This window comes from Squalius cephalus (assembly GCF_949319135.1).
Source record: "Squalius cephalus genome assembly, chromosome: 22".
Lineage (NCBI taxonomy): Eukaryota > Metazoa > Chordata > Actinopteri > Cypriniformes > Leuciscidae > Squalius > Squalius cephalus.
The window spans coordinates 18588349-18649296 of NC_137143.1; the positions used below are offsets into that span (position 1 = coordinate 18588349).

Here is a 60948-nt window from a genome sequence, read left to right on the forward strand (position 1 = left end):
TCAGACCAAGATACCGCTGCGATATATGAGAGACATACTGAGGGTAAATCATAAGACCATTCAAAAATGTGTAACTGTTTACTAGAGCTCTGTACATCATAAAGTCTACATAATGTATTACATAAATATCCATTAATGGGAATTTTTCTGTTCCCTTGAATGAAGTGCCATTAATTACCATATGTTACAAACTCTAGAGGATCATGGTCTTCAGGAAGCTCTATCCAGTGGTCTTGAAGATCAGCAGGTTCAAACCCCTCCAGCCACCAGTCCAGATCACAACAACAGAGTAGACGTGACATCTGAGGGTGAGTTCACGGCCATAACCTCAAACATTAAACTCTCAGCTGTCCATGCAACTAAAATTAATCATCTTTTTACAGACAACATTTTGAGCCGGTATGAAATCGGCAGACTGCTTGGTGAGGGAGCATTTGGCTCTGTTTATGAAGGGAAACGCTTGGAGGATGGCCTTGAGGTATCGTCATTTTCTTACAATATTTTAGCCAACAAATTGTTTTGTCTCACTATATCCATTTCAAGTCTTTTAGTGTATATTTCTTCACTATTTACTGCATTTGACATTTTAGAAATGTAACAAAAAATTTTTTTTTTTGGTTGATCAGGTGGCAGTGAAAATTGCCAGAAAGCCGCATAACATGAAATACATCTACATTGTAAGTAGGCTACACTCGCTATGCTGTTTTTCCACTGTTTTCAAATTAAAATATGCCAACATAATGACAACACCTTCATATAACAATGATCTTTCTTCCAGGCTGGTCATCCCGCACCCTTCCCATTAGAGGTCGGCCTATTAATCCTTGCTAATAGGGGCCCTAAGGTTTCAGAGATCATTGAGCTGCTGGACTGGCAGGACCTGCCTGACCAATATATCATGGTCTTGGAGCGTCCCTCACCTTGTAAAGATCTGTGGGATTTTTGGGATTGTCACGAAGGCATCCTAAATGAGGACACAGCACGGTTTATTATGGTGCAGGCAACAATGGCTGCTCAAATGTGCTGTCGCCGTGGAGTGTTTCACCGTGATATTAAGCTGGAGAACCTGCTGATCAACACAGAAACGCTTGAGGTCAAACTGATTGACTTCGGGTGCGGGGATCTCCTGCAGGAATCTGGCTATGAAAGATTCTGTGGTATGAATTATGAATCAAACCTGTAGTTTGGGACTTAAGTTCTAGTGACTAGTTAAATTGGTATCATATAAACCATATATCACTTTTTAAAATTAAAAACGCCAGATGTTTTTACCGAGAAAACATGCTATGGTACTTAACCATCAGACAAATCTTTTTCCTGCAGGCACTCCAGGCTACTGCCCACCTGAGTACTACACAGAGGGCAAGTACCACGGTAAACCAGCTACTGTGTGGTCTCTGGGAGTGCTCTTATTCCTGTTGGTGTGTGGACGCTTTCCAGAACCAAGAGACACGCAGATGATTGATGATGACATCTGGTCTGAGCCTGGCTTGTCAAACGGTAAGATGGCATTCATCACAACAAAGAAGACTAACTGTAATTTAAATCAAACAAAACAAAGAAACTAGGAAAAAGTAACAACTGAGCCAAGTGGCTTTGATTTTCTAACCATACAGTAGGCTATAGAATAGTCGAATCTTACAGCTTAATACAAAGACAGCAGGGGTAAAGTTTAAGGTAATAATCTGACTCACTTCTATCGTTCTACACAGAATGCTGCCTCCTGATTCGATCCCTCCTGAAGGATAGCCCAAGACAACGGATTTATTTGAGGAAAATCCTTCAACATGAATGGTTTAAGGTAATGAGCCTAAGATCAGCTACAAATGATTTTGAAGATATATTCACTTTTCATTTTAAAGATTTGAAAAATATTTTCTTCTAATTGTAATCTATGACTATAACCTTATTTTGTTTGTTTGTTTCAGGTCACAGACATTAAGAGGAACTAGTGCAAAGTGCCCGTGCAAAATCAGTTTTTGTGTGTGTTTTTAGTTATTGTTGGTTCGGTATGTTTGAGTGCTCATTGTTACAATTAAACAGCAAAAGTTCAGAGACATTTTTATTTGTGCATGGTAGAAAGCAAATACTGATCCTGACATAATGAAATACAATAAATATGGAAAACTGAACTACACGATTGAGGGAGCAGGCTACACTGTGAACTCCGAGAAAACACGCTGGTGCAAACAGTTTGTGAATAGGCCACTACAAATGATGGCCGTGAAAGAGACTGTGAACGCATTGAATAGGATATGTTTAGTTGGTGAATAGCTTAGGCTACTATTACACAGTAGTGATAACGTTAAGCGCACCAGAATAAAATATAATATTCAGAAATAAACAGTGTAGCTGACTTACAGATTCAGTTAACATCCACAAATGAATAAGAGCGACGATTCAGGGAGCAGGCTACACAGTGAACTCAGAGAAAACGCTACTTAAGCTCCGATGCTTTCTTCGACCCTCTCTGTCTCTCAGTGTGAGAGGGGGAGTGGCCAGCAGCTAGAACGGCAAAAGTGCTGCTTTTACCGATATATTTACCGATTTCTTTTGCATTTCTAATCCAAACAACGCCAAACTTGGCACTGCACTTACTCATGCCCGTAGCAAGACACCTGTGAAGTTTGAAATCCATCGGACTAACGGTTCGAGAGATGTACGTGAATAACAGACACACACACACACAGACAGAAAGACGTTCCTGTAATTTATAGATAGATCCACAAATGAATAAGCGCGACGATTCAGGGAGCAGGCTACACAGTGAACACCGAAAAAACGCTACACTTGAGCAAACAGTTTGTGAATAGGGTACTACAAATGATGGCCGTGAATAAAATATAATATTCAGAGTGTTTATGTCAGATGTTTATTTTTAAACCACAACCTTCTAAGTGCTTCTTTTACTGATATATTTAACTATATCTTTTGCATTTCTAATCCAAACAACGTCAAACTTGGCACTGCACTTACTCGTGCCCGTAGCAAGACACCTGTCAAGTTTGAAATCCATCGGACTAACGGTTCGAGAGATATGTGAATAACAGACACACAGACAGAAAGACGTTTCTGTAATTTATAGATAGATGTCAGAGCTGCGTGTCATGTCAGAATTCCTCTCTTGGCCACCCCAGAAGTTCCTGTGAAAGCTGCTTCTGCCACGGCGCTCTCCAAAGGATCCTGCACTGGATTTCACAGAATTTCCAGTCTTTGACTGCTTCCTCCTTCTGTTTTGCATTGAAGGGTGTGGATTGGATCCACTGCTGCTTCAATGTATATGTAATGAGTGATTATAATCAAGGTATTAATCAATATTTTTCCTTCTGAATATCAAATGAGTTGAATGACTTCTCTGGAGATTTTACTTTGTTATAGAAGTTACCAGTGTGATCACTGAAATGTTCTTTTCATGTATTCTTTAATGTCTGTATTTGCTATCTGAATGCAGTAACAGTGCTTGCTTATTTAGCCCGTCTTCCAGAAATGAAATAGGGACATGTTTTGTGTTTGAGAAAGGTCTTCAACGTGTTAAAACATATAGGAGTCATTGAAGCCAATAGTTTAAGGGACCATTTCTTTGTTAAAGCCTTACTTTCCAGTTAGACTAAAGTGTAGCTCTCCTTGAGAGAAAGAACGCATTATCTTGATGTTTTGAGAGGACTCTCCTGTTTATAGTTAGAGCCTGGCCAAATCCAACCTTGTGGAAGCTGTGTGTCGGTGTGTGTGTTAGTCTTCTTGGTTACAGGTTAAGGAACCACTGGCATTATTGGAGATTGACTGAGTTGTTGTTCAGGACATGCTGGCGCCCAGCAACCCAAATCTGAGACCTGGAAGGCCACGACGTGCATTACTTCAGGGTCAGAGTGTCAGCAGCCTAATCGATGGAGATATGCTTCAGTCTATCTGTATATGTGTGGAAAATTACTATGTTTATTTATTTCTTAGCCAATGAGAATCATTCAACCTGTAAGCAATGACGTAGCTTAGACCTTGGAAATGGTATAACTGCTGTGATCTTTGTAACTGTAAGCGAGGCGGCCTACGAACTCCTGTGTGAGTCTTGAAGCTGACTTCTGCTGATGAAACTGCAAACTATCTTCAGTAAAACTTTTCCTCAATTTATTATAATTCTGACTCTGTGTCTTCTTTCAAACATCTGGTCCTTGGGTCCTAAACTGTTAACCCCTAACAGCATCTAGCAGGCTGATATGAGTGGTCCCACAATGCTTTAGCTACTTTGTAGCCCTGGTAGCGTCTGGCTCCTTGTTTTGAGGAAGTAATATTTTCATCTTGCAGCATTTGGTGACCATACATGAAAATGCAATGTAGATAGTGTAAATGATATTACAAATCTGTTATTTGTTCCCGATCAAATAGTTTTGACTGAGGGCAAAGTTAAGTTTTATAACTTTATATTTTTATTTAACCTTTGTACCTTGACTCAAATGTTGGCTTGTCTGTTTGCTATTCTACAAACTTTGTATTCTTGTATAATGGCTTATTGTTCATTTACTATTATTGTTCAATAAATAAAAAAAATTATTAATATTTTTCCTGATCTTGAGAAATGGTCTGTGTGTTATTGGTAGGGATTTATCAGCAGCTTCGTTGCAGGTTACATTGACTTAATTTATGAGGCATGGTTGAGCTTCCATTTACCATAACTTATGTGTGTGATGACTGTTTATATGTGAATAAAAGCCTAAATTCTGTCTGTTTGTCATATAAAGCGATCACATCTCTTCAGAAAATTTAGACTAAACCGCTCAATTCACATGAATTAGTTTTCAATCTCTTCACAAACTTTTTGAAGCATCAAAGTAGTTCTCTAGACCACCAATGGAGGGACCAAAATCTCTCAGATTTCATTAAAATTATCTTCATTTGTGTTCTGAAGATGAACGAAAGTCTTACGGGTTTGGAACGACATGAGGGTGAGTAAATGACAGAATTAAAATATTTGGGTGAACTAACCCTTTAAGTTTTACTTTAGTTCTCAAGTAAATTTAAACTGCAAGTTGCTTTAAATGTCATACATAAATTAACCATATATACTGAAATAATTGTCCTATAAAAATAATTGTGAGATTTAGCCAGTCAGTTTAGGATTATGAAATTATAGTGAGAGGCCATATAGTTGAAGGAATAGGAGCAGTCTATTTCAGTGGCTTGCATGAGGTAGCAAAATGATTAAATCACTAACATAACTAAAATACACCTAATCTTTTCATTTTTATGGAAAATCCTGACAGTCTTGAACCAACTACATTCTAAAAATTTGCAAAGAATTTAAATATGTCCTGCTTGACATACTCAATTTAGAACCATTTAAATAGCAAGTTATTTTTATCCATACAATCTAACCTACATACAAGTTAACCATGTATAAAATGTTCTAATCTAAACTATTTAAACTACTCAATCTTAAAAGAAAACAAAAATATGTTTTACAATCACAGAATTTATTGAACAAATGAAATGAACATTTGGAGTGCCTTCAGGCCAATCAATAACAATAGCCTTCAGACATATTCATGAAACGGTGGTTAAGCTTTTACCATAAAGACCTTTTCCTTTAAACAATTTTAAAGCTATATGGCTTATGACTTCTCTATTTAGAAAAAAAGTAGTTAAAAACATACCTGTATATACACAAACATACATATTTACATGTCTTGTTTTGTTTTTTTTATCTGTGAAGATCTGTGAAGTTTTCATTAAAATAGCAGTACAGGGAGAGTGTATGTTGTGCTGACAAAATTATCACCACATAAGTACACCTGAAGATGTTATCAACAACAAGGACTTGTAAGTAAAAAGCATAAAATATTCAGCAAGGAAAGTACAAAAGGGACTTTCAAACGCAACGTTCAAACCCATGCAAATTTAGAAAGAAACAAAAAGTGTGTCAGTCAGCAGTCAAGATGAATGACATTCATGATGGGTTTTCAGATTCTGTAGACTTTGCCCTTGAGTTGTCAGATCTTTCTTTTCTTTCCTCTTTCTTTTCTCTGCTCCTGCTTCTGTCCCGTCTGTCTCTGTCTTTCTCCTTGCCTCTGTCTTTGTCCCGTTCTCTGTCCCGATCTCTTCTCTCACGGTCTTTTCCACGTTCTCGATCCCGACTCCTTGAGCGTTCTCTTCTCCTGTCTCTATCTCTGTCACGGTCTCTATCTCTGTCTCTGTTCTTTGCTCGGTCTCGGTCATGGTCTTTTCGGTCTTGATCTCTCTCCCTTTCTCGGTCATGGTCTTTTCGGTCTTGATCTCTCTCCCTGTCTCGGTCATGGTCTTTTCGGTCTTGATCTCTCTCCCTGTCTCGGTCATGGTCTTTTCGGTCTTGATCTCTCTCCCTGTCTCGATCATGGTCTTTCCGGTCTTGATCTCTCTCCCTGTCTCGATCATGGTCTTTTCGGTCTTGATCTCTCTCCCTGCCACGGTCTCGGTCTCGATCCCGGTCTCTCCTCTTGTCTCCATCTCCGTATCGGTCAGACTCTCTCCGATCCCTCTCCCTACTGTGTTCTCTTTCCCTTTCCCTGCTGCGACCCCGCTCCCTTTCTCTTTCCCTGCTCCGGTCTCTTTCACGATCCCTTTCTCTGCCCCGTTCATGCTCATGTTCCCTGTTCCAGCCCCATGATCTTCCACCATGTCCACCTTCTCTGTCTCTGTCTCTCCTCCTATCCTCAGACAAGTCACGCTGCCTCTCTTCAGACATTCTTGAGGGGGCATCTCTGTCACGCGAACCACCATCAAATCTACTTGGACGGTTATGTGGCTCTGCACTGTCTCTGCTGGAACTGCTTCGCCTCCTCATTTCAGGTGAGTGACGTCTCCAGTGGTCATCGCGGTGGGTGTCTGGGCTGTGTCCACCTATACGACCCTGTATTGGGATGGGACCTTCAGGTGGTGTTGGAAGCAGAGGTCCACGAACAGGTCTAACATCTCTAACATCACTTGGGCTATCATCATTGTAGTTAAATCGTGCTGGTGGGCCAACAGCTTCCTTATCATAATGTCCTACTGGTGGACCTCTCGGACCACCAAACTGCTGAACTGATGGTCCCCGGTGCCTTTCAAAGTCTTGAGATGAAGTTCCCCGTGACTCCTCAAATGATCCCCTGTGTTGAGGTGAACCACGGAATTGGTTTTGAGGTGGAAATCGCTGTCCTGACATTTCACCTGTAGGACCAGGAGGTCCTCTTCGCCCATCAAAGTGGTTCGGAGGTGGTCCCCTAAAAGGAGGCCCGTGTGAGGGTATCTGGGGCTTCTCTATTCCCTGATGATAAGAGTTCCCACCATCTTCAAAATGATCACCAGGTCCTCTTGACATGTTAGATGGAGGGCCATGATCCCCAATATTATGAAGCAGAGGTGGGCCTCTTGGCCCTGGGAAGTGGGATGGTGTTGGAGCTCTATTACCAAAAGGATTTGGAGGGGGACTGGGGAATGGTGGAGGTGGGACCCTAGGTGCAGAGAAGCTAAAGGGGGGTGGAGGCCCATTAAACCTTTGTCCATCAAAGCTGGGAGGGGGTGGCCCGGGTAGTGGAGGCCCTGGATGTGGCCCTCTTGGTCCAATATGCTGAGGGGGCATTGAATTCATAGAATTATCAAAGATCTGAGGAGGAGGACCTCTCTGACCAATTGGTTGGAATGGAGGTGGTCCTCTTGGGGTAAAATTTGGAGGTGGTGGACCTCTTGGAGCAGCATCAAACTGAGAACTGCTACCCCACTGATTCTGGAAAGGTGGATATGAAGCAGGTACTGGATACTGAGAATGATCATTATCCCCACGGGGAGGAGGTGGACCTTGCATTGAGGGGATCTGCATTGGCGGAGGGAGATGCATGGGTGGTGGAACAGTCATTGGTGGTGGGCCTTGCATTGGAGGTGGACCAAGAATAGGTGGAGGCCCAATTGGAGGAGGAAAAGACATAGGAGGTGGAATGTTAGCAGGGTTTGTTGTTGATATATGCTGTATATGGGAACTGTGAGAATCCATATAAGATGAGTTGTCATGGATGACATCTTGTGGCACTCCTGAGTGTACAGATGTAGATAAAGTACTGATTGTTGAAATGTTATAATATGTGGTTGCAGTGGTCTCAATAGGCTGCCCAATGGATGAAACTTTGTCAGCTTTTAAAATAGACTGTCCAATGGATGAATCAGGTTTCAAAATACTGGCAGAATTAGGCCAAACCTCCTCAAAACTTTTAATCTCAGATTCAATAGGATCATCCTTCGTTTTGTGTTCCTCTTCAGGTTCGTTTTCCATGTAGCTTTCCACTAACTCTGGGTCAATCTTTTCTCCTAGTAACGGAATAGAAACTTCTGTGCTCTCTATATCAAGAAAAGGCACCACTTCACTCTTGCTTGCTTCCTCCTCACTTTCTTCCTCAGACTTAGATGCTTCTGGGTGCAGGATGGCAGGCTGCACCGAATCCAAGGTGGCAGTAACTTGCAATAGGGGAATATCTGCGGTTGCATCCTCTACTGATGTATCTTCAGTAGAGTCCAGCTGTGCAGTTTGTGTGTCTGCGGCTGTGCAAGTTTGTGTTAGTGATGTCTCTATCACTGTAGCTTCTTGTGGAAATGTTTTATCTGTAGTAACAGGAGATTCCTCCTCTGTCTCTGTGGAATCAGAAGTCTGTCTTCTATTTGCAGCTGCCTGTCTAGGGTCTCTACTCTGCCTTGGGTCTCTTCTCTGGTTAATAACTGGAGCAGCTGAACTCTTTGCCACCAACTCTTCAACCTTTTTACCAAGCTGCAGCAATTGACTGTTAGCTAACAGAGATGTAACAGGCTGAGAAATCAAAGTCTCTGGTATTTGCTGATGAGCTGCTTCCTCATGCTTCTGTTCCTCAATTTGTTTGTCTTCAAGCACTTTTTGATGCTCAGTTAATTTTTTAGCACTTGGATCAACCCCAGCATCATTAAAAAGAGAGTCATCCTCAGGGTCATAAGCGACATCATCTATCATAGAGGTGACCTCTGTTTTATTAATGACAGCAGATACTTTTGTTGTATTATGGCTATTTTCTGCACCATAGCCAACAGCTGGGTCATATTCTTCTTCGGGATCATATGGTCTATCATCCTGCACTTCTACTTCTCTACCCTTGGCGACTGCAAACTGTTGTACAATTGGATCCAGCATGGGCACAGGGACATCTACAGTACTTTGATCTGAAGGTGATAACGAGACATCAGAATCTTGCTTCTTCTTACCAAAAAGTGTTTTCAGGATAGTCTGAAGTGGAGTGGCTGTAGATGGTGCTGAGACATTGGAGGATGGAGAATTACTGCCTGTGCTAGTGCTGACACCAGGTGCTTTCACAGAGGAGAGTATGGAAAACACAGAAGAGATAGAACTTAAAGACTCAGAGGCACTGAAGGGTGGAGGGGTGCCTGGGGGAGTTGTGCTTATGGCATCCAGACTAGATCGAAGAACTTTGTCCTGTTTTATTTCAGATTTAGCAATAATGGATGGTTTTGGAAGGCCTGTCTCATCATCTCTTAGAGTTTTAGAACGTTTCTCCTCATTCTCCAGAGGGGCCCCAGGACGCTTCTTGTCCTTCTGGCAAATCAACAACCCCAGGAGGAGATTGGGACGAGCTGGTTCCAGACCTGCAAAAAAATGATAAAAAAACATTATTTCACAAATAAGTTTTCTATAGATCTAGGATATAACACCTATATACATGTTAAGAGGTAAGAAATACACATTAAGAGAGCCTGTTCCACATAATACAAACTGGTAACATGAACTGTTAAAACTTACCTATACCAAACTTATTCTTATGTTAGTTTTTTATTGTACCATCCAAATTATCCTTGTGATGCATTAAATTAGTAATTACCACGCAAACTTTGTTAATTTAGCATAAATATTCCCTTACACACCATAAAAGCTCTTAATTATATAAAATATATAGATAGAACAGCCTTTCATTATTAACAACACTGCTCATGTTTCTTCCTCTGGCAAACTTGTGCCAATAATGACAATTCTAATCAACAAAACTGTATGCAATTTGTCTCAGGATAATAATCACTCCTTGGGCAGGTCAGGTTAGACGATTTACTTGTTTTCCTTATAAGACAGGATGATGTCCAGAATATAACTTACCATGGTTGCCATGATATTACAGCTAGTCCAACAGCAGACAGCATAAATGGCAGCACTTTCATTTTGAAGTGCAATTTTTCAGTGAGATGGCATTAGTTATACGCCTTAAGTTATATATTACATTTATAGGTAGTCACTTTGAGCAACTCCATTATTAAACACTTATTCTTAAAATGAAATATGAACCTGAAAAAATAAGGCTAAGACACAAATATCTAGGACATCAAACTTGGATTCATGATATATTTTATTAGAAAGTCATAAAATACATGACAACTTGCAGACAGAATTAAGAACACACCAAAAAAAGCACACAAACAACTTTGTCTGGAAGAAACTCATTGTATGAGTTACATTTTGTAGCACTTTTGATTTGGCCAAGAATTGTTTTCCATTTTGTAAATTGTGGAACAAGCTTTCCATTTACAGAATAAAGAGTTAAAATACAGACAGACTTTAATCATGCTTACCTTATGTTAACAAAAACAGTTTTTATTAAAAGTCTGTGGAAGACACTAAGATGATTCTTTAAAAAAAAGAGATTTTATAGTATCCTTGTACATGCTTACCTGGTCCATCAAATGGCAGAAGCTTTGCAGGAAGTGGGTCTTTTGAGCTCAGAGGGATGAGGTAAAGGTCTTTAATGCGTTTGTTGCTGTTTGCCACTACTCCAAACCGCTTACGGCTACTGAAATAAGAAAACAGAGAAACATACGCCACCTCCTCCTCTTCAGTCGCTGGATGGAAACGAATGAGACTCAGTTCCTGAAAAAATAAAACTCAGAATCAAAAAACAGAAATCACAATGATGCACATGAATAAAGCTAAGTACCATATAAATTGGGTTGACTTTCTAAGTTCTGAATTTGATTCTAGTGCAACTGAAATTAGTTTTCTTTTCATACTTTTGACAGCGAAGTCTTCAACTTTCCCACATAATCCCAAACAGTGTGTGGTGATATTCTACCGCCAATATGAATGGTGTCAGGCAAGTCCTGCAAATAAAATAAAAACAGTTGTTAAAATGAATCGATAACTCAACTTGAACCCAACAACCTACTACGAAGACCTTTAAGAAAATCTTTAGAAAACAAACCTCCTTAATATGCTCAAATGATCCTGAAACCATATAGGCTTTTGTGACAAACTTGGCAACAGAGTGCATGTTTATGAATCCTTTCCACATCATCTCTTGTCCAGACAAGAACAAAGCGGTTTCACCCTCAGGAGTGGGCTCTGACACACTGATGCAAACACAACAGATTTACAAATATTACTACTTACTAAAATGATAATGTAGAAAGAAAAGCATTTTACACTAAATGTCATAAATTCTGCACCTGGTAGTACTTGAGCCATAATTGCGCAGATCTTGTGAAGAGGCTGGTTTTGGCATCACAGTTCTGGCTAGAGATGCTGGGGCAGGAGGGGGCATAGGCAAAGGACCCTTTGCTTCTACAACCGCAGGTTCAACAGAGATAGGAATATTTGCTGGCATAGCAGGAATATCAGGGACTATGTGAGGCACAGAAGACCGATGACCAGCAGTACGAGGATCCCTTCGAGTTATTGTAACGGAAGAGACTGTTGGTAAAGCAGCAGTGACTGGGGGCTGAACCACAGGAAATACACCGCTTGAATCCTCCATCACAGATGTAGAATCAGGCAAAGGCATTTCAACACCAGAAAGAGAGGAAACTTGAGGGAGATCAGCAGGGGATTTGGATGGTCGTGGCTCTGGTTTAGACTTAAAAGACGGCTCTGGCTTTTTAGGCGCAGACATCTTGTTTTTTTTAGATGGTGGTTCATCATCTGCAGACTTTTGGCCTGAAAAATTAGCAAAAATTGTAATTTAATTATTAGCTGTTAGACAGATCATAGGTGTATATAATACAACCAGTAGTAGGCACTTTCCAAGAAATCTTAAGGGTATGTGACTTTTTATATTTGGTGATATAGTCCCACCTGTACAGATCTTGCAGTTCAGGTCAAAGAGATGAGCCCTATGCTCTGCTGTAGTGTCTTTCAGCATAATACTGAAGATATCTGGCATTGAGCTGCCTTTACCAGCATTGACTGGTGCTTGCTGTGCAGAAGTAGGCCGTGTGTCCTCTTGGGAGTCCTGCACAAAACAAGGACAAACATAGAATGAGAGGGTCAATGAACAATTTTAAACTTTAGGAAACTATTCTCATCCATGTGAAAGAAAAGACAAAATAAGATCAAGTTGGTAGGTGTGAGAACAAATTATGTATTCAGGGAGTCGTTTTAGGAAAATTAAATGAGAGCGGGATTCAGAGAGGTGTGTGGAAGAAAAGACAGAACAGGAAAGCAAGAAAGCCAGCACTTACAGCAGCAGAAGCCAAGTAGGGAGATTGGGAAGTGGCAGGCATACATACATCTCCATCAGACATAGGAGGAGGAGCTTCCTCCATGTCTACATCTGGGGGAGCACCCTCCTGTCTAGATCCACTTTTGGGCTGGGATCTCCCACTTAACTCCAGACTCTTTTGGAAAAAGAACATAAGTTTAAGCAAAGAGCATGAAAATAGCATCATTTAATCTGAGTTCACCCAAACAAATTCTGTCTTGTTTTACCTCAGAGATCTCAGATTTTCTCCAGTCTGACATCTCCTTGGAAAGAAGTTCTTCTGGACTCAGTCTCACCAGCCTAAAAGGACTGATCTCGCCACCAATCACACGATAGAACAGGCCCTGCCACACAGCCAAGTAAAAAAAAAAAATACAACTCTCAGCATTGTTACATCTCACAAAGCTACTAAAAATGCATATGTACATTACAATTGATCATAATTGTCTCTAATAAATATACAAAAAAGTAACTCACCTTGTTTTTGGGGTCCTTTAGGTTAAACATAAGGGACCTGTACTTGTTCTTGTACTTGTTATCAGTGTTCAAATAAAGGTTAAACATCTCCTTCTCAATGCTGACGGCCAACTTTCCCACTTCGCTCTCAGACATGGAGAGATCATCACTGTCACTGACTCTGTGGCACAATAATGAATTTAAAAATGCAAATTATTGGAATGACATTACAAATCATTTTATATAAAATATTTAATCACTATTCAGGAGAACATTTAAAAGGCAAAAATTTAAACCTATTAAAAAATGTAATGTAAATGTTAATGTTCTTGTTGTTGAAAATGAACAATTTATATAATTAGCGAATACATCATGAATACATTTTCCAAACTGTTTTTGTCTTATCCTGAATCACTATGGTATGCCTAAAATAAGTGTTTATATTCATATTAGTTTAGACAGAACAGGACAACCACACCAGAGTAACCCAGTACTGGCGTGAACTGTCATGCACATAAACAGAGAGCATGCGTTTTGTTAAATTAACCACTAGGGCACTTAAAGTTACATAGTGTACCTTTAATATTATTCAATTATAAGTTCATCTAAATTATTTTCCATTTTAATGTGTATTTATTTCTTATTTATGTTTACCATCAGGTTAGATGCTACAATAGTTCATGAGATAAAAATGATCAGCACAAAGTAAACGTTCTACCCCTGAATCATCGCTCACCTTTTATACAGGATATCAGTCAGTGATCGTCTGATGTTGGATCTCATCTGGTTGTTGGGCGGTGGCTGTGGAGGAGCAGAAATGGCAGCGGGCTGGGTTGGTTTAGGCAATGGGTGTTGGGTGGATGACACTGGGGAAGGTGGGGTTCTAGAGGTAGGAGAGGGACCAGGCTCTGCAGACTCCTTTGGCCCTGCCTGTGGCTGTTTTTTTGGGATAGTAAAGGTGCTTTTGCCAACACGAAGAGCTCCAGAGGCATGGTGGCGAGATCCGGGGGGGCCTGAAGGAGATAAAACCGGAATTGGTGGTGGGGGAGGTCCCGGCTTCTTCAATTTGCCCTGCGGTATGGGCTGTTTTCTTAACTCTCTGCCACTGCTCAAAGGTGCTGCATTTGTTTTGCCTTTGGGAAGAGGAGAGGTGGCAGCAGCAGCCTTTGTCCCCTTGGAGCCAGGAGACTTCTTCCCACCTTTGGGAGCAACATTTGTAGCAGGGGGTTTCTTGTCAGCGGGTGCAGTCTCCTTCTCTGGTTTGACCTCTTCATTGCCCTCCTTTTCTTTGTCTTTTTGGGGAGCTGCAGGACAACAAAAGGAATAAAAGGATTCATGAATGCAGAAATGGCAAAATTACTCCAAATAGCTCTTCATTTGGTAAAAAAAAAAAAAAAAAAATTGTAGTGTGAAATGCACAATTGTAGTGCCTTGCCTTGAAACTGTAATAATTTTCTCTCAAGTTACTGAATATGAAGACCACCATTACCAGTTCAAGAATTGGATTAAAGACACAAACAACAAAATGTTGAACATGTAAACTTTATTTTAGAAAAAAATTACAATCATCTTTAAGCAAGTTTAAGGACTACCTGACTCAGACCAGTCAGATGTATTTGTATATATTTAATTATATTCTTTAAACAATTTATTAATCATAATATTCAGAAAGTGACTAGGTAGCATAAATAATGTACCAACAAACTGGAGCACATAGCAGCTATTATTTGGTATGTAAATTTACATTTTTTTAATTTTTTATATATGGCTAATTTGAAGAAAAATACGAAGGGTTCATACCACATGAGCCAAATTAAGATTCACTGCTGCCTTGTTTTTAATAATTTTCCATTATATATCACTAACCAAAAGAAATATTTTTTTTGGGGGGGGGGGGGGGGGGGGGGGGATCAATTATATTAATTAAAATGTTGAAAGTACTGCTAATGTGCAACAATACCGCACATTGAATATATAAAGAATAAAAATGGAAATCGTGATGTAATAATTCAAGGAAACATTACATAAGGACTTTATGGCCTGGTTTCACAGACAGGGTTTAGATTAAGCCAGGATTAGGCCTTAGTTAGGACATTTAAGTAGCTTTATAAACATGCCATGGGAAAAAAAAAACTGGTGTGCATTTTGAGAAAACAATAGCACTGACATTTTAAGAAATGTCAGTGCAAGACGCTTTCAGTTCAAACATGCATTTTAGTCTGAGACAAGGCTTAAGCCTTGTCTGTGAAATCAGAGGTATAAAGGATTAATATTTTACCAGCTACATAACACAAATTTCAAAGTCAATTTGATTAGAGATCTGAACATATAACCAGTGTACGATAAACCACAGTGGACCTAAGCTCCCTTGTATTGCAGTAATGCATCCTTAAAAAGCACTTTCAAGTGAAGGTACACAATGTACTACAGAACATCAGAGTAATCCCATTCATGTGTTATTCTTATCAGACAAATTTCTCCATATCTTGATCAACACTAAAAGCAGAAGACACAAACCATCCAAGGAAACCTTATGTAAACTAATGTCACATTCATAATGTCATTCATCCATTTTAAAAAAGTTGCTGGGACAAAGACACAAAAATGATTGGCATTATTTTTGATTTTCTAATTCATAATTTCAGGTATCAAACAAATCCCACATTAGCTTAAGGTGTCCTCCTATGTTTTTGCATATGGCAAACTGAAAACTTGCCCTTTCCAGTAATCAATCATTCCTACTAGTGCAGAAAACAAAATTCAATCTCTGCATCAAATCAACTGCATTCAGCTTTCAACAAGTACACTAACCTCTCAATATGTAATTTGTTCATATTTAAATATGCAATAAGACAAGAGTATCAGCATTGTTCTACATTCTGTGTATATGTATAAACAAAGCTAGACATATCCCTGTGTGCTGCAATAATGAGGCATGTGAATTCTGTCGTTGTCTGCTGTGGGGTGATAATGACGTCCTCAGCTGTTCTTCATTACGGTTCCTCATTACATCAGCTTACTCTCTGGGCTCTTGGACTTTTCTGAAACGCCACAGTTCTTCTCTCAGGCCGGCTCCAAGGACTGTAGGCTTCTTATTGCAAAACACACTGTGACATTTAGCGGAAGGCTGACAAAGGCCAAAAGCAGGCAGAGGCCATGACATCCCATGTTGTCATCCAATAAACAGACTTCTCTCACAATTGAAGCACAGGGGCAGCAGAGTATTATCCGCAATTTCACTTTATTTTGAATGCCACTTTGTCCACTCAAGATTTATAAATGCAGTGCATGCAAGTCAAAGGAAATATCAAACTAAAAGCTGTTAGTTAAAAAGTTACATGTCTTCATTATTATGTAACAGGACTGTAGTCAAATGTCCATGTGATCAGAGACGTTCTATTCTTAGTCGGGGAGGAGGGCAGGAGAAAAAGACACCAAAACCTACCTGATCAGGTGTGCGGTCAGTACAGCGTTTCGGATGAAGTTATTGCCCCGATGACGGCAGAGATTGGAGATAAATGGCAATGGTATTCCACACATTGAGAAACTCAAATTCACATGCACATACATTGTAGATGTTTATCAGAAAGCTTTACAAAAGCATATCATGGCAAGGCACTACAGTTTGGGCTCAGATCCCTAGGATCTAAATTTTTAGATCACTTTTTTTAGTGCCGGAGAAAGTTAGATAAAATAGATTAAGTACTTATAAATAGACTGTAAAATACAGTCTTTATGCGTTTTAGATCATAAATACTTACCATATTTATCTTATTTTAAACTTACCTGTTCTGGATCTCTGAATGACCTGATACAGGTATTTTTCAAATATTAGCATCTTGTAGTGTTACTTAAACACTGACAAAATATTTAAGATGTAGCGCAGAGTGTCCAGCTTAAAACCATAATTATAGCTGTGCTAAAATTCTGGCGCTAAAATCCTTTAAAGGCACGTAATTTCAATTTCAGTCCAATTTACACCAGAAAAAGAGCAGCTATTTTTAGATCTTTGAATCCCCTTAGGCTGCAACAATTTCAATCAGTTGTTCTTGACAGTTCAACACCCCCATCATTGGTAGAGACAGGTCAAAAAAATGTGGAAAACCCTCAGAGAGATACATACACGCTTTGTTTAACACAGATGCTGATATGGGTGTAGTCTTTTCTGGCGTTACTGCAATGTAATTATGGTCACTGGACCAGGATGACATGGCCGGAGGGGGCGGATGCTCCTCTGCATGCTTGTCTTCATCATCATCCTCTTCCTCAGTCCCAGATTCTGACTCCTCCTCCTCCTCACCTTGGTTAGAGGACCTCCTTTCTGGTCCAGAACTCCTCTATAGACAAGAACAGAAAGCACTGTCAGCATTAAAAAAACTATTTAAAAAAAATTAAATAAATAAAAATTATATATTATATATATATATATATATATATATACACACAGCACATTGAATATATAAACCACAAAAAAATAATAGTCATATTTATAAATATATATTTTTTCATTAAATTGCTTTTTTTAAGACATCGAGGAAAAACATCAGCTATTTCACACCATTAAAAATGCAACAATTTTTTACATTTAGAGCAAAATCTATTGAAAATAGAGAATTAAAGATTTAAATTACCTATAGCTTTATAGAAAAAGAGCAAATACAATACCTGTTTTCCTGATTTATCGTGCACCTGAATTAGCAACTACTGGATTAAAAACTTTTCAATTTACACCTAAACACTAATGTAAGTGTATCCTCATATAACAGTCATTCAGCCATAATCCATGTGTAAAATAATTTCCCACCATTAAAGCCTTAATAAAATGGATATTGCATGATTATTATTAGGTGGCTATTAATAATACCTTCTGTGGTGATTTATTTGTGGTCTTTTTCTGCATTTTGGGTTTGCCCCTCTCTTTCTGTTTGGAGTCTTTTCCATCCGTGGTGATGATCTTCATGGCGGCAGCAGCATGTCTGAGTATGCAGTCGTTCCCACAGTAGACAGAGTCAGGGAGGGCATCTCTCTCACAGCCAGGGCCAATGCATTTTGGGAGGGAAGATCCCTCAACTGCAGTCACCTGCTAAAAACTCAGGGATGTCAAACCTCCGTGGCCACTACATTACGGCAGTAGATCTACACCGTTTGTAGCGTACTTTTTTTTTTTTTAAAGCAAGCTAAACAGTAGTATTTTTAGTTTTAACTATCAGTTTTAAAAATGGAACTTAATGTGGTCATGTGACAATACATTGCTATGTAGTTAAAAATGCTTACTTATAATTTTAAACTCAATTTTGAGTAAAAATGTCTTAACATTCTGTGTCCTGATCAAATGAGTCAAAGATGATTTTGGCTAATATTAACTCCAAGGTCATCCATGGCATTAGAAATAAAGTCAAGTCATTGCATTGCAGAATACAGTATCCAAAAGCAACAAGCTCAGTTGTATACTGCACATTTTGGCGACTCAAGTGGCTCATCTGGGTATTCAACAGATATTATATACCGCAGCAATAGTAATAGTAGCATGCTAACATGCTAACCCAAACAAAGTCACAAGACTTGTGAATATTTTGAATAATGATTTTTTTTGTTTTTGTTATACTTTTCAGCATTAAAAAAAAAAAAAATTCAAACAAAAAACATAGAATTTTGCAATTATTGTTAAAAGATATAGGAAATACATAAGATAGCAAAAAAGATGAGCAAATATTGACATCAAATAATTTAGAATCAATTATTAGACTTTAATAGTATTTAGTCTTTGCATATTGTTGATTTCAAAATGTTTTTAAGTGTGGCTCATTTAAAGACACCTTTTAGTTTAATTGTTAATGAGGCAATCTCTTTATTATTACATTCATAAAAAAAGAAAACTTACCATATCTTAATATCATAATTAGATGCCTTTAGGAGGTGAAATTCAAGTGATTTGGTTGTTACAAACCCCCATTTATATTAGCAGGAAAGGTATTCAGTTGAGAAAACAACATGAAACCCAATAAAAACATTTTTCATGCTTTGCACTGGTGCTAAAAAGTGTGGTTCTCAAATGTTGTCGCTGCCATCTGATTTCCTTTTGATGTTTTCCCAACATTAGCTAAAAAATGTTGTGGTCAAACCTGGTACTCATGCTTATATTATACAATGAAACATTGAAAAATCACATAGATGATAGCTTTAAAATTTGCTAAATGCCAAATATTGGCATAAAAAAGCAGTTGTATGAATAATCTGAATCAGATATTGATGTTGCAATTTTACATTAAATTAAAGTTAAACTTTATCATTTAAAAAATGTCACTGATAATAAACTGTCGAAATTCAAGCATGGAAGCACCAAGCATTGATAACTGTATCCAGAACCTGTATTCTTCAACACCATGAAATCAAATGTGTAAAAAAAAAAGTGCAGTATTCAAACTCGTGTTTCATACGTAGACATACCGGCTGGAAAATCTTTATTTTCTTTTTCCCACTTGGATTGGTAGCCTTCTCGATCCTGCCCTTGATACCCAGGTCATCAGAAGCTTTCTCCTCTGTGGTGGCTGCAGAAGTGCTAGATGCTGTAGTGAGACCGGTCTCAGTTTTACGAAGGCCAGCTACTGGCCGTTTGCCATTCTCTGCAGCTGCTGTGGAGGAGCCGGACTTGGAAATCTGCCCCTTCTGTGTGTAGCAGTTTGGACAGACATAGTCCTCTCCATTTCTCTCCATCAGTCGGCCACGTGCCTCAGAGATCCCAACGCAGTCGCCATGAAACCACTCCTCGCAGCGATCGCAGCAGATCATGAACCTATGCAAACAATGACCAAACACCCTCAATAATCATTAAATCCACAAGAGACATAAAACCTCTGCTGACAAAAACAGAAAGCAAGCAAAGGACAATCTCTGCTTCAAACAAACACATGACACTTTTTTTGCATCTTGCCTGATAAGGACAGTGTGTAACATTATTCAAGTGTTAAATGAACTACTAACAAAGAAATCGGATGGACCAATACAGAATTATGGAACCTGTCTCAATCATTCTTGTCAGGATACTCATAATTTTGACCCTTTCAACTTGGGCTTAAAACACTTTCTGCAATCTGACAACCTCCTTACTGCTGATGATTTATGAAAAACAATAATTATAGAAATCAGTAAAAACAACGCAACTTAAAAAGTATAGGTCATATATCATTGGAAATTAGGGTCGTGCTACATATGTTGCTTTTCCTTGCTAAAACTCAGTTATAACAATGCACTGGGTGGCGCTGTGGAGCTGGTTAACAAGTTGATTGCATTGATCACAGAAAGTCGTTGTCTTCGATCAAAATAATTTTACTAAATGACCTTACAAAATGGAATTACTTTTGATCAAATGGATCAACACGTCGTGTAGAAACATTGTCGTGTGGAAACATTGTGGGGTGAAACAGATTTATCATATCACCACCATGAAATCACATGAAATCCAAACACCAATCGAAAGAGGAAAGACATTCACAACTGCAGGTAAGCACAGTTGTACCCAACGAGCCGTGAAGATAACTTATCTGATAGCAAAATGATCGAGACACATGCTTCCTTAAAGTTTCGTCGAGGGAGACAGGTTTAAGAACAGAAAACATAAAGTGCTGTAAGAAACTTTGCTTAACACACTGTTATCTGTGTCCCTGCAGAGTCTTTCGGCGGAGCGCATTTTCTCCTCATCCAGCCTTATTGTTATCAGACTGAGGAGCCAACTTTCACCTGAGCATGTGGATATTCGTTTTCCTCAACATGAACATGTGAAATAATATAAACACAATAACCATATGCTGACTGGATAACTGGCACAGTCTGCTTCGGCTTAAACGCTTTCGATCTGTATTTTTTTTTGTTTACACACATCGTTTAATATTTTCAACTAAAAGAATACCTCAAGATGTAATGAAAGCTTGTTGTGTATATTTGCTAACCATGAGCTTGTTCAGAAAAAAATCTGTACAGGAATGCAACACACATACAGTGTGTGCCCCACATAGATCAAACTATGTCTGCTGTGTGAAAACACCCTCAGATGCACAAGTCAATCAAATACAGATATCATTTGTGTCAAACTCATACTTATTATGGGCAATGCCAATACAGTTTAGTTTTAAGATGTACGTGACACCAATAACTTGCACAAGACCTAATAGTTTTAGCACACAAAACACTTACTAGCACTCATATTGATTCCTCCATGGCCTGATAAAGACTGCTTAGGCTTTCTGTGAAACTCATGATTTAGTTTTAAATACGCTGAGCGATACATGTGCACAAACTTACAAGGTATAAAAACACTTGAGTTTTGTTCCTTTGTACTCTCAATCTTCTGCTGATCACACTCACATAAGAGCTCTTTTTACATTTAGTACTTACTTCACACTGTAAACTTCTGTAAAATCTCTTTCATTTTATGCAAGTGATAAATACATTAACACAAAAGTGCATAATATTAAACAAACTACATATACTGTATATAATTAATATGTATACCAATATTATTAAAATAATTAAAACTGATTATTTCATTAATATTCTTAGTCATTTTATAATAACTTGGATATATAAAAATATGTATTATATACATATACCCATTTTATATACAAACATTATTACAATTATTTACATCTCAAAAACATTGTTTCTTAGTCTTTTTTCTCCGCTAAATCTACATCTAATTCACCCAGAATCCAGCATATCAGCTAAAAAGTATCTCATGCACCTTTAACAAAGACACGTACCTTTTGTTGTGTTTCTGCCTGCAGATGCAGTAAAGTGCATTAGGGTCATAACCATCACTGTCGCAATCACTGGACGACGACTCATCATCATCATCGTCATCGTCATCCTCCTCCTCCTCATTCTCTTTCTTCTCTTTGCGGAGCTTCACTCCTATTTTGGGTTTAGGGTCTCTTTTAGAATCTTTACTGACTGCTCTGGTAGGACGTCTATTTATGGACTCATTTGAGGACTTCTCTTTGCTCTTATTACCCTCCTCCACATCTTCCTCTTCTTTCATCTCAACATCCATCGCTTGTTCCTTTTTTGCTTCCACATCCTTTCCATCTTCAGCACTGGCCTCAGTCTCAACGTGTTCTTGAGTCTCTTTCGTTACTTCACTCTCAGCCTCATCTTCGTTTTCAGAGCTGCCATCATCACTCACCGAGTCTCCGCCTGCTTTAGGCGTCACTGCCCTCCTCGCCCTTCCCCGGCCCCTTTTCTCTGGTGAGGCCACTTTCTGTTCCTCTGATTTGGCTTCGGCATTTCCGTCAAAGCTGGCCTCGGAAGCAGTTTCAGCATCGGTTGGTGTCTGGGATGGAGGATCCCCTCCCTCAAGTCGTGAAGGACAACTTCTCCTGCCCGTTCCTCTTCCTCGCTTCACAGTGACCAGAAACTCTTCCAGTTTGTCCGTGCGCTTTGCCTGCCTGCCGCTACGACGCACTGGGGCGCCCTTGCCCTCTGGAGTCTCCGCTGCCATTTCTCCAGGGATTTCCCTCTTAGCAATGGTAGTCCGACGAAAGCCCCAAGTCTTCTTAAACTCGCGTAAGGGCTTTGTGGATTTGTCAGGGTCCTCTACTTTGTCTTCACTAACATCACCTTGGTCTTTTTGATCTTTGACTTGGTCTGAGACTGATGTTGGTTCTGTGTGTGAAATGTAGCAAAATTAGTTCACAATAAATGTTTAAATGCTAGAGATATGCAATTTGATTAACAAAACTCTGATATGTACATCCAAGCTGATAAATCAATCAAAATGCAGGTGCAATATCAGTAAAAACATGTTAATTGATATGGTGTGACGTCACACCACACATTGAAAAAAAGATTTTAAGCCATTTTTAGCCATTTAATGTTTTCCAGTGCATGCACAGAATAGACAGGAACTCTTAAATCTCAATGATTACATCCTGTTTCAATAATTTCCCAATTTGAAATCCTGATTGGAGTCAATGGTGGAGTGGGCCGTGGGTACCTTGTGAACTGGTATCCACAGGATCCTGGCTGGGCTCAGGCTCATGGGCTTGAACCAGCTCAGGGCTCACACTCTCCTCCATAGCAGAGAGACACTATTTTTCAAACAGAATATCTATAATTAAGAAAGAACAAAGATTTAATGGAGAGTACAACTCCCAAAGAGTATTACAAATACCTAAGCGAATAGTCTTCTCAGCTGAAGCCTTGTGGAATCCTAGTAGAAGGTGCCAATGAATCTTTCCTTTGGATGTGCCATGCATGCATTTAGTAAATTGTATTGAGGCCTATAAAAAGGATTTAACATGCTTGAGATGTCTAAAAGTGCTCCATCCTTGATCTATTGCATTCAGAGTGTAGTCAAATTAAAATACACTACATAGAAATTTAAGGATGTGTAAAATATTCTCTAAACCATTTAGACAACAATAACAAAACCATGACACTGATGGAAACTATTTCTCTTCTTGTTCCTACAGTGCACACTGGGCTTCTCTCAACTAAATCACATTAAACAAATATTTCTAAAGATCTTAATATAATTAATATCTAGAACATGTTCAAACTGTATAATTCAGAGAATGATGTCCCCTGAATGAATACACAACTTTGCATATACAAATACTAATATTAACCATTTCCCACAAGTAAATTCCAAATTTTACTCACAGCATTGTCAATTATACAGTAAAACTAAATAGTTTATGAATTGTGTAAATGTTGCATAAAATAGGTACACTGAACTGAACATATATAAACACACACTAAAGTTCAAAAGTTTTTTTTTTTTTTTAAGATTTTTAATAAAAGAAAATACTTTTATTCAGCAAGGAAACATTGAATTTATTAAAAAAAAGAAGTTGCCATGGCAAGAATAAAAAATTACATTTTAAATTACACTAAAATAGAAACAATTATTTTAAATGTAATATTTCATAATATTACACTTTTAGCTATATTTTATTTTAACTACAAATGCAGCCTTGGGTGAACAAGACTTCTTTCAAGTCTACACACACACACCACAAGAATTAGAATCAAATAGAATATCACATCAGTGGAACAGTAGTCGAAAATATTCCATAAAATGATTTTATTCTTAAAAAATAAGCAGGATCAGTTGAAAACATATCTACTTAATTTATAGACAAAGGTTTCATCATAAAAAGTTTGTGCATTTTGAGTTTGAATATATTTTTCCTGAAACTTCTGAAAAGGACTAAAGACTAATCAATACACTCTTTCAAGCAGACATAAATAGACATGCATATATCAAGTTTGTATTACTACTGAAAACCTCCACCATTGAATTGTGTATTTTAAGTTTCATACAACAGTGTAATACATTTATTACATTGGGTATTATTCTAGTAGTCTAATTATAATGCACTTTTGAATTACACAGTCAATGCATTGAATTTTCATCATTCAGTTTAATTCATTTGACATGTTTACACACTAGGAATTAATTTCATATTATGCAAAAACTACTTTTGATTATTTTGAGTTTCATACAATTGCAATAGATGGACTTTTTTGTATGATGTGATAGTTATATCAAATATATCTGGTTTAAGGCTAACAGAACTCAGCATGATGCAGCATATCACAATGAAGATCATTTTATTGGCAAGAGCTGCATTAATAACGATTAGGCTAATAAAGGCTGTATACATCTTTAACACTGCAATCTAGCGAAAACCAGACCTGCTTTAAGAAGACACCTGCATTCTCTAACATGCATTTGGCAATGGAGGTAAAGTCATATTTATGAGTTTCCAAGACACAATTACTGTCAACCACTCTCACTACGATAAACAGTAACAGTAGGACTTCAGTTGTCAAAAAACATGCAGTCTCTCATACTAACAGTAGTGAAATGCTGTACCTGTTTGCTATGATGACTGGAACTCTTCTATTTAAGATACTGATCTATAAACAATGAAAAGAATAGTTAAAATTTAGCAATGAAAACTTGACCTCTCATGTTAAGGTGGTCAACTCAATGTGCTAGGTTGTCCTTTCAGCACAACATAACTCTTTTTCTGTATGTAATCTATGTTCCTAGTCAGCCAGTTTAGTCCAAGTTATACAAGAAAAATAAAAAATCAGCTCTCCAATTATGTACCAAAACTGTTACACAAGATCAACTAAACAAAAATATGCAAGTTTATGTCACATAATGTTGCACACTGTTGGTAAAAAACATTGGATAGATGTCTAAGAGTGACATAAATTGCTAATTATTATGTCTACAATTCTATAAAATAAAAAAAAACTACAGTTAATACATTTGCAAAAATAACCAGTTTACCTGAATAGAATAAGCAAATGGACATTCTATACAGAATTAAATTTGCCATATATTTGAATCCTTGCTAGCTCAAACACCAAAAATATTCATCAACTAGGCTACTGCAATAGACCCAACCGACTTAAGTTACTAAAAACACGTAATGCATTAACCAAAAATATTGAGATAATACAAAACACAACAAATAAGAATAAAAAGAAAATTTACGTTTCAAATGTGCTTAAGGCCTAGTTATTAAAAGTGTCCTGAGATCCATAAAATTACCCTTGTCTAGACAAATGTAGGCCTAATTTAAGGAAAGATGCATTTGCATTTTCAGAAAGAGTGGTATATTTATGAATACAGCATTCCTGCACACTACATTGGTGGTAATAAATAAGAAATGCAACTGTGTGCTCTGCAATGGCCGCCCATAGTAACAAGTAGCTACACGCCAACAAAACTGACACGAGCAACTCAGCAAAACTATAAGCCCTAACGTTACTTGCTGTAAAATACACATAAGCGTAGTAAAGGCGACAAAATGAGATAAAACAAAAAGCTTCCAGGATTAAATATTGAGATGTGTTACTTGCCCGTTAGCTTTAGCTAATAGCTAGCGCACGACCTCCATTTCTCTGACTCTTTCAGAAGAAATCATTTTACTCCTGCTATTTTGTTCCTTAGACTTATACATACGAGTCTGTGTGTATATAGCGTTGAATATTACTGAATATAGTTGAGCTAAATGGAGCTAAATCGAACATGTCTGCGAATCGGTTCTTTCGAATAGCGCTTACTGCCGTTTTTCGTCATCGAGCAATGACGCCATCACGTGGTTCCTACGTCCCGGCGTTCCAATAAAACATTATTTACGTATATGTTGCTGATTATGATGTTATTGATAAGTATGCTTTTTGTATTTCTATATTATTTAGTGTGCCACAGTGTCGCGAGGGAATCATACAGACTACTTTCGTGAACCGACTCGCCTGCATGTAGTAAGAGCACTGGTAGGTTTCGGTCACGGAGAGCTGCCACGTGAGGAGCGGTTATAGTCTACACGTAATTTTTTATCATTTAAATGACAAAATAATTGAGAGAGATTTCATAACCATGCATTAAGTTACATGCTAAAGATTTTAAATATTTAAACAAGTTTTCAAAAATATGTCACACATATCCGTATCTGCAAGGGCTAGCTTTCCATTCCTTCCATTCATGCAGAAAAATACAAAAACAAACTTAACATTACAATAAATTAGACTTAAATAAAAGCACAAAAACATTGTGCACCACATTAAACGTTAGTGCAGAGAACCGCACACACCCACTTTGTCGACACAGTACAAATCAAAACTTCACTGCATAAAAATTCAATCACAGTTTTAAAAGACGTAAGTAATGCAATCGGGTAACGTTACATAGCGATATGTAAGTTAAATGCTTAAGAAAATAACGTACAGTCAAATTGTAATAAAATAAGATTAACATAAATAAAACAGGCATGCGTTTAAACTCACATAGCAACAGCTATTAATCAAAATACAGCTGTTTATTCTTCTGTCCCAGGTTGGTTTTCTCCATCTGGAATAATCTTTTCTTATCGTATCAAAATAAATACGGAGGCTCGTGGCGCCATTACTGGAGCGCGAGTTTCACTTATGTAAATATGACAAACTGTGTCTGCATCTCTGCCTTTTATTAAGCACAAATGAACAGCGAAATAGCATGCACTAGTGCTCATTACAACTGGAAATGCATACTTACTTGTTATCATTAATGTCGTTTGGCGTACGGTCAATGCAACGGTATGACCTCCATTTTCTTTTCTTGTTGATGATGGCGGCGGATTTTTGCCCGTAGTGCTCCAGTCCAGATAGCGTGAGACGAAGCACATTCGAAGTTGAAGTTACAATGTTGGACAGCGACGCTGTGTCGTGGGGGTGAAATTGCATCATCCTCAGATATCTGACATGCAGAAGTGCGCCCTCTAGTTTTCAGAATCAGAATAGGCCTATATTGTCAATATGCTTACACTCATAAGAGATTTGTCTCGGTGACAGAAGCGCACATTTTGAATGACAACAATTAAGACAAGGGTAATAAGAATAAAATAAATGTATAAAAGAAAAATAAATATATAAAAATAGACAAAAAAGGCAATTGACAATGTAGGCCCTACCGATAAATAGGCTACAATTTTATAAGGGAATGTGATTAAAACGAGGTATGATATCCTAAACTGATAAAAGTATAAATAGAGTTGGGTATTGGAAACTGGGAGCATTTAACGGTTCATGAGGTAGGTGGCCTGAGGAAAGAAACTTTTCTTTTGTCTGGCTGTTCAGGTGCTCAGTGCTCTGTAGCGCCGACCAGACGGCAACAGTTCAGAGAGGAAGTGGCCGGGATGTGAGGGGTCCAGAGGGTTTTTTCCAGCCCTTTTCCTCACTTTGGATGAGTACAGTTTTTGGAGTGTAAGAAAGGGTGTACCGATGATTCGCTCTGCAGTAGTCTTCTGAGGTCTGAATTGGTAGCTGAGCCAAACCAAAGTCCCTTTCAGGCAAGTCATTTCACTCGGCGGCCATCTTTGAAACTCCTCTCTGGCAGCTGTTTCAGACAAGCAAGTACAGATCCTATCTCTTTGAATGGGGAAACATCAAATTAATTTTCGTATTTGAAATCACCATTGAAATCTGACAACAGCTGTATCATAAATTCTTATGCTTAAATAGCATTAGAAAAAGCTTATTTTTAGGCTGGAGCAGCCGATGCGCAGGAGCTAAAGCAGAAGGCTCTTTCATTTTGAAGGTGGGACTTATTCCACCATATTGTGCATTGCACTCTCTCCCATTCATAGTAATACCAGTGCACAATCTTTCTTCTTTCTATATATAAAGTCTTTGGACAAACCAGACAAGAAGTTCAGAGGACAGACCCTATGACTGGCAGGTTGAACTTTGTCGTCTCAAGTCACCATGAAATCAAAATGGACCATTCTAATATTTTATGGAGTATTGGCAATTTTATTATAAATGATTTTTCCGTGCACATCCTTATTATTTTAAAATTATAATCTTTAATCAAAATAACATTATGTTACATACTTAACTACGGTTCTCTGAACAGAAGTGAGGTATTGCACTATGGGAGATCTCAGATGGTCTCAGGCGTGACCAATCCTGGAATTACCAATTACACCACATCTGACCAATCACGACAGTGATGCAGGATTCCCGCCTCCCTAATATATATTGCTGCTAGCGGTCTCCACTTCATTCTCAGCATATCTCTGTGCAGCTGCAAGGAGGAATTCTTGAATAAAACAAAAACTAAAAAACACCTCATGAATGAGTGATTTTTAAACACGTAGGATGGAATGAGCCAGTTATGGTTCTGTGACATCCAGTCTATAAAATTGGACAAAAGTGTGAGGTGAAGCCCAGCTTGTTGCTGCACATATGTCCTGAGATGAAATGCCCTTAAATAGTGCCCATGAGGTAGCCATACTTCTGGTAGACTGAGCCCTCGGCCATGAAACAAATAACTTAATTTGTTTCAATGTGTGCACCATCGCTCAAACACATTCCATTTCCGATCATATGCAGAGCACGTTGAAGCCGCTCTCGCATTCTGAATAGTCTTAATCACCCTTGAAGGCAAACCCGTAACACTCAAGTTTAACCTCTCACAAGCCAGACCCAAAGAGTCACCTTGTCCAGGGCTGGATGAAAAAAAATCCCAGTGTAAGAGAGAGGAGGTCCCTGTGCAGCAGGAGAGGCCAGGGCTGGTCACATAGGAGCTGGATTATCTCCGTCAGCCACAATTTCCCGGGCCAGTTTGGGGTGATCAGTATGACTTAGTGACAGCATTCCCTTTCTTATTTTAGTGTTGGTACAATCAGACTGTTGGTACGTGGAGGAAACACGTAAAGCAATGCGTTTGCCTGTAGTTGCGCTAAACCCTCCACATCCATAGGAGCACCGTCTCTCGCCAGAGAAAAAGAGAAAAATAGAGGGCAAGGAGTGTTTTTGTGAGAGCTGAAGGGATCTAAAGCAGCTTGGCAAAATCTTTTCCACAACTGGCTCACTACCTGAGGATGGAGAGTCCAGCGCCACCGTCCAGTGCTGAAACTCTCTCACTCGCAACAGTCCCAGTGGAATAAATGAGAAGGTTCAGGCCGTCAGTCTCAGAAGACGTAAACAGTCTGAATGGGACCTTCTTCCCCTTCTGAAAAAGGGATAAACAGCCGTGAATTGAGCTGATGCACTCAAACAGAAATGCTTGATCTAAGGTCTGACCTTATAGGTGTGAGTTTAATCTGAGACCTAGGTAGATTATATCTTGTATGGGCACCAAGCAGCTTTTAGTCTTGTTAATTTTGAAACCTAAGTTCTCTAAATGAGACATGAGTACTTTTATATCTATCTCTGCCTGCTGCTGTGACGGAGCACAGAGGAGCAGATCGTCTAAATAACCTGACACTCTGAGACCCACTATTCTCAGCGGTGTCAGAGTTGCTTAAAAAAAATTCTGAACACTCTAGGGACTAATGAGAGACCGAAAGGAAAATTCATAGGCTGTGCCTAGATAGGAAATTTTCTGTGTGCCGGGTAGATGCTTCTGTGAAACTAAGCAAAATAAAGTGAGATAACACCCTTAATGACAGCGTTTTGAACTTGTACTTGTACTGGCAACACTTCAACAAGAGAACCTCCTTCCTTTGAACATTTTGCTTGAATCACACTCCAACGCTTCTTTACTATAGGGTGGGGTTAAGACTCCCAAGCTGTGACGAGTATGGTGAGTATGGTGGTCTTAGCACTTCCAAGTCCAGTGGTCCTGGAGATTCTTCCACTGTCTGCCGCACTTCCTGTGATGGCAACCGCCATCTTGTGTGTTTTGGCCGCACACACTTCCTCAGCTCCTCCAGAGGTGACGGCGTCCACTCTTGAACCCTCTTTCTGCCTAGTCACGGCCAAGGAGACTGTCTCTGAACCCTCTGCCTGTCCCGCCACGGCTAAGGAGGCCACCTCTGAACCCTCTGTGCTTCCAGTTATAGCCACGTAGGCCACCATTGCTCCCTGTCGTCTCTAGACTCTCTGTGCTTTCTGTCACTGTTACGGAGGCCGTTTCTGAACTCTCTGTACCCACTGTCAGCTCTGTTGCTACCTCAGAGGCCACCATTGAACTCTTCCTGTCATGGCCACGGAGGCCGATTCTAAACTGTCTATGCTCCCTGCTATTGCGTCAATAAAATTTCGGTGCTCTTTGTTGCAGTTTCATCATGGTCTCCAGCTCCGCCTGCACCGCTGTGGTTCCATACCCCGCCGTGGTCTCCAGCTCTGCCTTGGTGGTCTTCAGCTCCATCTGCTCTGCCTCAGTCTCCAGGCCCTTTACCAATCCACGGGCCTGGTCCTCCATCCTTCCCTTGTTCTTCCTCCGCTCCACCACCCTCCTAGACTCTTGTTTATATTTTTGGAGAGTCTAGAATCTGCTTGGTTATGATTCCGGTCTTGTTTCCCCTGCTTTTAGTGTATTCCTTGTTCCCATAGTTCCAGTGTTTCACTTCCTGTGTTTAGTATTTGTTTGCTTTTGTTTCCATAGTTACCCTCATTAGTTTCTTAGAGATTCATTGTTTACACCTGTCCCTTGTCATGTTGTGTATATAAACCCCTTTGTTTCCTGTGTTTTTTTGTCAAGTTTATCTGTTGGAGTGCTCAGTCTTGTTCCGTTTATCTGTTCCTTGAGTCTGTTACTTTTTTTATTTTGGATCCTTTTACATTTGTTTTCTTTAATAAACCTTATTTGCATTTGGATCCAACCCTCCTTCTATTCTGAGTTCACCCCACATTACATTATTTCACAAACATTGGATTCAGACTTGCCTTATTAACTTCCTTTAGATCCAGCAAGTCTTCAGATTGATACAAGATTTGACAACAATAATAACAGAGATGTTCACAAAATATTATGCAACAAGTCACCACAAACATACTGCGGCAAAAATGAAACACTTATTTTAGTAATCACTTACATGTAACCTAGACATATATGCATCATACAACTTTTCACAGATTTTTTGTAATACTGTCATATTAATACACATTTGATGGTCCAAATAAGGTGTATTAGGTGTGAAGTCCACTTATTTCTATTGCTAATGTCAATCACTCATCAAAGTATGACTCAAATGTGAAACATTTACATAGGTGTTCTCTTTAATTCACTTGCACCATACAAAAACTATTAATTACAATTTAGACCACCAGATCTTTATTTATATACAATATGTAAACATTTATCTGTTCTTCTTGACCGCTCTCCTTTTCTGTACATGTTTTGGAATAACATATTTATGCACTATTAATAGCATAACAGAGGAATGTTTGTGGTTCATAGACACAGTATCTTATGGGTTCATAAGAATTTGTTCTTTTTGAACATTGAGAATACAGCATCAAAATGAATGCTATATGCAAAATTATAACTAACAAAAAAAAAGTATTAATCAAGTACTTTCTTAATCAACTGTGTTGGTGTGAAGTTACAGTCCAGTTACCAAGGATATTAAAAGTTAATTTAAACAAAACCAATAATAAAGGTTCTCCAATGTTTAAATACAAAGTAATCAGGTGTTTTTGAAAGATCAAGAAGGAAGCATAAATTACTTGTCTAAAAGTATCTTCAAGGCAAATCCATTTTAAAGGCAAGTAATTCTTTGACACCAACAATATAGGCATGACAAAATCTGTCAATCATCACTGGCCTAACACTATCTTGCAACTGTGTAACGTAAACGTACGTTTCAACTGTTAAAGGTTAACGTAAATAAAAAGAGAGCCAATGAGATCCTACAGAAACAAAATAACATCAACAGGATCAGGTGAATGGACTAAACAAAAAACTGAAGGCATTTAAGATATATTACAGGAAACCAAATGAACAGAACCTCACATGTATAATGCTCACTCGTATCTATTGATAATACAGTTTTACAACATGTTTCAACCTTCTCCTTTTCATGGACACACAAAATCGAACAAAGATAAAGTAGTAATAATTTGTGAAACAGTGTTTAAACTCGTCTTAGCGATGTATGGACAATATATAATGTAGTCTCTTAGGTTTTATATAACCAAATGTTCTTTTGATAAATTAGCATAAATAAGATATTCCAATAAATACAGCACAGACTTTTCTTAAAAATACAAAAAATAAAAAATAACCACATTTTGTACTATTTTTTGGACTTGGAAATAAAATAAAAAAACATGTCGCTGTAACCATTTTTAAAGTGAATGATGTTACTCATTCTTTTAAGATTATACCTGCAAATCAGGTGTTCTGAAATATTATAAATATAATTTTGGCAACATTAAAAATATGAACTCAAGTTATCAGACCCCACATACCCACAAGATTTGAAAGAAAAAGAAATAAACTGGTCATTCTGTTACAATCAAACTCAACAGAGCAATCGGACAACCCTCTCAATCCTACAGCAGGAAATGCTTGGATGGTCTTTGTGTCTTAGTTTTGGAACATTCAGACATAGTCATAACAGAAAAAAAAAACCCACATAAGCACAATCAGGCAAGACAAACGTTAGTTGAAAGAGTTTTTGTAGTGAAGAATTTGACAACATCTATGTACAGCTGTACAAACATAAGTGCTGTTGTAGTGTATGTTTTTTTTTTTTTTTTTACATGTGAGCTAGGACATAGTGATAGTGACATTGTCCTTAGCTTTATCTGCTTCACTGTCTTTGTCTGCAGGTGTAGCGGATACAGTCTCTCTAGGTGAGTTGGGTCCATTGTTCGGCTGCCCAGGAGCTTTGGGAGTAACATCTGTGCTGCCTTCTGACTCTTGTTCTTGCTGTGATGATGTTGCTGGAATTCACATATTGACAAGTCATTGCATATACTTATTAATAAGTCAAGTCATGTACACACACACATACGCATACATACATATGTATATACACACATACACACACATGTGTTTTGAATGCTTTAAATTGATCAAAAGTAACAGTAAAGACATTGTCACAATACATTTCTATTTCAAATAAATGCTACTATTTCAAAAAAATAATGAGCAGCACATCTGTTTTCAACATTGAAATTAAGAAATATTTCTTGAGCACATTAGACTGATTTCTGAAGGATCATGTGACACTGATCATGTTCCCATGCGACACTTGTTATATATTCCAAGTGTTCTGGGGGTATATGATAAGGTTTAGTAAAAACAAAACGAAATTTAATGTATTTTTAATCAAAATTCTTGAACTTGGCAGTTGGTCTTCAGTTCACAGCTAGCCGACATTTGCAAGTTGTGCAGCTGTGTGTTGAATAATACATTAAAATTGTTACACTAAACCCTATCGTATACCCCAGAACACAAATATATGGCACATCTCGCATGGGACCATTCTGTGATACTTTTGCGTCTTTTTTTAAAAAGCTTGATGCTGGTTGCTATTCACTGCCATTATATGGACAAGAGTGAGAGGGACTTTTAAAAAGAAATTCTCCTTTTGTGGTCCATAAAAGAAAGAAGAGCATACGGCATTAAAACAACACCAGGGTCAGTAAATGATGACTTAATTTTCATTTAAAGGTGAACTATCCCTTTAATGAGAGTTTATTAGGCTGCTGTCACTTTAAGAACTGACTCACATGAAGCGGATCTATCATGCTTCCGATATTCTCACAACTATTAACGGTCATTTAAGACTTTTTAACTCATTGCTTACAATGTTGCCCGCCAGTAACGGCCATTACGACATAATTTTGTGTTTCTGTCCGTTCAAGTGTGAAAGAGAACTCCATGCGGTACTAGTGCTGTCTGGAGCAGCTTTCTGTCTGCAGAACATCGTGTTTCACCGTTTATATACTGTCTATGTGTTTCACAGACATTGTGCCAGTATCGTGACCTGGAGGGACATGTTCGGTTCACATAGTTTTGCCGTGGCCACGACATGTTAACTTGTGGGAACGTGATAATATGTTGTGGCCAAGTTGTCAAGGTAACGAGATAATTTTCTTGTGCCGACAACTTCTTATGTTGAGGGAATGACATCTATTTCTCGTGGCCACAAGTGTAATGCGTAAACAAACCTACATGACCATATCAATCTGGGATTATCAGAAATTAAAGTATTAATAAATTAATGTTTTATTTTGAATTAAGTGAATTAAGTTATTTGAACAAAAAAGTGCAGACTTAAGAAATGATTCAATTCACTACACTACTATTATATTATATTGTGCGTGATGTTGCCTACAGACAAAGATAATAAACTTATCATTGATAAGTTTATTATCAATGAATGCTAAAAGATTATGTAAGAACATTAATTAATATAGGCCTACAATATTTATTTTTTTATCCATCCTATCCCACAGCCTTTTAAATCCATACACTGATCATGTCTTTTATTGAATATTTTTCGATTAATATTATTCTAGACACCTATAGTGAAATGAAATGAAATGAAATACCATATGATAAATTCCCGTAAAGTGGACTTCTTGTAAAATTCCCATATGTGCACCCACATAAATTAAGCATATTGAATCAAAGCTTTATTGGCATTACTGTCGGGAATTTACAGTATTTACAAAACATAGGCTATGTAAATAGGCCTATTAGATTAGCCTATACAGAGCATTAATTGGGTAAAGAGATAATGAGATCAATCGGAAAATAAAATAATAGCTTATTTACAAATATTTGACAAAAGTAAGATAACCTACATATCAGTGAATGGATTTAAAATACTTTGGAAAGAAATTAATATTTGTTCTCCTTTTTTTATATCTTAAATATTCTTAACATCATTCGAATGCTGTCACGGGCACAAGCCTATTCTACATTTGTAAATAAAAACAGGCGTATCACAAGCCTAAAAAAATACAGTCATAAAGTCAAACCTTTATTGGCATGATGGGGTATTTACATTATTTACAAAACATAAGTAACATAATATACAGAACGTTAATTAGGTAAAGAGATACATGGAATTAAGGGGGAAATAAAGCAAATACATAAAAAAAAACAATAATAATAATAATATACAAATATTAAATAAAAAAGAAACGATCGGTGAATAGATTTAAAATGTTTTCTTGTAGGCCTATATTATTTTAAGTTCTTTTTTTTTTTTTTTTTTTACATTTATTGATTATAACAAACTTCATTCAAATGCTGTCTATAGCCAACATTGCGCAAATACCTAAAATAGCCTGTAATAGTAGGTTAATATAATAATTTCTCATTTCTGCACTTTTCAATTTAAAATAAAACATTAATTTATTAATAATATACATTTCTGATAATCCCAGGTTGCTATGGTCACGTAGGTTTGTTTACGCATAACTCATGGCCACAAGAACATACATATTAGGACATTTATAATATATGACCCGACAGACATAAACATATTTACACTAGTAAATTATGATATTTTGTAGTGTTTGTATAGTGTAAACGCATTGTATTTATTTATTACCAATGAAAGTTCTGTTGGAGTTCTGAGCCTCATACTATGTCTTACCAGACTGTGTGCATGACTTCATGTGCTCAGGCCAGTGTGCTTGTTGGCAGGGATAGTCGCAGTAGCTGGTGTTCCAGCAACAGTAGAAAATGGCTTCCTTTCTGCAGTTTGCACACCACTGCTTCTTTTTTGTTTCATCCACAGCCTGCTGTTTCTCCACCTCCATCTGCTTCTTGACCTCCGTCACGATTCGCTCTCGCTCCTGCTCAAGACTCTGCCTCATCTCTGCCATGGTTAGCTCTGAGTACATTGGTACAATATTAATATTATTCATTTTCAATTTATCGCTAGGAAGACATTGAAAAATCATGTGAATACATATATAAACAAAATGCAAATCAGAAAATGAATATCTATTTGTCATACTGTAGGCTATAATGTAATGGCTAAATTCCCTTTTGATTTCTGGCATCACAAATAATTGGCTTTAGTTTTTGTTGTTTTATTTTTAAGTTATATATATAAAAAAACAGAATTTTAATATTAGCCATTTACAGGTTTGAGACGATGACATAAAATGAATTATCAGCTTATCAGTATAGGTCAGAATTTTATCATTGGTGCATCCACAAGTTAAATGAACTATTATTATTACATTTTTAAAAATAAAGGTTCTAAACTGGTTTTCGCAGCAATGCCATAGAAGAACAATTTTTGTTCTTTTGTGAACCTTTCAGTGAACAGTGATCTAAATAACCCTTTTCCACTATAAATAACCCTTTGTTGAATAGAAAAGGTTCCATGGGTGGTAGAAGTTCTTCATGGAACCATAGATGCCAATAAAGAACCGTTAATTTTAAGAGTGTATTAGAAAATTACATACCTAAATTGTGTTTCATCTCTGATAACTCTTGTTGATGTAGCCACTGCAGTTTTTCAATTTCAATTCGCAACCGTCTAATCTGTAACAGGGTAGAAAGGTTGTTTTATTCATATCCTCAAGTTGTTAAATAATTCACCAATAGTGTTTTGCTCTTCTCCAGATTTACTTAACAAATACAAACCTCAGCTATTGTGTTTCCCGACGTACTCTTGGAAAGGTCATTATATATCTCAGTCATCGTACCTTTAATTGCATCCATGATCTATTAATAGTTCAAAAACATAAATAATATGTCAGACACATAAATAATTACATTTATGGATCAATTAAAATGTTTTTTATCCAATGATGTTGTTTTCAACCCCCATTTCTATCAGCGATCTCACTTTGTTAGTGTACTTGGCTATGTCTGCCGCTACATCTGCAGATGTGGTGGGGATCTGGAAGTCTCCGGTTGTGGAAGTTGATGATGAAGAGGAAGAGCTGACAGTGGCTCCTGCCATCACGGTGGCCGATACCGGTGTGCTGGTCACCAGGGTGACTGCAGAGGTGGAGGTGGTGTTTGGGGTGTCTTTCTGCTGCACAGCTGGATTTAAACACACCAACAAATATAACACTTTTCATAATAATGCATTAACATTGCATTTGAACAGCGCAATAGCCAAACATAATGCGTTGCAGACACTGCCTCCGCTCAAATTACTTTTTCCCCATTCATTTTTCATTAATCCCCACCAAACCCACAGCATGCTTTAGGGGGTCTGTTAAAACTCAGTGGGCTCATGGGAGGCAAGAGAGATGCTGCTGGTGTCGCGGGTGGACAGTGTAACTTTATAAAAATGAGCAAATTGTACATGTTTAATGTCATATTTTCATATATGTGGTGCAGATCACACCAAAAGCTCCTGCCGGCCAAAAGTTTGGAATACATTTTTTAACAAAATGTTTTTGAAAGAAGTCTCTTATGCTCACCTAGGCTGAATTTTTTGGATCAAAAATACAGTAAAAACATGCAAGATAGAGAGTTAAATGAACAGCAATTATTTGAAACAGAAACATTTTATTATTATTATTATCAATGTTGAAAATATTTGTGTACAATTTTTTAGGATTCTTTGATGAATAGGAAGTTCAAAAGAACAGCATTTAGGCTATTTGAAATAGAAAGCTTTTGCAACATTATAAATGTCTTTACAGTCACTTTTGATCAATTTAATGCATCCTTGCTGAATAATAGAATTAACTTCTTTCCCAAAAAATAAAATTCGCACTCATCCCAAACTTTTGAACGGTAGTTTATAATGTTAAAAAAGACTTTAAAAAAAAGAATATATATATATATATATATATATATATATATATATATATATATATATATATATATATATATATATATATATGACATTTATAGTATGTTCATTCTTTATTTAATCGTGTTGAACTGAATACCTTTCACAGCCTGTCGTGTTTGGTATCTGGTGCTGGATGAAGGCTGTTGTCCCGACGAGGATGAGGAGACCTGCGCTTGCTGCTGCGGCTGTTGGCTGTGCTGCACCTGTGTTAACACCTGAGCCTGCGTGGCCGGTTGCGCTTGGCCCTGCTGCTGCCTATGCACCTTCTGCATGTGCCACTTTTGAGAGGACGTCTGAAACTTGGTAGTGGGGTTCCAGACGACGGCCCGCTGAACCACAGGTACGGTCTCTCTGGGAAGTAAGGGCCGCTGTTTCTTTACTGTGCTGGCGGAGATGGGTGAGGAACTGTTGGCGGTGGAGGGAGTGGTGATGGGGAGGGTGGAGGAGGTCAGAGCAGTGCTGGTCGGAGCTGCTGTGAGGGGTATTATGTTAAGTGGAGCGGACATTGGGGACTGAGATGGGTCTTTAATAGTTGGGGAGGAGGAAAGGACCGCTGAGTTCTGAGGCTGGGTGAGAGTACTTGAAATTGGAGTGGCTTTACCTGCAGTCAAAGAAAAACATTCAGCATGAGACAGACAGGGCTATTATTATAGTAAACTAAAACATTACCACTAAACATTTTCATTAGGCTACTTGACATAAAAATAAAAACAAAATTCAAAATATTATTAAAAACTATAATAGTATCTCAATGATTCTAAAAAAACAACAACAACAACACTATAGGCCTAAACACCAATTAAAACACTATAAACTGTCAAGCAATATATCACTTAATTTCTACTCCGTTAAACATAACTTTTTAACAAGACATTTGCTCGTTTATTAATAGTTTGTTTTTGTCCAGTTACAGTGGTTCAAATAGTTATCAATTACTTATTACACGGCTACTCAGTAAACAACATAACTTACATGGACATATATTGATTTGAGCTTAAATTATTTTACAATTTTATTATCTTTCAACGTCAGCAAAGAAAACGTTTACTATAACGTACAACACAATCGGCTTAGCAAACAAACGAACACTACAACAATATTACAATAACATTAAAACTTAAACTCTCTGAGAGAATTTTTGCGAATGACGCGAATTGGGCGACGCGTTTGCCGCGAAAGCTCGATAATCGCCTCAATCGCGTCTTCAGCGCAAGTGGAAAAATTCAACTCGAGCGGAAAATTCGAAAGACCTAAAAAGACCTATTTTTTACAGTCTATGGTGAAGACGGTGAGATTCACCGAGTTGAGTGCGCCTCTGGATGGTGCTGTGAACCCAGACACGTCGGCGTTTGGCTTTCCTCCGTATTTGGGACTTCCACAACAAGTACAGAGCAGCAATATAATATATTTCAGACATGACGGGAAAATTATGGCAGAAATAAATTGTGTTGTTGTTGATGATGATGACACACTCCTTTTCGCGGGATGTCGCGAGATCCCGCGAGTAATCTAGAGTGAGTAACGTGAACACCATAACAAATATCTGACTGACAGCGAAATGGCGACCATCAAAATCAATTAAAAAAAGTTTTCGCTTACCGATGAGATTTTAATTTATTTTGTGAGAGAAAGTGTCTGATAATATTGTTACTGAGCTAAAACAAGTAGTGTTCGGCAGGTTGTGTGATCTCGATCACCACGAAGCAATGAACTGATTCAGTGTGAAAAGAAAAATTACTTGACGCCCGGAAACTTGTCAAATGGCAAATGGTAAGGTGTAATAGAGGTTTCTAGAAGTTTTCTTAATTTAAAGAAGCTGGGTTAATAGTATTATTAACTGCTCTATTGGGTTGCCAACAATCTTAGTTATTTTCTTTATATGAAAATAAGTATAAAAGGGACACTTTAAGAATATACTCTACACAGTGTCATTTCAGTGTCTGCAGTTATATAAAATGTATAGTATAGCAAAAATGAATCTCAGACATGAACACATTTGTTTTTCTTTAAAGATTAATATATTATATAAAAATTATATATTATTTATATATAATATATAAATCTTTTTAGAAGCAAAACAAATGTGTTCATGTCAGCAACCGAATGTCTTTGAGATCTGTCAATAAAGCATTTTTTAAACAATGGCATTTAAAAATTAGAACTAAAATGTTGCAACCATGTAACGTTATGAATAAAAATGTCAGAGAAATTATTAGTAGGCCTGTGGGCTGCCTATGAGACTTTTTTTGTGTGTGTGGTAATTTTGTGTTTCTGTGAAAAAAGACTAACAATAATGAGGCCCAAGTTCAAAGTCACCATGAAATCAGAATTGACAATTATTTTATATATACTATAGAATATATCAGTATTTATTATGAATGATTTATCCATGCACATCGAAATAAAATTAAAAAAAATCATGTGTCCTCGTAATCTTTAGCCTAATCATACCAATTTCCAATTTCATGTCAATCAACCAATTTCCCTCCCTCTTGCAGTGACATTTCTTCTTTGATGACGTGTTTATCGCCGTGAGGGAAGGACAACCTGTCACTCACATGACATCACAGCAATAGCAAACCACAGCAATCCAATGATCCAATCAATTCCCACTGGACAAAATCAAGACCTGCCCTATATTCCTTGCTGAAAAATCAAGCATAAACCAGCATGCATTCCATAATGGTCCAGGCTGGTTTATTCTGGCTATGGCTGGTATAGTGCTGATCTTGCTGGTTCACCAGTACTCCCACATCCATTGGTTGAAACCAGCAGGTTTTTTTCTTGTTCGAGCCATGTCACTCCGATATACGTCACAATAGAGAAGAACAGACTATTACAATTTTCATGCTGATCTTAAAGCCTTCCATGAATGGACATTGATATACGTATGGTCTCTCATATTCAGGTTGGGCATTGGCAAAATCTCTTTTAAACTAGATGGTTATGCGGCCAATGCTTGCGTATACTCTAGCCTAGACCAAAGGTCTTCAACCCTGCTCCTCGGGATCCACTGGACCCACCGCAAAACAAGTTCTTCAGGATCGCTTGGAAATACACAGGCAGGTGAGCTGAAACAGGTTTGAAATAAATTTTGCAGGACAATGGGTCCCCAGGAGCAGGGGTGAAGACCTCTGCCATAGACTACACTACTGCCTCTACCCCTGCCTCTGCCTCTTAAATACAAAAAGATTCCGTATTAAATGGAACGGTTGGCAGTCCTATGCTTTATTGACACTGATTCATATAGGGAATCTGACCTTCAGTTTTGGAGGCTGTGGGCTCTTTGAGTGCGGTGACAGCGGCTGAATCTTTCCTGTTCCTCTTCCTCTCCTTCCCTGCCTGCTCTTCCCCCAAATCAATGACCAGCTCCCTCTCAGAATCTGAGTCCATGTCTACATCCACAGATGGCGGCTGCCCGGCCTCCTCAGAGCTGTTCTTGGGTTTCTCTCTGGAATCTGAGGATACTTGAGCTCCTTTCTGTTTCTCAGGAGGTTCTTCCTCTGAGTCCATACCTGGTTTGTCTTTAGCTATAGGGTTGGAGGTGCTTTTTTGGCTGATTTCTCCTTTGGTTGCTGTACTGGCCGTAGCAGCAGACTCTGTGCTGCTGTCTTTGTCCTTACCAGAAGCAGCCGATGGTTTTGACTTTTTCTTGGGTGGCTCTTTCTCATTTTTATCATCAGCTGAGTTTTTGCAGTCTTGGCCACTCTTGGATTTTTGTTCATCGTCGCTGCCGTATTCACTGTCGCTTGAGTCAGACTTGTCGGATTCTTCTGAATCGCTGTGTTCTACATCCTCAGATATTTCATCTATACCTGTGAGACAGAGCAAATGTTTAACCTTCAGAATAGTAATAACACATTCACTATCAATTTCTTCATAAAAAAAAAGGCATTGTAAAATAAATGACTGTCAGAGTCAGAGTGTAACTAACTGACTGGTGAGAACAGGAATAACATTTTTTTTTTTTTTAAATCCAAGAATCTTTGTACCAAATTTTTTTGACAACAGTTTCATTATAAATGTATTTAAATATTATCTTGAGAAATCAAAAGTTCTATTGTAAAAACTATTAGATATTCCCAAAGGTGTATTGAGTTAATCAGAACCGTATTCTAATTAACAGGGAATAAATAGGCATAATTAGTCAAAAAAAAAGTTTTTTTTCTTTTTTTTTTTCTAAATTTCTAATAAAATAAAATGTTTAACGGAATTTTGATAATGGTGTGTGAATGGCATCAATGTGAATAAAACACTGAAAGCCATTGCCACTGCAATTTTACGTCAATTGGAAGTGTGAAAATGGCTTTTGTGTTTCTGAACTGACCCAGCTGTGCTTTGCAGCTCTCTATGGTCTTGTCCAGGTTGAGTTGGAAACGGCTTCTGATTTGTCTCTTTGGAGAGGTGAGGGAGGGCTGAGCCCCCTGCTGCTGTTGTTGCTGGACACTTTCACTCAGCTCCTTCAGGTCCATCTCTGCCTTACTACGATCTGAAAGAGATCACAAGGCATTATGAGCATATAAAAGCATAAAGGCTGAATTAAAGAGTTTACCAATTCTTAATTCACAAGTCTTTCTTGAGGTACAGAATATTTTGTATAAATAAGATCTAGGATGATTTAGAAAGACTATGTGCCAGATTTTATGGAAGCTTGTTTCCGCCACTGAATAATAAATAAATAATAATAATAGCGACTTTTTATCTCACAATTCTGACTTTTTTTCTCACAATTGCGATATATCAAGTCAGAATTGTAACTTTTTTTCTCAGAATTGCGAGATATGAAGTCAGAATTGTGAGAAATAAAGTCGTAATTCTTGAGAAATAAAGTCGCAATTACGAGATATAAAGTCGCAATTGCGAGATATAAAGTCGCAATGCTGAGAAATAAAGTCGCAATTGCGAGATATAAAGTCGCAATTCTGAGAAATAAAGTCACAATTGGGATATATAGTCGCAATTCTGAGAAATAAAGTCGCAATTGCGAGATATAAAGTCAGAATTGCATGATATAAAGTCGCAATTGCGTGTTATAAAGTCAGAATTGTGAGATACAAACTATTCTGAGGTAAAAAAAAAATCCATCTTTTTTTTCCTTAGAATTGGACTTTATATCTCACAATTCTGAGAAAAGATGTCAGAATTGCGAGATGTAAACTCGCAATTATGTGTTATAAAGTCAGAATTGCGTGATATAAAGTCGCAATTGCGAGAAAAAAAGTCAGAATTCTGACTTTATAACACGCAATTCTGACTTTATAACACGCAATCGCGAGTTTATATCTCGCAATTCTGACTTTATAACACGCAATTGCGACTTTATTTCACGCAATTCTGACTTTATATCTCGCAATTCTGACTTTATAACACGCAATTGCGACTATTTCATGCAATTCTGACTTTATATCTCGCAATTCTGAGAAATAAAGTCACAAACTCGCAATTGTGAGATAAAAAGTCGCAATTATCTTTTAAAATGTTTTATTTTGTGGCGGAAACAAGCTTCCATATTTACTAACAGCTTGTACTAGCGCAAACCCTCTTTTGGAATGAAAAAACTACTGTCAAGATTTACTAAAGACACGGCGTGAAAGATTAGGGCTGAAAAGGCATGGACACAGTTATTTTTGCGGCTGACCTTATTGTATATCCATTTGTAGGAGTTTCTATTTCAGACTCAAAATTTATGGGAGGAGAGTTTTTAAATGAACCATGAAAGGTGATTTACTTGTACTTTTTACTAAGGTTTGCGCTAGTGAATTTACTTGTATTTGCGCCATTATTTACCACCCAAAATAAGCATGTGTTAAACCAGACACTATTTTGCACTGCTCTTAGAAGGTAGCGTTTGCAGAACATGCCACTCCCATTGGTGATTTTTTGGAATTGCGCTCTCACGCTAATTTGCCCTGTTTAGTAAATATTTTTTCCTTGGAATAACAATGAAGACTGGAGAAAATTCAGTGTTAAGGTCCTTGCACACTGAATCCGAAATTTTCGCATGCGTTTTTTCGTATCCGTCATTCTGTGGCTCTAAACTGTCAAAACACCATTCAAACCCTTGTTACGGATGCGAAAAACGCAGAAAATCGAACCCGATTCGATTTTTTTTTTTGACGGCCGAAAGTTTCGGAGGCAGTGTACAAGTGTGATTGACATAACGTGAGGTCGTATTCATTTTTTAACGTGCAAAAATTTTGGACGCGAATTTCGGACTCAGTGTGCAAGGGCCTTTACCATCACAGTGCATCTTGGTGAGCATAAAAAACTTATTTCAAAAACATTTAAACCCCACACTTTTGAGAGGTAGTGTAGTTTCAGAAAATAAATTTGCTTATTTTTTTAAAAGAAAATAAATAAAATCAACTGATGGAGGTTTACCAAGGTTGAGGTTGAGGATGCTGCCAGTGGTGGGGGTCTTCTCCTGTTTAACCAGGGTGCTGGGAGCTGGTGAGTGGAAGGGTTTAGGGCTTTCTAAGGTGTTGCCTGTGAGACCTGCTTTAGGAGGGGTAGACGATCCTGCAAGAGTAGATCTGAGCTTTAATAAAACATACCGCTATGTTTAAATACTATTATAACAATATTCAATTTAAAAACTAATAGCTATAGCTATTATCTAATCTAATCTAAAACTATAGCATTACATGTTTTTGGCAGGTTGCTTCTGATCTCTTCTATACCTTCAAAAGCCCTTTTCAATATATTTCACAAGTAGACCATACATATGCAAAGCAGCAGTATGCATGTTTTAATCTTATATATACCAGTGCAATCCAGTGACTCCTCTCCAGTGCTATAATGGGGCAGGGCCGCTCTAGCATGACCTTTCTCTGGAGTCTCCTGTTCTCCATCAGATCCCGTATGGGCAGAGGAGTTAGTGCTCATTGGTGAACGAGGCATATCCGTCAATGAGATTCGTCTTCCTGTCCCGCCCCCTACGCTCCCAGTGGACAACATGCTTTTGCCCACGAGCAACTTAGGAGATGCCGTCACATCAAAGCTGAACTTGATCTTCTCAAGTTTTTCAGGTTTGATAGAGCCAGCGCCAGGATTTCCCGGGTCCAGGAGCATCTGGAACTGGTTGTCTGGTGTGTAAGGTGTGCGGAATGGGGCGTAATTAAAAACTCCAAATTTTTTGCGGATGTTTTCAACATACACTTCCATCTCCTGCATGGCACTGTTGAAGATGCTCTTGGTCTTTTTCACAGAGAAGGGAATCTCTTTGGACATGAGGTAGCAGTTGTTAATAGGAACCCAGGCCCTGTATATTAAAACAAATGAGTTAGAATAAAATACAACAGTGAAGTTACACTCAACCCCCAACTGTTAACTATATCTATAAATTATGTGAAATGTCAAGTAATTTTTCTGTATTCGCCTAAATTGAAATGCAGCACGATATCAATCATAGCCAATCAAAACGTACATATTTGTTTAATAAATAGATTTTCAGATTTTCTCAGAAGTGGATTTTTGGAGAAATGTAGGGCTGCAACAACTAATATCTAAAATTGCAACAAAAATCCACATTGAAAATCAAGCTTAGTGACATCTATTTCTATGGAAAAACAATTTTTATGGAAAAAAACATTTGAATGAGCTGTCAATGTGCAATTATGCAACACTGTTGACACTCACTTCTGATTAGGACTAAAAACTCAGATTAAGATTAAGCAAATTAAGTTTTTGATTGACATTTTGCCACATAATGGATGGTTAATATGTGGTTCAAAGGTTCCTCACCTGTCGTGCTGCCCAAAGAACCGTGCATCCACCTGTCCATCTTTGTCTCGAAGAGCTTTGGCAGGCCAAAATGGGAATCCCTTCAGCTTGGCCCAGACCAGAGGGTGGGGGTTGCTCTGATGCACACACATATTTCATGAACAGATGGGTAACTCACACTGGTTACTATGTGAAGAAGGAATTCAATTTTTTTTTTAGTGTAAGACACTCACACATGGTTCACAAAACCAGTTGTCCCTTTTCTGGCATGCAGAGAGATAGCACTCTGGACAGACTTCGATCTCATTCATCTGAAAGATAATTGGTGGTTAAAAAAACTGGGACTGAACAAATGATATGCTTGTTTTTGCTTATAATTCTTATAATTTACAATACATACTTCATGCTCGCAGATTTTTACAATAACTTTAGCCGTTGCTGTAAGTTTATGGTTGCCTGAGAAAAAAACAGATGGAAACAGTTAGTTTTAATATTAAACCTCAGCAGAAACAAATTTGACAATTCTGTGAAACTGTTAGCAACCAACCTCCATTATAAATGATACAATTGTGCAAAATCCACTTCACATCAGCAAGGAAAGCCTCAGTGGAGCCGTACATTTTCTTTTTGATATTCTGAATAGGAGCAAAAAGAGAACACACTAATGAAAGCCTTTCATAACATGCCAGATATTATACATTCCTAAGATTTGACAAGGTTGATTTTTCAGGATCAAATGCTTCACTTTCACCTTTTCTAAAGTGCAGAGATCCATGGGATGAAATATATACTCTGCATAATCAGGATGCTGTTCCAATGACACCGGCTTCTGAAATGGCTCCGTCTGGGGGGAAAAAGAGAGACATTTTAGTATTTAAGTATAGTTCACTCCAAAATTTAAATAATTTATTCATCTTCATATGTTTTGATAACTGAATGACTTTCTTTCTTCCATGGAACACAAAAAGAAATATTTAGCAGAATATCCAAGCTGTTCTTTATACAATGAAAGTCAATGGTGACCATGGATATCAGACATGTTTTTGTTTTTTAAAGATAAAAAATTTGGTCTATTTCTCACAAAAAGCTATCATATGGTTTCAAAAGGTGTAGTGTATGAATTCTTCGGACAACGTTTGCTTGATGCTTCTATGGTGCTTTTTTGGAGCTTAACAGCCTCTGGTCCCAATTCACTTTCACAGTACAGATATCTGTAGAGATAGAAGATCAGCATAAACATCTAATTTTGTGTTTCAGAAAGTCTTTTTTGAACAACATCAGGGTGAGTAAATGAACTGCCCCTTTAAGAAACATTTTGTCTAAAATGCAATAATGCCAACAGTGTCTTTGCATGACTGGTATTGAGCAGATCATCTTTCACTTTATCACCTCCACCAACTTCACCATTTAGACTACAGGCCAAGGTAGTAATACAATATGACTGATACGACATGAAGACTCCAAATATATTGGAGAAGTAGGGGACAAAAAAAGGTGGGGAATATAGCTAGGTGATTTCTGTTTGTTTTCCCAATTAAAAGTCTTTCTCAGTTAAGAAGCTTGGAGAAGGGGAGAAGATAAATGAGCTTTGTTCTGTTTTGAAAGAAAACTGCTCCATGATCTGGGATAGCACTTTAAGGGTGTTTCACTGTTTTTTGTACACTGTAAAAATGATTGAAATAATAAATAAACACGCAAAATGGTGCAGTTAAAATCTCTTAATTAGTTAACTAAGTTAATAATTGTAATTGGTTTAATATCGCAGTAATTTTACTTGAAAATACAGCAAAATGTATGATTTTTTAAAGTAAAAACAATTTATTACCATATCATTTATGGTTAAAAAAAACAGTAAAGGGATATTCCCAGCAGTCCCTGCATGACATGATAGTTTGCATAAATCATTTTTGGGTTTCTTATTTTTGCTATTAGTAATCTACATTGGGGTGTTCTGTTACATTTTCTGTTATTTAGTGCATTTTTAAGTCATGTGTGTTATCCTGTTGGTGTTTTGTCTTTGAGCGTATGACCCAGTTCGCTGTCTAGTGTATTGGCCATTTATGATGAACTCTAATTCATTGTGTGGCTTTCTATTGTGTCACCTATGGTGGTTATCTGTACATTTTAAGGTAAAAAGCATATTGAGATTTTGATAGTTCAAGTAGCATGGTATATTAACATTATATCACTTAATGATGTAATGGACAGCCATTAAAGTTGTTCAGATCCAACATGTCTGACAGTTACCATTTTGTTTATGTAAATAGGAAATGATCTAATTTAACACCAGTAAAGCATGGACTGGAGTGCTGCAAGGGTCTGTTTTAGGCCCTCTGCTATTTTAAAACATGGGATTAGTTTTCATTGTTATGCTGCTGATACTCACTTATATATTTAACCTAGAACAGATGAAATTTCTGAATTATCCAACTTGACAGAGTGTGTTAAAGATAGAAAAGTTTGGATGACCAGTCATTTTCTACTATTACATTTAGATAAGACAGATTTTACTTATTGGACCCAAAAACCTATACACAGAAGCCCTTAAAATACAATTTGCATCTAGAAGTATCTAGTGTTGCTTCATCCTAAAGATCTGGGTTTTATATTAGACAGCAACTTGTCTTTTGAAAATCAGATTTTGCATGTTACAAAAACAGCCTTCTTCCATCCTCCATCGAAACATTGCCAAGCTACAGAACATGTTGTCTGTTTCTGATGCAGAAAAGCTAATTCATGCATTCATGACCTTTAGACTGGATAACTGTAATGCATCCATAGGTGACTGTCCTGCATCCTCAATAAACAAACTCCACTAAGTCCAAAATGCAGCTGCTAGTTGTTACCAGATCGAGAAAATTGTATCATCTCTACACTGGTTACCTATTAAGTTTCATATTGATTACAAAATATTGCTACAGACTTATAAGGCCCTGTATGGTTTAGTTCCTGTGTATTTCACCAATCTTCTATCGCCCTACAATCCATCCCACTCTTTAAGGACACAAAACTTTTAGTAGTATGTCACTAGTATGTATAGGATATCTAAGTCCACAAAAGGAGGGAGAGCATGTTCACATTTAGCTCCTATACTCTGGAATTGCCATCCTGATAATGTTTAGGGCTTAGACACACTCTCCTAATTTAAAACTAGATTAAAGACACATCTCTATAGCCAAGCATTCACATAATACATTGCATAACCTTGTATACCAGTTATATCTGATCAAAAGCACATGATTATCTTTTGCTTGAAATGTTATAAACAGTAGCTGCGCTAATTTTTCTCCAGATTACACCAGATCCAGTTTGGATCCAGGTTCTTACGAAGATTTCAGAAGACCTAACACCTGTGAAGAGATGACGCCAACCACTGTGAGGACTTCAGAAGATGCCAATTCTGAATCAACATACAAAATTGCCAAATGTTCCATATATTGTAATCATTATCACAACATGTAACCATGCTTTACCGTACTCATTGTTTTTGCTTAAATTAATACATGATGTTCGCTAACTGCATGATCTGTATTGTCTTAGAACTGTAAACTTCTGCAATATGGACATTAGTTTGACACAGTCACCTGATAACAGATTACTATTAATTGTAAAGTAGAAACATACATTTTCTGTGAAGCTGCTTTGAAAAAATATGTATTGTAAAAAGCACTATACAAATAAATGTGACTTAATGAAATATATGTTATAAATGATATGCCATTATACCAATATGTCATCCTGTAATAATGGAAACACAGCAATGAATTTCACAGCTTCCATTTTTTCCATATTTTTATCAAGATTTTTTTCAAAATCAAAACTTTAGCACTTGTGTTGGCCTGCTGTGTAGAACAACTATTTTAACCCAACCAAACAAACCAAATTGTGATGTGAAAGCAACACTAAAGAGCACCATTGAGACGCTCATCAAGTGTTTCAGGTGTGCTGAATGAGTCTTGTGTCTATGCCTGTTCTATGTGGAAGGGGACTTTCATTTGAGACTCTCATTTCATATGGCAGTATACAATGTTAAAAAAAGTGGGAAAATGTTACCATTTTGCACCATTGCTTTGTTTTTGCACTAGATCTAGGCACAACACTCTAATGTTAACTAAATCCTGGATTTGCTGAAGGAGGACCATCAAAAGTCATGAAACTTACACCTGGCTGCTTCATCTTTTGGAGAGCAAACTTCAGCAGGAAAGACAGCTGGTCCAATGTGAGCATCGTCATAGCTTTACTCTGGGTCTCTATGCACTCTGCAACTGTTATTTTCTGTAAAGAAAAGAGAGAAATGCTTAAACTCAACATGAAATCAAAATGGAGAATTCTTATTTTTTTTCTGGAATATTGCAGGATTATTAGAATAAATTATTTATCCACATCATTGCACATCATTATATTTTTAAAATTCAAGTGTCCTCGCCGTAATCTTTAATCAAAATAACTTCCCCTCCCTCTTGCAGCACATCTCTTCTCTAATGATGTGTCTGCTCATGACACTGACATGAGATCACAGCAATAGCAAACCACAACCATCCAATGATCCAATCAATTCCCAATGGACAAACTCAAGTCCCACCCTACATTTTTTCTTGTTCGAGAAGCCGTTTCACTCGGATATACGTCACAATAACAATAGAGAACAAAATAGAGAAAAATTGCATCTTCCGTTTCATGCTTACTTTAAAGCTTTCTTTAAAGTCCCCCCGTAGTCAATCATTTTATCCCTTAAAACTCACCTTTGAGCACCAAAATTACATAGTGAAACATTTTTTCCTTGAATTTTTTTTGTCATGCCTTAAAATAGCTTGAATGTAACTCTACACCCTTGCCTCATTTAGTATACGCGGTTCTATGAATATGCAAATTAGCCCCGCCTCCACTCACTCACACCAGCTCAGAGATCCACTCGTTGACGATCACACGTTGACCTGATTGGTTACAAGGTAGTTTGTGTGACGTCAGAAACACCAACGATTTCAAACCGTGTTTTTGAGACTGCCTTTGGTTCACTGCAGTTTTAAGAAAAAAACTCAGCAATGGTGTTGACATGAATTTGCACATGGTTTGTCTTAAAGCATATTAAAAACACCACGTAGACATATAAGCAACATCAAAAGCTTGATTTTCACCACAGGGGGACTTTAAATGCAAATATTAAAGAGATGTTTCTATATCACAAAAAACAAAAAAATTCTATTTCTTTACAGTATAGATGTCAGTAGCAAAATCATGTTTACTTCAAAAGGGTGGAAAATTACCAGGCAATTACAAATTGTGACTTTTTATATTATAATTGGCCTTTGGAAAAAATTAAATTAAATAAAACATTTTTTTTAAAAATATTTATAAATGACTAAAAATCTGCATTGTTAAGTTGATTTGTTTTAGACAAAGTGAAGCCACGTGAGCCAGTACCTCACATTCAGGGCAGAACCAGTCTCCTTCAGGCTCTGCAGCCAGTTTGAGGCACTTAGCGTGGTAGACGCGCGGGCAGAGCTCACAGCAGAGCACCTGACCCTCGCGGTGGCACACCCAGCAGTAGAAGTCATTCCGCCCGTCCTGCGGTACAACATCAACAGGGTCTGTGGTGAGTGCGGGCTGCTTCACATAGTAAAAGGGACCATGTCTTAGTTCTGACTGGAATGCGGGCGAGAGAAACAGAGGGTCGGGGTTTCAAAACACGGGTATTAAAAGTAACAAGACAAAACCAACAGGCACAAAGGTTATCAATCAGGGTGTGGCATGGAAGGACAGAGGAGAGCAAATGTAGATAAATGGGCACTGAATTAATGGCATTTCAATCTGTAACATGAAGGTAAATGCATCCTTGTCAGAGGCAGAAACAAGCTTAGGTCTAATAATTCATTGCAGCTGCATCAACATGAATCATAGTCTGTCCCTGGATACACATTTCTGCTTAGCTTGCATGAAAGCCACCTGCCTTGCATTTGTTTGGCTGAGCTCATTATCCGTCTCATAAAACTAAAGACGAGGACCTTAGGTTGTTTGTGAAAATGAATGTCACTGTCAAAGATGGCACGTGTTTGGATACCCTGCAAAAACGCAGGTAGCGGTCGAATCAAGAGGGTTTATCAATTGCAGAGACCAGGGCTTGACATTAAGGATGGTCTGTTTGCATACATTTGCTGTTGAGCAAAGCGCTCATGGTGTGAGATGCTGAAAAACAGCGTGATGCAATGGCCACATCATTAAAAAAGCTAATGTTCAACATATACCAACAGTTTACAAATAAAACAAGAACACAGGAATATATTAATATATTGATACACTATAACAGCCATATTAAACTGACCTTCTGAATTATTAATTTAATTATTTCATTTTGAGGACATCAGTCATTCATGTCCTTCAGACGTGGCTTTGCCTTTGTATAAATATGTAAATATATTAGTAGTAGTAGTAGTAGTTTATGAATTATAATGGCTATGTATAAATATATTATTATTATTATTATTCAAATCTTTATAAAAGTTATTTTTTTAAATAAGATTTCTCTTCTAAATCCTAATGTAAAATATAATGTACTCTGCATCTGACACTTAATTAGAAAATTGCTACTTATTGCTAAAAAAGAGAAAATGACTTATTAAATATAATTACTATTTGATTTTATGTTTTCAATGCACTTGTTGGATGCGCTTTTTTGGGCTTCAAAATCCAAGTTACCATTTACTCCCATTACAAAGCTTGGAAGGGCCAGGATATTTTTTAATATAACTCCAAAAGTCATAATACCTTGAGGGTGAGTAAATTATGGGATAATTTTCATTTTGGGATGAACTAACCCTTTAAATAGAGGCCTAGATATTTTTTTATTGAGTGATATGATTTGACATTAATTGATTTGATATGATTTGATATGATTTGATATGAAAATGACTAAAATCAATTAAATATTTATTTAACAAAATATTTGAACAGAAAAAAGCAATATTAATTGACAAGGCTGTTAGTAGATTTTGTAACAGACACATTTCTATTATTTGACCAAGTGGCCAAAAATCACCCAGGTAATCCATCTTGCTAATATATTCGATTAGAGTCAGTCTGGTAGTCTTCTGATTTTATTATTTGTGAGCGGTAGACTTGTTTACAGGGGTCCTAAAACACAGTTTGACAATCAGATTTAAATTCTTTTCAGCTAAAACAGCAGAAAAACAAGTGGCCCTATAATGACAATATCGTAAAAAGTACAGGATGATGGTAATGATGAATACCATAAAATCTTGCAGTGCATCACCACAAAGAGGCCACCCAAAATACAATAAATACAATAAAGAAAGAAATAAAACAGACGGACACTGAAATTAGTGAATGACTGACATGCAGGACTGAACAAGGGCTTGTATGGGGAGCGAAAGTTGCACCTGATCTTTACTGCTATTGACGGCTCCTGGTTTTTTCTTCTTTTTCACAGGACTGGAGGAGGATTCGGAAGGGGAGTGTCCGTTTGAGGAGTGAGGGGGGCTGGAAACCTTGCGCTTAGGAACGGTCCTTTCCGCTGGACCTTGATCAGAGACTGCACAGCAATGGGACAAATTACTGATGTAAACGTAGAGTAAAAAAATGTACAAAACTAAACCATACTGAAAGACATCAAAACATCAACAAATATGGAAGCTGACACTTTTGCACTGTTTTCACACTTGAATGTGGAAATAAATGAGGCACACTCATCACATCAAGGACAATTCTCACCCTTGGATCGTGTTGCAATTTCCATCCCTTCAATTGCATCTGACTCCTTCTCTTCTCCTTCAGCCAAACTGCCACAATGAAAATAAATTAATGATATTAAATCTCCATTTTACACCTACACCTGCTGTTTTGTCATAGTGGCACCTGTATTTCTGATATCATTCGTTTCTGTTTAAAAAACAAACAAACAAAAAAACTTTTTTACACAAATTATTAATTTTTCACCTTCAGGCGGACTGTTTTGTTTTAGCAATCATGAAGCTAATCTAAATCTAACCTAACTTCACCATTTTACCAAACACCAAGCAAGCAAATGCCTTCATAAAGTAATTCACTGAATTCAGGCTTTATTTCCACAGCTTGAAGAGAAGAGAAGAGCAGAAGAGAAGGAAGTTCACAGTGAAAGAGCCCTTTGACGTCAGATTCACAGCAGGGCCTCCTTCAGAGTCAACACAATATGCTTATTCTCCACTCCAAGGGCCCGCTAGCTACGGACAAATGCTAATCTGACTCCAAAATGCGAAACTTACAGGTATCTGTAACGTAGTGTTACATAATTGGTATTGTTGAAGAAACTAAACATTAAGAATAAGCATGAAACTTCATGAGGCAGGTGTAAGTCCAAATATACAAATGAGCATTTGATACTAGCAAAAAACAAAACAAATCAGCTGTGGCCTTTCCTGATGGTTTCGATAACAAGTGGCATGGGATAAAACATCACATTTTATGTAAACATATACAAAAAGGCAAAGCAGTTTCCATTCTGGATAATAATAATGTGCTTTTCTCCAAACACAGTTTAGTTACAATGCTGGCAAAGGTAGCGCCAAGATGGCTGCCTCTCACTGCCAAGAGAGAATTTTCTATTCGAAATTCCAATAAACGCCATCTGAATGTGACGTGCACATCAGAACAATGGTCCATAACTCATAAGACATAGCGTCGGTTGATGCCAACGCTAAACCTCAATTCCAATTTTGGATGCAGCACGTAGACTTGAGACTTTCCATGCGACATAATGCTTTCCATCTCAGTCATTTTGCAGCCTGAACGGTTTTAAAAAGGCCCCTTTTCTCTCCTGATGCTCGGGTCATTATCACACACGCCCACCATATTTCGTTCATGAACAGAAGAACGGAGCACATCCTCCTAGAACAAACCTCAGGATGATCAAAAACAAAAATCACACTGTTATTGACAGTCACAAGGTCTGTTCTCATGCGTTTGCACTGATGTGGCAGCGATATGTCCTGCACCCCCATCCTTCAGAGATGCAGATGGGGAGGGGGTGTGTTGACAGCATGCACAAGGCAAACATCTGTAGAGCATGAGCTCTTGCCATCTTGGCCTCCTCACGTCCAACCTGCATGCACCATCCACTCCCCACCCACAGCAGAATCCAGTTCCTCTTACACAAGCAAAAACCCGAACACATGAGTTAAAAATGGCTAAATACAATCACAGAAACACGTATACACTTAAAATACAAGCTTCCTCCCCCCAAAAAACACGCAATCCCACTAGCATTGTATGATTCTCCATCTAAAAACTGACATATAATAACAGCATACCTTTTTCTTTACAGGCACAGTACACAGATTCTTCAGGCTGAGCCTTTTAAATGGGCTTTTTTCAGATTTAAAGGCAGTGAGGGATGAGACAAAGATGGGTGCAGAATTTTCCAGAAGGGCCTTGCTCTCCCTGCTGCTCTCAGAGCGATTGTCAATCTTTAACCTCAGCTGTGTGCTGCCGATTGGTTTGAGAGCCACACGGAGGCGCGTGATTGGGCGGCTGGCGTTGTGTGTGCCACACAGGCTCTCCCTGCTCCCCTCTCTCTGCTCTGATACACTGCTGCAATGCAGGGAGGGCTGCTGCTGCTGCTGCCATTTACCAGGAAAATACTCATCTTCTACTCTGAAATCTACCGGTGTGAATGAACACGGGACGTAGATGTTTCGGACAAACATGTCAGATGGTTTTATCCTCCTCCCCCTCCTGAAGTCACTACTAAGGGCGACCATTTTGATCACATTCTCTCTCCTTGCCGTGTTAAGTAAGAGCCGGATGGAGATTTGACAAATGAGCGACTCACAGGAATGCAGTAAGGGCCTTTTTTAACACCATGAGACAAAGAAAAGGCTGGAAAATGTAATCGGAGTCATGTTAAATTGCAGGTCTTGGGAATACTCCTTATGTTCTCCCATTTAGCTGCTTGAGATTACTTACAGTCAGCCGCCTGCCAAAATGAGCTCATGAACCATCTAAAAATATTTTCAATTTGCACAGTAATGTTGTAATAGGATCAATGACATGATGATGCTCATTTTTCTGTCTGGATCTATTGTTTTGGGGGTGTTTTCCCCCGACAAATACACATTAAAAATACCATTTATACATATAATAACTTGAATAAACCTATAATGAGCATGGTTTATCAAAAATAGATGAAGAAATAAAAGTTTTATTAATATATAGTTTTTTCTAAAACAACAGCAGTGATGATGATGATGATAAAAACAGGAAATGATGTCATAGAGATGACTCCTACAGACCCTTTATGACTGTGTGTCAAGGTCACATCAGACCTTAGTTAGTTCAGGTTGTAAAATGTCATGTGGTACAACTCATATTCATATGAATGAATAATTCCTGATGATATATGTAATTATATAGTATTTGACTTATTTGTCTAGAGCTAATAATAGTAATAAATTAATTTTAAATATAAATTTGTCTACAGCTAATAATAATAATAAATTAATTTTAAATTGTTGATACCCATGATTCAAATAATTAGTTTTCTTATTTTCCTGTAGTAATAATCATCTGCTTCTTTATTTTTGACACATAAAACTCATCCATCCCCCAGAAATCTCAGAAACAAAAGATAAAATCACATTTCTAGAAGTATAAGCTCAAACATATTTTAGGAAATCATATGCACATATGCACTGTCAATCAGACAGGTGAACCCGACAGACAATCATGTTTAATCACTTTAACATACAAACTGTGAAACTCACAGGTTTTTACTTGCAGACAATGACTGCTACAGCAGATTAAAAACTAAAATCACCTCACTTTGATATTATGGTTGTGGAAAAACACCACTAGTCCGGAGTCCCTTGCTATGACCTTCTGATCAGACCCTTGCTATAATAAATACAGTCTCCAAATACATGCCATCCAAAAGAAATATTTAAAATGCTGAATTCAAACGTAATATTAATGAAGCCACATTAAGTAAAACGCTTATATTCACACACAGACACAAATACAGTCTTTGTGGTTGCGCAGCTGAAAAAGGAAGTCTGTCTGAAATGGCTGCCAACTCATACCACAACTAAGTTTTGATAAAATGCCTGGCCTGTACTGACTCTTTACAACCCGAGTAAACAGACAGAAGCCTGTATTTAACTTAGAAAGTCAAACACAAGCCTAATTCACCATCTATGTGCATCTATTTATAGAAAAGAGAGTTTCTTCTATTTCAGATCCGATAACTCTGTCAGTGAAATCAATCTGCTGTATGCTTATGCGAATTAGGCCTATATCCTGAGCAAAATGCACATTCAGCATTATGTCAGCCATTGAATAGTGTTGCTTTAACTTGCAACCTGAGCCAAAACTCAGCCATTCTACATGTGCGTTTCCTCTCACAGCCAGCACTGTCTGCTCCTCAGGGCCTTCCATTTTGAGAGGCCTGGCCTGTGACACAACCTGACACGACTGTGCTCCTCTCCTACTCTTGAGAAACATTACTAGGACAGAGAACAGAAGAGGCCATTTTGGTCACAGAGATAGCACAGGTCAGTCATGCGATCCTGGAGACTAAAACACAGTGTGAGTGTGATTTCTGAGTTGCCTCTGCCTGCCAGGATCCAGCTCTTTGGAGTTGGGACAGGTTTTTGTCCCCTGTCTCTCAGAAAATCCAGTATTTCTGCATAACATAATTCAACCATTAGCATTAACAGGTAGTGTAAAAAGCATATAAGCAATGAAAAATCTCTTACCTCTGTGGATGCATGGCTTAAAACAGTGGGTAATGTCAATGCTTATTAAAACATGGAGGACAGCCCTCCCTCTCTCTCTCTCTCTACACAGCAGTCTCGGCTCTCCAAGCCAGCCAAGCCAACATTCTGATAACAGCTATGAAAGCAGTTCCCTGATTGGCTGGTTTTCAGAGGCAGGATAAAAGGCAGCAGCTGATTGGCTGACACGTTTCCTGAGTAAATGTCTTTTGTTCAGTACAGACAGGCTGTGGCAGGATTGTGGACTAAAAGAGGAGCTAGGCCTTGATCTGTATAGCTAAAACTGAGCTAAATTACTCAACCTTACACAGTCAACCTCTTGTTAAAGATGTTTTACACTTAATTAAAACAAATAATTATTAAAGTGAAATCAGTGTCACTATATACAAGCACAAGGCCTTGAGTCCTGAATTTAAACTTTCCACTGAGAGAAAAAATCGACCTTAAATGATGAATATCAAGTTCATCCATGTTTTTTAGCCTTAATACATATATTTAGATACATATATGCAGTTAGAGAAGTTCACTCGATTTGTTAATCATTCACTACATTACCTCTAAATCATTCACTAATTCTTACCACATTGATTCTACAAAATCATAACTCGGGTTGTTTACAACTTAGTTGTTTCTTGAAGTACATTGCTGTTAAGTGTGATTTTACTCTAACAAAAGTATTTTGTATGTCATACAATAATCTAATGGTGCAATTTTTTTTTTTTTTTTGGCAAAATTTAGCCAAAAAAAAAACCCAAAACAATTAAAACAATTAAATCGTTAAGTTTTAGTTATTTCATGATGTTATAGTTGATCGTTAATCAAACTATAATGAGAGAGACTTAAAGTAAGCATGTAAGTTGCTATATTCTTTTTTTCTCTATTGTGATGCATATCTGAGTAAAACAGCTTCTCGAACAAGACAAAAAGTAGGAAGGGACTTCATTTTGTCCATTGGCTATTGATTAATATGGATGGTTGTAGTTTGTTTTTGCCCGTGATGTCATGTGAGTGACAGGTTGTCCCGCCCTCGCGCCAAAAAACACAGGAAGTGTCATGTCGTTTCAAGGGGGAGAGGAAGTTATTTTTTATTAAAGATTACAAAGGCGCATGAATTAGAAAAAAAAGGTTGTGCACAGGTAAATAATTTATAATAAATACAACAATATTCCATAAAAAATAGGTAGGTTTTGATTTCATGCTGACTTTAAGGCTGGAATACATAAAAAAAAATGTGCCCAAATTTTTGCCAATTTACAGTCTGGAAAAGTTGATGCTAGTTGGCGAAAGTCAGAGCCATTCTGCAGTTTTGAGTTGACAGATTTAACAGAAAATAGCATATTGTGGACACACTGATTAATTATTTATTTGCATTTTTTTATATATATCCTGGATTCCATCCAATCACAGGATATCAAACTTGTTTGATATTTTGAGCCGGCATAGAACACCTTTTGTCTTCATTTGTCATTCGTCTCCTAGCAGCAAGGCGCATGTTTCCACGCAAGTTTGTTGTGTTTGGAAAGACTTCCAAAAGTAGTGTGTGATCATCAGATCAATAGTGTACGATGCCCAGTTTTAACAATCATAACTTGGCAAGAAAATGATGCCTAAATCTGTTCAGATTTGAAAAGTTGTGTATTGTTTTTCAGCTTTAACTCATCACCAAGGTGTCATGAGCATGTGTTTGTTTCTGACAGACCTGAGAGGGTGTGGTCAGCTTATCTAAAACTAGTTAGACTCTAGTTAGACAGGTTCTGAAGCACCTTTGCTTTGAGTGAGTCATCTGCCAGAACACACCCCACCCACGCCTGTTGTCTCCTTGCAAAACCAAACTTCTTGTCTTATTATCTAAAAAGAAATAACAAAACACTCATTAGTTTTAGAATCTATAAGCGATGAACATCACTAGATGCTCCATTGCAGGGTTAGGGTTTGGAAACTTGTGAATGATACTGAAAATAATGAATAACAAGATTTTTATTTATTTATTATTACATTTTCTTGCCAAGTAATTTTAGTGCATTATCCTCTTGCTAGGGTGTTCTGGGTGGCCCTTACTAGCCCAATTGCTTAGACAAAGCTGCAAGGAAATGAGAGGGTCACTTTCGGCCTAATATTCAAATTTATGGTAAATCAACATGGTTTGTTCAATGACTAACTCTTAAAGGGACAGTCCCATTCTGTCATCATTTACTCACCCTCATGTCATTCCAAACCTGTATGAATTTCTTTTTTTCTGTGGAACATAAAATAAGATATTTTTTGTCCATACAATGGAAGTCACCAAAACTGTTTCACTTTCAACATTCATCAAAACATCTCACTTTATGTTCCACAGAAGGTTTGGAACAACTTGGGTAAACTATCCCTGTAAGTTTTTACATTTATCCTCTCCAAACTTGAATATTTGGTAACATCTTTGTTTCTAGATATAGCCTACCTTGGGTCCTTCCTTCAACGTAAGTCTATGGAACAGACAGTCAAGTCTGTCAATTAACAATAATAGCTCAGCATTTTTTGACACATATGTGTTACTTATTCATCACATAAAAAGCTAACTCATTAGCAGTGATCATGAATTTAATTTGGCAAGGTCGCATATCTCTGGTGGAAAGATATATACACCACTCCCCAAAATGGAACCGATGTCTATTTACATTTCATTCAACCCATGACTGTCAAAAATCTGTCACATTTTGAGTTTTTAAAATTCAAACACAGTCAAATGACTTGTGTGAGAACATATTACCAGTCTAGATATGTCACAAATAGTTCCATTGCAAATCACAGACCAGATGTTAATACCTACATTAACAGAATCCAAAGCCATTTGTAATAATATTTACAACCAAACTGAATTTTAAATAGGCCTACTTACACGATTCTTCAACTAAAAACGTTCATTGAGGTCAGAGGCCTGTAACTTAAGGTCATATCACAGGCTGTCCACTAGAGGAGGCTATTCAGCTTTCTGCTCCTCATGTTGTCATCTATGCTGAGGACAGCTGTCTGAGACTCCCTGCTGCATTAATAAATCAAAACACATACTGACACAGACACACACTCACACAGCATGGAAGATCTCAAGCCAAAGAAATATTGATGATATGGAGAGTTTTTCCATAGGCACACTGATTTCATTCAGCTCCATATCTACAGTATCTTACGATTTTCAGACGAGTCACAGCTTTAAAATGCAGTTTAATTATTAAAAACACTGTATATAAAAATATGCTGCATATATATTTTAAAAATACTGACAGCCTGGAAGGTCTCCAGAGAGATCTATAAGTAATATAGCATTTAATTGATCTCTTTTATCAAACACTTGATTGCCTCAAGGAGCCTCAACCCCAGTGATACAATTTCCTAACCTAGTATTAAACAGATGTAATTATTGCACTTTCAATTTCATACTCAGTGCTCATTCGTACACTCCTAAAGAGGCGATTTAACCTAATAAATCTTTAAAGCTCTTCATCTGGAGAGGGGATG

At 37.6% G+C, this 60948-nt stretch overlaps 2 protein-coding genes across 17 annotated transcripts; both read right to left on the minus strand.

Moving 5' to 3' along the window:
* Positions 1-5451: 5451 nt before the first annotated feature.
* On the minus strand, positions 5452-27172 carry dido1 (death inducer-obliterator 1). Of its 11 annotated transcripts, none has more exons than XM_079857683.1 (18): positions 27004-27105; positions 24829-24872; positions 23119-23227; positions 22942-23035; positions 21710-22610; positions 19401-19746; positions 17818-18033; positions 17077-17290; positions 13690-14257; positions 12975-13134; positions 12725-12841; positions 12478-12633; positions 12092-12248; positions 11467-11953; positions 11223-11370; positions 11032-11121; positions 10696-10891; positions 5453-9624 (listed from the first exon to the last, which is right to left on the minus strand). In XM_079857683.1, the coding sequence occupies exons 4-18, from the start codon at positions 23021-23023 to the stop codon at positions 5939-5941; spliced, it is 7524 nt and encodes a 2507-aa protein (XP_079713809.1). In that variant the 5' UTR covers positions 23024-23035; positions 23119-23227; positions 24829-24872; positions 27004-27105; the 3' UTR covers positions 5453-5938. The 11 variants fall into 11 exon arrangements, with proteins under 11 accessions (XP_079713801.1, XP_079713807.1, XP_079713809.1 ...); XM_079857679.1 differs by having other exon boundaries at positions 17818-18036; XM_079857675.1 differs by lacking the exon at positions 23119-23227 and having other exon boundaries at positions 5452-9624; positions 12526-12633; positions 17818-18036; positions 22942-23055.
* Positions 27173-31432: 4260 nt separating this feature from the next.
* On the minus strand, positions 31433-59279 carry zmynd8 (zinc finger, MYND-type containing 8). 6 transcript variants are annotated; one of them, XM_079857572.1, is made up of 20 exons: positions 59217-59279; positions 53420-53487; positions 53089-53240; positions 51116-51337; positions 49856-49969; positions 46446-46538; positions 46242-46329; positions 46095-46150; positions 45928-46005; positions 45716-45831; positions 44737-45233; positions 44354-44491; positions 42300-42461; positions 41233-41787; positions 38070-38573; positions 37007-37206; positions 36802-36882; positions 36621-36699; positions 35798-36037; positions 31433-33125 (listed from the first exon to the last, which is right to left on the minus strand). In XM_079857572.1, exons 1-20 carry the CDS (start codon positions 59234-59236, stop codon positions 32950-32952), a joined length of 3639 nt encoding a protein of 1212 aa, XP_079713698.1. In that variant the 5' UTR covers positions 59237-59279; the 3' UTR covers positions 31433-32949. The 6 variants fall into 6 exon arrangements, with proteins under 6 accessions (XP_079713698.1, XP_079713701.1, XP_079713699.1 ...); XM_079857575.1 differs by lacking the exon at positions 59217-59279 and adding an exon at positions 57436-57541 and having other exon boundaries at positions 51116-51259; XM_079857573.1 differs by lacking the exon at positions 59217-59279 and adding an exon at positions 57436-57541.
* Positions 59280-60948: the final 1669 nt, after the last annotated feature.

What these genes read in the sequence shown, in the direction of transcription:
- dido1 (XM_079857673.1), bottom strand. Translation starts at nt 27,133, where the DNA reads ATGTGCTTCGTCTCACGCTATCTGGACTGGAGCACTACGGGCAAAAAT. An exon ending in AAATAAAGATTTTCCAGCCG is followed by an intron (nt 18,037 to 19,400) that starts GTATGTCTACGT and finishes CTGAGTTTTTAG; the next exon opens with CAGGTGACTGCAGTTGAGGG. An exon ending in TAAAGGACCCCAAAAACAAG is followed by an intron (nt 12,842 to 12,974) that starts GTGAGTTACTTT and finishes GCTGTGTGGCAG; the next exon opens with GGCCTGTTCTATCGTGTGAT.
- zmynd8 (XM_079857572.1), bottom strand. Translation starts at nt 59,236, where the DNA reads ATGACTCACTCAAAGCAAAG. An exon ending in TTCTTTGGGCAGCACGACAG is followed by an intron (nt 45,234 to 45,715) that starts GTGAGGAACCTT and finishes TTTAATATACAG; the next exon opens with GGCCTGGGTTCCTATTAACA. An exon ending in CATCCTCAACCTCAACCTTG is followed by an intron (nt 42,462 to 44,353) that starts GTAAACCTCCAT and finishes GATCTCTTTCAG; the next exon opens with ATCGTAGTAAGGCAGAGATG.